General features: G+C 35.2%; 2 protein-coding genes and 1 pseudogene across 3 annotated transcripts; all 3 read right to left on the bottom strand.

The window, feature by feature from the left end:
- Positions 1-24869: 24869 nt before the first annotated feature.
- Positions 24870-28298, bottom strand: LOC135586016 (lipid phosphate phosphatase 2-like; annotated as a pseudogene).
- A 1617-nt stretch (positions 28299-29915) lies between these two features.
- LOC135587759 (protein PAL OF QUIRKY-like) lies at positions 29916-33743 on the bottom strand. Of its 2 annotated transcripts, XM_065079506.1 has the most exons (3): positions 32460-33743; positions 31744-32312; positions 29916-30207 (listed from the first exon to the last, which is right to left on the bottom strand). In XM_065079506.1, exons 1-2 carry the CDS (start codon positions 33656-33658, stop codon positions 31793-31795), a joined length of 1719 nt encoding a protein of 572 aa, XP_064935578.1. In that variant the 5' UTR covers positions 33659-33743; the 3' UTR covers positions 29916-30207; positions 31744-31792. The 2 variants fall into 2 exon arrangements, with proteins under 2 accessions (XP_064935578.1, XP_064935577.1); XM_065079505.1 differs by lacking the exon at positions 29916-30207 and having other exon boundaries at positions 31445-32312.
- Positions 33744-43729: 9986 nt separating this feature from the next.
- On the bottom strand, positions 43730-46213 carry LOC135587757 (receptor protein kinase-like protein ZAR1). Its single transcript, XM_065079504.1, has 2 exons — positions 44612-46213; positions 43730-44544 (listed from the first exon to the last, which is right to left on the bottom strand). The coding sequence occupies exons 1-2, from the start codon at positions 46053-46055 to the stop codon at positions 43946-43948; spliced, it is 2043 nt and encodes a 680-aa protein (XP_064935576.1). The 5' UTR covers positions 46056-46213; the 3' UTR covers positions 43730-43945.
- Between the last annotated feature and the right edge of the window lie 25876 nt (positions 46214-72089).

Raw genomic sequence — 72089 nt, 5'->3', positions numbered from 1 at the left:
AGAGATATATGAATTGATATGATTGCCATATTTGCAATGCTTATACGAATTGATGCTATGATTGCCAAATTTGCATTATGCCATGTTTGCATCATGCGTTAAGATATCAAGAACTTGTATCGTAATTTTACGCATTGATATCTTACCATGTGATGAAATGCTACAATTGATGAACACTTGAAATGTAATCCTCTATCTTATTGATTTTTCAATAAATCTATGCTTGTCATATATCAATTTATTGAATGTAATTTTGAGGATGATTTCAGATTTGACAAATGCTTGATTCGTATTTACGACATAAGATACACTTTAAATATGAATCATGCTTTAATCAGATTAAATGCTTCAATCATTTTCTATCTCTAGAGTTCTCGATTTTGATGAAATACAAGTGATAAATTCATTTATGATATCTTGTAAATCACTTGAATTATGAATGAGTTTTTTATGATGTGTTAAAAGAATCACTTAAAAAGAAAATACTTTTCTCATCTTATCGAGATTAATGATTTCATGATATTGTGTGAATCTCGAAATTAATTTTGATGAAATAGTAATAACGTTATTCATGTTATGAATCTTAAAAATGATAATATGCTTCATGTGATAATATGAATACATGAAACACTTATGATATTCCGTGTATTCATAAAATATTTATCTCATCATTCAATAACTCTTCTTGATATTCCTTATGAGATGAAATGAAATAATGCATGAAATACAAATGAGGAGTTAATGATCATGCATAATAGGATGTAATGAATTCTGACATTTAGATACCATCGTTTGAATATCTATGATCATGTTGCCAAAATGATATATCATGAATACTTGAATATCATGTTTGATATGCTCATGATGATGATTGATTTTTCGGTATCATGCATAAAAAAAAATGAAATGTAATGTTAATGAATTTGTGCATTGAAACTATAATGATGCACAAATAAGAATGATTACTTACCTTTGTCATGATTTAGAAATTGATGTAAAGGGTTTTTCCCTTCTTTTTGACAATGACAAAGGGGGAGATAGATTGCTAGCACAATTCAAGAAAAATACAAAAATTACAAAAGAGAAGAAATTGCTATCTTGAACATCACCGATAATTGCTAGCTTGAAATGTCAAGAAAATGTAAAAACTTGTTTATTTTCTTGCACATCTAAAGAGAAGATGCAAATGTAACATTTGCCAAATTGTTTGCTTGCCTCATGTAAAACATTATCTCTTGCTAGTTTGGCATTTTGCTAGCTTGCACTTTGCAAAGAAAGCAAAAATGACACTTCTCAAAAGAGAAGAAAGAGCTTGTTATCTTGAACATCACAAGCTTGCCAAACAAAAATTGCAAAAGTGCTATCTTGCCTATCTCAAAAAGCAAAACTTGCATATCGTAAAAATTTGCTAGCTTGCAACTTGCATATTTCAAGAAGCAAGAGTTGCCTTCTTGAACATCTCTAAATTGCTAGCTTGCAAGTTCTAAAATGTTGCAACATTGCTAGCTTACATGTTATAAAAGTGCTATCTTGTATGCTGTAAAACTTGCATATCTAAAACTTGATAGCTTGAATGTTCTAAGCATGATGTAACATTTGCTAAATTTTCTGGCTTCAAAACTGCATGATGATAAAACTTGATATTATGTTTTTCATGCAATGAGTTGAACCAATATCATAAACACTTGATTGTGGTACTTCTCCTTTTTGTTGATGACAAAGGGGGAGAAGTATGTTGATGACATGACATGTTATGCATAAGTTTATGCATAAGTTCATAATGACGTGTTGCAAGTATTCATTATGAATATTGCAATGACTTGAATTCAGTTTGAATTCAAGATTCTATCAATATGGCATATTGATAGGGGGAGTTTGTTTAAACTCCGGGAGTTAAGTTTAACTCCGTCATCAAGTGGTTGTCATCATCAAAAAGGGGGAGATTATTGAATCTCGTATTTTGATGATGAAACTACTTGATATATGTTTATGATTTAATCTGCGTTTTGAGTGATGCAGGATGCCTCGATCAGGATGAGACAATTAAAGCAGGAAAATCATGTTGTGCCGGAGGAACATGTCAGAAGATTGGACGTCGGGCCGGTGGATCGGTTGACGTATCGACAGAAGGCTTCATGCCATAGACTCGGGCATCGGGCCAAGAAGAGCGGGTATTGTGCAAAGGATATCGGAGTTGCGGAGCTAACTGGCCGATTGGGCAATAGGCCGCAGGAAAGGACGATGCGCCGAAGAATCGGACGAAGCGTCGAGGGACCAATGACATGCCGGACAACTTGGTTAATTGCTTAGGATTAATTGTCTCGATCGAAGTTTTGTTTACATGTGCAGGATTAACTACGATGAAAGTAAGACATGCAGCAGAAGTTGCGCCGGAGTCAAGACAATGATCACGTTGGGAGTTCAAGAGTTCTACGGAAGTTCAGACGGTCGTCGGAGGTTCTGCGGGGACAAATCCGAGAAGTCCAGGAGCTTGCCAAAGAAGCTCGTCGGAACTCGCCAAGTGGATCATCGCAAGTCCAGGAGTTTGCCGGAAGTCCGCAGGAGCATCACCAAGGGTTCATCGGATGATCGACGGAAGTTCGCCGGAAGCTCGCCGGAAGAAGCGATTGACGTACCGGAGCAAGTTGCAGTAAATGTCTTAGGAAATAATCGTAGTTAGCACAATGATTAAGTTAGAAATGGGAGGTGATCCCATTAACTTAATCTTGGGCAATCGGGCCCCTGAAAGACCCAATTTGGGCCGAATGGATCTACCCATTCGGACCCTGATTACTGTGGGAGGTGCAACCGCCCAAGCCAGGAGGTAGCACCGCCTGGGCTAAGTCTCCCAGGGAGACTGGGCGGTGCAACTGCCCCAGCCAGGAGGTGCAATCGCCTGGGCTCAGTCTCCAAGCGAGACTGGGCGGTGCAACCTCTCCTGACAGGAGGTAGCACCGCCTGAGCTCGGTCTTCGAGCTCTGGCAGGCGGTGCAACCGCCCCAGTCAGGAGGTGCAACCGCCTGAGCTCGGTCTTCGAGCTCTGGCAGAGAGGTGCAACCGCCCCTGACAGAGGTGGCACCGCCCAGAGGCTCAGTCTTCGAGCTCTGCCAGGCGGTGCAACCACCCCAGTCAGGAGGTGCAACCGCCTGATCCCGGAATTCCGGAAATTGACAGTTTTGAGCTCCAAATTTGAACTGGGTTGGGGCCTATAAATACCCCACCCATTCAGCACTGAAAGGTAGCAACTAACACTCGAAATCTTGACATCTTTCTGTGATTCTTAGAGCTCAAAATTGTTGTAAAGGCCAAAAGTTCTCCTCCCTCTGTTCTTCAAGTTTTGAGTTGTAAAGAGAGGAGAGAAAATTTCTGTAAGGGTTGTCTCCTAAGCCCATCAAAAGGAGTGAAACTGTAAAAGGGTGGTTGGCCTTCGCCTATTGAAGGAAGGCCTCTAGTTGACGTCGGTGACCTCGTCGGTGGAGGAAGCCAAAAGTGGAGTAGGTCAAGATTGACCGAACCACTCTAAATCTCGGTTTGCATTTACTTTGAGCATATTATCTTTACTGCAAACCTCCTCTGAAGCTTACTGCCTTCTACGCTTTTACGATCGGGTTTTAAGCCTTTTTCTTTCCGAATCAGCGTTTAGACGTAAATCTGCCTTTTTCGTACGATCATCATATTTCAGATTGCGTTTATATTTTGAGCTTTACCATAACTACAAACTGCCTTCATACTCTTGCTTAAACTGCATCTTGCCTAATCAAGTGATTTACGAATCAGCATTTAGACGTAAATCAGTTTCTTCGTACGAACGTCGGATTTCAGTTTACGCCTATATTCTGGTTTTCATCATAGCTGCAAACTACCTAGATTAACTTTAATATCATCTTGCTTAGAATTGGATTTTACACAGAAATCGTTTTTATCATTCGAACGCTGTTTCATTTTAATCGCAGAAAGTTTACCGCTGCACTAATTCACCCCCCCTCTTAGTGCTCTCGATCCTAACAATGTCTTCATCATTATCGTAGTTAATCCTACACACACAAGCCAAAACTCTACTCCGATCTAGACAATTATTACAACGCGAATTGACATTCTGTTGCCCGGCACGTCATTGGTTGGTGCTTCGTCCGATTCTTCAGTGCATCGTCCTCTCTTGCGGCTTGTTGTCCAATCAGCGGTTGACCTCCGTAACCCCGAAATCCTTGGCGCAATTCCGCTCTTGGCCCGATGCCCGATGTCCGAAGCCTTCTGCCATCCAATATCCTAACATGATCTCCTCCGGCGCAATGTCAATTCCTCTTGCGTTAACTGTCTAATCCTGATCGAGTAGACCTGCATCACTTAAAATGCAGTTAAATATATAAACACAATCAATTAGTTTCATCATCAAAATTCGAGATTCAACATCAGAGACTATGCCATGACAGTTCCACTTGTTGGGTCATTGTTTTGGGCCTTTTACTTGGCCTAATATAGCCCAAACTTGGGTCTAGTTGGCCCCTAATTGAGTTGGCCTAATTATATTCTAAACTAACTCAATTAGACTCTAAACTAACTCGATCTAGACATAATTAATTATAAGTGAATCCTATACTATTCGACATGTCATTAGCTCTTCTAGTGCATCATCATCTCCTTCGGCATATTGCCCAATCAGTATGTTGTCTTTTCGCAATATTTGATCTCCTTAACCCGATGTTCAATCTTCTGATATGTTTGCTTCAGCCCAATATCTAATTTCTCCTACTTTAATCGATTTGCCTCTTCTGATTGAAGCTAGTCCTACATTACTTAAATGCACATTAGATGATAAACACATCAATTGATTTCATCATCAAAATCCGAGATTCAATAATTGGTTCATTCGGTGCTTCGTCCATACCTTCGGTGCATCATCCTCTCTTGTGACGTATTACCCAATTGGCAGGTTGACCTCCGCAATACCCGATCTCCTTGGCATAATGTCTAATCCTTCTGGCCCGATGCCCGAATTCATGACACAAAACCTTCTGTTGATACGTCGACCTTCCTCCGATCCGACGTCCAATCTTCTAACATGTTCCATTATGGCCCAACTTCTGATTCTACTACTTTAATTGATTTATCTTGCCTGATCGAAGTTAGTCCTACGTCACTTAAACACATATTAGATCATAAATGCTATTAATTGGTTTCATCATCAAAATCTGAGATTCAACAATTTACTCCTTTTTTATGATGATAACCAATTGATGACGGAGTTTAAACCAAACTCCCCCTATTAATATGCCATATTGAAATGAACCCTAAATTCATAAATAATTTATGAATCCAAGCAACATATCATCATAAAATCATACATAATCAAAATTTTAGTACATCATTTCATGCATGATCATCATCATACCTTCTCCCCTTTGTTATCAACAAAAGGAGAAGTGCAACTATCAATGTTTTAGAGATATGTAAGCTTAGCAATTTAGCAAATTTTTTATCAATTTAGAACATGCAAGCTAGTGAGTTCTTTCTTCTCTTTTGAGAAGTGCAAGCTAGCAATTTTTTTAATTCCTTTGTAATGTTTAAGCTAGTAATTTTCGCTTCCTTTGCAATGCGCAAGCTAACAAATTTTACAACATGCAAGCTAGCAAATTTCACATCATTTTAAAACATGCAAGCTAGCAAGTTTTCTCATTGAAGTGTGTAAGCTAGCAATATTTTCTCCCCCTTTGTTATTGTCACAAAGAAGAGAAGGTTACAATAGTGTAAAACTTTTCCCTTTCCATCATTTTTTAAATTATCATATGAAATATATCGAGAAAAATTAACTTGATGATGAGATATACAATTCATGAATACAAAGGAATTATACATAATAAAACTCAAGTCACAAAGCTTAAAAACTCAAGTGACACAACATGGTTAATTTGGATAAATGTCCTCTTTAGTAAACAACAAAAGAATTGTATGAGAACAAATAATAAATAATCTTGATTCATGCATAAGAATTCTCAAGTCATCAAGATCATGTTTTATAAAAGAAATTCTCAAGTTAAGATTATGAGAAATCAAGAAAAACCATGATTCATATGGATAATTCTCCTCTTTAGTAAATGACAAAGAGAAACATAAGAGATAAAATAGCAATGATACCAATGGTGATTCATTTGGATAGTAGATAGCAAAAAGAAACATAGAGGATAAAATATCTTGATTCATATAGAATAAATCTCAAGTTATAAATATCGAGAAATAAAGATAAAAATCATGATTAGATAAAACTCATCCAAATTCAAATCATCAAATCAACAAAATCACTCTCAAGAGATTCAAAATGATATAAATAGATTTATCAAATTTTTATTGAAAAATCGATAAGATAGAGATAGAGAAATTTTTAAAATACATTCCCTTTTTAGTTGTTTCAATTTATGTGATTGATTTCATACAAGCATGTCCTTATTTTCTATGCCAAATCCATACATCATGTTTAAAACCGAAAAATAAGATTTATCATAAAAATCATTAAGATCAAAAGTATAACACATAATTCCAAAACATAAGATTTCAAATCATCATTACTTCAAATTATCATGCATAGTATAAAATCATCAAGCATGATACCAAAACTTTCAACATTTTCATTACATCATTACATCATTATGCATCATTAAATCATCAAGCATGATTTCATTAAATATAAAATATTTTTAATCAAAAATATTTTATTTGTTATAGTAATATATTTTTCTTTTTAGGTGAATCTAACTCTTCATGCTTAGTGCTAGGAGTTAACATGCAATTGTCATACTCAAAATTTTAATTTTTTTAATATTACTAGAAAGAGAAGCATGATTTTTTTTTTTACTAACTAATTTTAAAAAAACTCATGAAATGCATCATGTAATTTCATATTAAGATAAAGAAGATGTTTGTGTTATTTACTTCATAGTCGAGAGCCATCAAAGCTAAATTCGTCACTTTGTCTTTGTTGGTTTGCTCTTCGTTTTCGGATGTACTCAATTTGTCCCAAATCGCCTTGAGTGTCTTCTTCTTCTTCTTTGGCAACCTTTTCTTTTTAAGTTTATTTTTATTTTTTGATACTTGTTTTATGAACCTTTTAACCTTTGTTGTTAGGAGTTCAAGGTCATCATCACTTGAGCTTTCGCTCAAGTAGTCTTCTTTTGTTCTAAGTGCAAAATTCTTCTTATTCTTTGCAAGGTTGTTCTCATGTTCATCAAGTTCATCATGTGCCTTGCACATTATTTCATATATCATCAAAGACCCGATAAATTCTTTAAGAAGAAAAGTATTCAAGTCCTTTGTCTCTTGTATTACCGTCACTTTCGGATCCCAGCTTTTTGGAAGGGATATTAGTAATTTATTAACAAGTTTAAAATTAAAAAAATATTTATCAAATGCTTTCAAACTATTGATGACATCCATAAAATAGGTGTGTATATCAACAATATTTTGCTTGATTTCATTTGAAACAATTCAAAATTATGCATCAAAAGATTTATTTTAGACTCTTTAACTCTACTTATGTCTTCATGTGTAATTTTAGGTGTAATTTCATAAATTGAAATACGATTAAGCTCATCTTTATCTAAAGCATAAAATAAAGTGTTCATAGCTTTAGCATTTAGTGAAAACGATCTTTTCTCAAAATCACTCCATTCATTCATAGATTTAGAAGGTGTTTGAAAACTAAGTTCAATAATATTCCATAAATCAAAGCTCATAAAAAGCAAGAAAACTCTCACTCGAGTTTTCTAATAAATGTAATTTATCCTATTAAACATAAGAGGACGAGTGATAGAAAGACCCTCTTAAAAGTCGAAAATACCCATCTCTCTTAGGTGTTAATTTAACAGAGAGAAACGTGTCTCTGATACCAACTGTTACGATCAAATCGGCACTAAGGGGGGGTGAATTAGTGCTTATGATAAATACATCAGTTTTGAAAAATTACATTCGATGAAAATCAATATCGAAAAAGAGTACTTGGCTTAGAGTAAGTGAACTAAGAAATTAACTCAGAAAGTAATAGCAATGATAATTAAAAGTATAATAGAAATTACATACTGAGTTAATAGTGGTTCAATCATCGTGACCTACATCCACTCTCGATTCCTCTTCACTCAAGGCCATCGGCTTCCACTACTGATCTTCTTTCAATGGGCGAAGATCAACTACCCTTACAATTATTTCTCCTTTTCACAAGCTCGGGAGAGAACTTTTACACCTCTCTTAATTTAGAGCTCACTACTCCCTTAAAAGCCTTCTACTCTAGGAGAAAGAGACTCATTAAACTTAAAGAGATTACAACACTTTTTAAACTTAGAATTCTTTCCCATTCTGCTTAATTATTGCATCTCTATGCTGGAATATCTGGGATATTTATAGATGTTAGGAACGAGTCGGCACTAAGAGGGGGGGGGGGGGTGAATTACTACAGCGGAAAAATTACGTCGATTTAAAAATCTTCGTACGATAAAAACTGATTTCGACAAAAATCATTTTTTTAACTCATATAAGTTTACAAGTGAATAAAGAAGAGGGGATTGGATAGTTTGAAATGAAGTAAAGTAGAATATAGTAAAGAGAATAAGTAGTAAGGAAATAACACACCGGAATGTATAGTGGTTCGGTCGTAGTAACCTACATCCACTTCCGATTCCTCCTCTGTTGAGGTCACCAACGTCCACTAAAGGTCTTCCTTCAATAGGTGAAGATCAATCACCTCTTTACAGCACTTTTTCCTTTTCACGGGTTTAGGAGATAACTCTTATAAGTCACTCTTTTATAAGTATTCCCTCACACACCTCCCTTAGGACTAACTCTAAGCACTAGGAGGAGGGAACTCAAAGTTTTGATAGAGTTTACTTAATTTTTTCCTCAAAAATTCTTACTCCTTTCTGCTAGTCATAAGTGCCCAGCAAGCCAATCACGTGAGTGATGGCACGTGTGACTTGATACAGAATCTTTTTGCTTATTATATTTTGGCATATATCACTTTATAACTATTGCATAAATGCATATATATTGTGATGTCCTTGGATTTGTGCAATGGGAATCGGATCGTGATGAGATCACGATAATGAGATCGATTCACCTTTAAACACATATCCTAAATAATCCCGGTCATAGGTTACTCGAGAGGGACATCGTGATAACCGGATAGACTGGTGTGCTGTATACCCGTCCATATGATGGATGCAGCTGGTCTCATAGCTGCTCGTGTAGGGACACTAGGGATACAGTACAGGTGCTCATTGGAGAATGAGTTCACTGATTGATCCGCTTACGGAATGCTGGATGGTTGATGATGCCTTATTGTCAGACAACGATTCCGTAGTCCTAGTGGTGTATCTGGTTTTTAGACTTGAGACACCAAGGATGTCCTGTATGAGTGCTCCACTCTTTGATACCAGACTTATAGGTTTGGCTGTTCCCAGATCTAGTACAGCTGGTCATTGGGAGTGGTAGTCGACCTTACGAGGGCTATTGAGTGTCGATAGAGGATCATCCACTCTCGGTATCATGAGAGGAATATCCCATGTGTTCTTGCTCAGACAAATCCCTGGCCAGGGTCATTCGGGTTGAGAGAGAAAGAGTTCTCCGGGAGAATCCGATTAGAGCGAGACTCGAGTAGAAACCGTATGGGTCTGACAGCACCATGCTCGATATACGGTCTCTGGGATATTAGATGGATGAGGGACTATAGGTACATGGTAACTGAGGACAGACAGGTCCAATGGATTGGATTCCCCTGTATCGTCTGGGGACTACGGCGTAGTGGCCTAGTACTTCCGTAGTCGATGAGTCGAGTGAATTATTACAGAGATAATAATTCACTTAGTTAGAAAGAGTTCTGACAGGTATGACTCACGGCCAGCTCGATATTGGGCCTAGAGGGTCACACACATATGGTAGGCATTGCGATGAGTAGAGGTTCGGATATGAGATATCCGACGGAGCCCTTGTCTTATTGGATGCAGATCCAATACCCACTAGGGAAAGGACCCATTAGGGTTTTGACACGGGATCTCTATAAATAGGAGGGATTCACAGCCTCATAGGCTAGAGTCTTTGCTTGCCCTTCCTATTCTCCTCTCCCTCTCCACCTTAGAGTAGGCCTGGAGTTTTGAGGAGCGTCGTCGCAACCCTGCTGTGTGGATCACCGCTAGAGAGGAGGACGCTTGACCTCCTTCACCCTCTCCTAAGGATCTGCAAGGAAACAGGGATATACGATCTCCCTAGGTAACACAATCTCTATACGCAGTTTTTGTGTTTTTTGCGGATTTTGCGCACCAATCTTCGCACGACGATGAACATCTTTTTGGGAATCGGGGATTTTTGTTTTCTTGTTCTTCCGCTGCGCATATGATGTCGCCCCCCCCTATGATTTACCAACAGTGGTATCAGAGCCAGGTTGTTCGTGCGAATGATTGGTTTTGAACTACGTGTGTTGTGTTTAGGAAGAATATTGACGTCAAAATCGTTGACGCAAAAGTGAGGAAGGGCAGCAATAGTTGCTGCCCTCGATCTGCATGCCTGCAGCCACCTGCAGCCGCAGCCGCAGCCAGGCAGCACAACGCCGGCGCAGTGCCTGCAGCAGCCGGCCAACGGTCTGCTTGCAGCAGGTTTGCTGCCGGCGGGGCTGGCAACCCACGGGCAGAGGCGCCGCAGGGCAGCGGCGCCTGCCACCGAAAGGAAGCGGCGCCTGCCGCCGCAGGGCAGCGACGCACGACGCCTGCCGCCGCTGCTCCCGCGGGCGAAACCCCCCCCCACAGGGGCGGCCGCCCGGCGGGGCAGCACCGCTTGCGGAGGCAGTGACGCCCGAAGGGAGAGCCCACCTGCAGCGGCAGCGCCGCCAGCGAGCGTGCCGCCTGCAGGCGAGGGCAGCGCCCTCGCCCCGCCGCACAGGCCGCCGCCAGCAGGGTGGCGGCGGCGGCAACGGCAGCAGAAAGAGGGAATTAGGGTTTTCTGGGAAAAAGACAATTTTGCCCCTCGGAATTTGAGAAATTCCAGTTTCTGCCTTTTGTCCAAATTACGAAAATACCCTTAGGAATTGAGAAATTCCCTATATATCCCTGATTTCAGAAAATATTAATTAATTAAAAGGTTTAGTTGATTATTATTTTTATTATTATCTAGTAGTCCTACATGATGATGATTATTTATACATGTGATGTATGATGAGTGGACGGATGATCATGGACCGTGTGATGTGTGTACTTGTGATTATTATTATTGAGGTCTGCGAACCTCCATTATATTTCTCGTTTATTGTCAGGCCTGCGTGCCTATGATTAAGTTGTAATCACATGAGGAGGCGCAGCGGGAGCGTGGATGCGATAGCGGGACCCACGAGACGGACGATCGTGATGCATGGAGATGCATTAAGATGTCGACGGAACCGACGAGGACGAGATGGACGATCACAGGGCATGGAGATACACCGTTGCACACATAGATCTTGATGTGAGTGATTAGGCCTACTGGCTCGGGCCTAATCATATTAGGTTGTGGTCCATGATCATCTGGTGTGATTGCTTATACACATACTAGATATGTATATATATTTGCATGCGATGTAGATATATATTAAATATGTATATGTGTGACATGTCATATTAGGAGACCAAATTATAGAAACATCTCTCGATAATATTAAGTCGGTAAACGTGAGGCAATTAGATTGACCCACGTGGCCTTTCATCGTTATGAGTAGGAACCGAATCCCGGTGTAGGTTGAGTTGGTCGAGTCCCTCGAGACTCACCTATATCGCGATTCGCTATCTTGCTTACGACATAGAGATGTCACCGGTGACCTGAGGGCATGATATGCTTGGTCGAGTCCCTCGAGGGTATATCATCAAATCAGACTCATCTTGTAACGAAGGTGTTGACTTAACCGAGCATCATGGTTGGTCGAGTCCCTCGAGGCCATGGTGATTCGGAGGTCGAACAGGACGGGAATCACAAGGAGTTGTGATCGGCAAGAGTTGTCTACCTTTTAGGCTTAGTGTGATTGGTCGAGTCCCTCGAGGTTACACTAAGACGCTGATTGGATCCTGATCCCCACTAGAAGTCTGCCGGAGACTTCCGTTTCACGTGCTGAGGGTGTCGCGTGACTCGTTAGTAAAATAGTGGGAGCATATTAAGATAGAAGTCCATATCTTGATAGTTTATTTCTTGCAAAATCTGCATGTTATTCATTTTTGCTACATCTTTATTTTCAGAAAATGTCGCTTTCAAATCCCTTACGTGGCATACTTGATGTCAACCGCCTCACTGGTCCAAATTATACGGATTGGCTCCGTAACTTGAGAATTGTTCTCACAGCGGAGAAAATCGTGTACGTCCTTGATACAGTGATGCCTACGCCCGAAGAAGGGGCAAGCGAGGATGAGATCGCTCGCTACGTGAAGTACATTGATGACTCCACTCTTGCTCAGTGCTATATGTTGGGCTCTATGACTCCAGAGTTACAGAGACAACATGAAAAGATGGATGCCAGATCCATTCTCCTACATGTCCGTAAATTGTTTGAGGAACAGGGAAGGACTCAACGATATGAGATATCCAAGAGCCTTTTCCGCGCTAGGATGACTGAGGGGACACCGGTTCAGAACCATGTCCTAAAGATGATTGAGTGGATAGAGAAACTCACAGGTCTAGGAATGGTCCTAGAGGATAACTTGTGTGTGGACATTGTGCTTCAGTCCCTACCAGATTCCTTTTCACAGTTCATAATGAACTTTAATATGAACAAGCTTGAGGTGACTCTCCCAGAGCTCCTCAATATGTTGAGGGAGGCAGAGAGTACTATTAAGAAAGAGAAGCCAGTTCTCTACACTGGTGAGACCAGAAAGAAAAGGAAAGCAGAAAGGTCCCTTAAGAAGGGAAAGGGCAAGGGCAAACAAGGTAAAGCAAAGGTTGCTAAGAAAGACCCAACAAAGGACAAAGGCCAGTGCTTCCACTGTGGTAAAGATGGGCACTGGAAGAGGAACTACAAAGAGTACCTTGTAGAAAAGGCGAAATAGAAGCTTGGAGAAGCTTCAGGTATATTCATGATCAATCTCCAATTGGCAGATTTTTGTGATAATGCATTGGTATTGGATACCAATATTGCTTATCACATCTACAATTTATTATAAATTCTAGCAAAGCCGAGGGGAGATTGACGAGAGGAATATTGCATAAAGGTTTGTTTATGCAAGACACTATGTGTATACCTGTGGCATTGTAGGCTAGGTCACATACATGAAAGAAGGATTCAAAAGTTGCTAAATGATGGATATCTAGATCCATTCGATTATGTGTCATATGCAACTTGTGAGCCTTGCATTCGTGGAAAACTGACCAACTCTCCATTTAGTGGAACTGGAAAGAGAGCCACTGAGTTGTTGGAACTCATACATAGTGATGTATGTGAACCCATGTCAACTCATGCCATTGGAGGTTACTCCTACTTCATTACATTTACTGATGATTTCTCAAGGTATGGATATGTGTACTTAATGAAGTACAAGTCCGAGGCCTTTGAGAAATTCAGAGAGTATAAGAATGAGGTGGAGAACCAGACTGGAAAGAGTATCAAAACTCTTCGATCAGATCGAGGAGGTGAGTACTTAAGTACAGAGTTTACTCACTTCCTCAAGGACCATGGGATATTATCCCAATGGACACCTCCTTATACACCTCAGCTCAATGGTGTCTCTGAAAGGAGAAATCGTACATTATTAGATATGGTACGGTCCATGATGAGTTTCGCTGACCTACCCATCTTATTCTAGGGATATGACCTAGAAACCGCAGCTTACCTTCTGAACAGAGTTCTAACTAAGTCGGTAGTGTCTACACCATATGAGATATGGAAAGGGAAGAAGCCTGATCTTAAGGTTGTTAAGATTTGAGGCTGCCCTACCCACATTAAAAGACACAACCCCGATAAGTTAGAATCAAGGACAGAGCGATGCAAATTTGTGGGATACCCCAAGGAAACTTGTGGGTATTATTTCTATCATCTCGAGGACCAAAAGGTCTTTGTAGCTAAGAGAGCAGTGTTCCTTGAGAAGGAACACATTCTTGGCGGAGACAGTGGGAGAATGATAGAATTGAGCGAGGTTGGAGAACCAAGCTCAAGCACCACTCTACAGCCCGAGTCTGTTCAGGTATCTAATACACAAGTTTCAACTTTACGCAGGTCTGATAGAGTATCCCATCCTCCTGAGAGATATGTGGGACATATTAGAGCAGAGGATGTAGAGGATATTGATCCTCAGACCTACGAGGAGGCTATTATGAGTATAGACTCCGGGAAGTGGAAAGAAGCCATGAATTCTGAGATGGATTCTATGTACTCCAATAAGGTTTGGAACCTAGTTGATGCACCCGAAGGTATTGTACCCATCGGTTGCAAGTGGATCTTTAAGAAAAAGATCGGAGTAGATGGAAAGGTAGAGACCTATAAAGCAAGGCTAGTGGCTAAGGGGTATCGTCAAAGGCAAGGTGTTGACTACGACGAAACTTTCTCACCCGTAGCAATGCTAAAATCCATCAGAATTCTATTGGCTATTGCAGCACACTATGATTATGAGATCTGGCAGATGGATGTGAAAACCGCATTCCTCAACGGGAACCTGGAGGAGGAGGTGTATATGATGCAACCTGAGGGATTCGTGTCCAAGAACTGCCCAGATAAGGTGTGTAGGTTGCTTAGATCCATTTATGGACTAAAGCAAGCTTCCCGAAGTTGGAACATAAGATTTGATGAGGCAATCAGATCTTATGACTTCGTTAAGAACGAAGATGAGCCTTGTGTATACAGAAAGGTAAGTGGGAGCGCTATTAACTTTTTGGTGTTATATGTGGATGACATCCTCATCATTGGGAATGACATAGGAATGCTATCCACAATAAAGGCTTGGTTATCTAGACACTTCTCCATGAAGGACTTAGGAGAAGCATCTTATATCTTGGGGATTAGAATCTATAGAGATAGATCCAAAAGGATGCTTGGCTTGTCCCAGTCCAGGTACATAGAAACTATTGTCAAAAGGTTTGGCATGGAAAATTCCAAAAGAGGTCTCATACCGATGAGACATGGGATATCGCTTTCTACGAGTATGTCCCCAAAGACTCCAGAAGAAAGGGCGAACATGGATATGATACCTTATGCCTCAGCAATAGGGTCTATCATGTATGCCATGCTATGTACTAGGCCTGATATAGCGCATGCTCTGAGTGTCACGAGCAGGTATCAGGCGGATCCAGGCTTGGAGCACTGGAAAGTAGTAAAGTGTATCCTTAAGTACTTGAGAAGGACTAAGGATCTTTTACTAGTATATGGAGGTAATAGCCTTAAGGTTGAAGGCTACACTGACTCAAGTTTTCAGTCTGATGTCGATGATAGCAAGTCGAATTCAGGGTATGTGTACACCTTGAATGGAGGAGCAGTGTGCTGGAAGAGTTCCAAGCAAGATACCACTGCTGACTCGACCACAGAGGCGGAGTACATTGCTGCATCAGATGCAGCAAAGGAGGGAGTCTGGTTGAAGAAGTTCATCACAGATTTGGGAGTCGTGCCGGATAGTGAGGAGCCGATTTCCCTATATTGCGACAACAACGGGGCAATTGCTCAAGCGAAGGAACCTAGGTCTCATCAGAAATCTAAGCATGTTCTGAGGAGGTTCCACCTTATCAGAGAGATCGTGACCCGAGGAGATGTAGCAGTGGAAAGAGTTCCATCCGAAGATAACATTGCAGATCCACTAACAAAGCCATTGTCTCAGATTGTCTTTGAGCGTCACAGGGGTCTGATGGGGATCAGACACATAGGTGATTGGCTTTAGGTCAAGTGGGAGATTGCTAGTCATAAGTGCCCAGCAAGCCAATCACGTGAGTGATGGCACGTGTGACTTGATACAGAATCTTTTTGCTTATTATATTTTGGCATATATCACTTTATAACTATTGCATAAATGCATATATATTGTGATGTCCTTGGATTTGTGCAATGGGAATCGGATCGTGATGAGATCACGATAATGAGATCGATTCACCTTTAAACACATATCCTAAATAATCCCGGTCATAGGTTACTCGAGAGGGACATCATGATAACCGGATAGACTGGTGTGCTGTATACCCGTCCATATGATGGATGCAGCTGGTCTCATAGCTGCTCGTGTAGGGACACTAGGGATACAGTACAGGTGCTCATTGGAGAATGAGTTCACTGATTGATCCGCTTACGGAATGCTGGATGGTTGATGATGCCTTATTGTCAGACAACTATTCCGTAGTCCTAGTGGTGTATCTGGTTCTTAGACTTGAGACACCAAGGATGTCCTGTATGAGTGCTCCACTCTTTGATACCAGACTTATAGGTTTGGCTGTTCCCAGATCTAGTACAGCTAGTCATTGGGAGTGGTAGTCGACCTTACGAGGGCTATTGAGTGTCGATAGAGGATCATCCACTCTCGGTATCATGAGAGGAATATCCCATGTGTTCTTGCTCAGACAAATCCCTGGCCAGGGTCATTCGGGTTGAGAGAGAAAGAGTTCTCCGGGAGAATCCGATTAGAGCGAGACTCGAGTAGAAACCGTATGGGTCTGACAGCACCATGCTCGATATACGGTCTCTAGGATATTAGATGGATGAGGGACTATAGGTACATGGTAACTGAGGACAGACAGGTCCAATGGATTGGATTCCCCTGTATCGTCTGGGGACTACGGCGTAGTGGCCTAGTACTTCCGTAGTCGATGAGTCGAGTGAATTATTACAGAGATAATAATTCACTTAGTTAGAAAGAGTTCTGACAGGTATGACTCACGGCCAGCTCGATATTGGGCCTAGAGGGTCACACACATATGGTAGGCATTGCGATGAGTAGAGGTTCGGATATGAGATATCCGACGGAGCCCTTGTCTTATTGGATGCAGATCCAATACCCACTAGGGAAAGGACCCATTAGGGTTTTGACACGGGATCTCTATAAATAGGAGGGATTCACAGCCTCATAGGCTAGAGTCTTTGCTTGCCCTTCCTATTCTCCTCTCCCTCTCCACCTTAGAGTAGGCCTGGAGTTTTGAGGAGCGTCGTCGCAACCCTGCTGTGTGGATCACCGCTAGAGAGGAGGACGCTTGACCTCCTTCACCCTCTCCTAAGGATCTGCAAGGAAACAGGGATATACGATCTCCCTAGGTAACACAATCTCTATACGCAGTTTTTGTGTTTTTTGCGGATTTTGCGCACCAATCTTCGCACGACGATGAACATCTTTTTGGGAATCGGGGATTTTTGTTTTCTTGTTCTTCCGCTGCGCATATGATGTCGCCCCCCCCTATGATTTACCAACACTTTCTTGCTGCCTAGGTAGAGTATTTATAGGCCCCAAATGGTTTCAAAAATGGAGCCAAAAATTTAAACTTCTAGGTCTTCCGGCTACGGGTGGTATCACCGCCTACAGCCTGACACTGGGCGGTACCACCGCTTGACATATTGTCATTAGACGACACCACCATCCAGTCTGGTGGTACCATCGCCTGATAGCCTCAGCGATCAGGTTTTTTGAGTTTTTCAACTCACAAGTAGTTCTACCGCCTGTTCTGACGGTGCCACTTCTTGACCCAACTTTTGGGTCACTGAATAGGCCTCCCAATGAACCCAAATCAGTCCCAATTAAGGTCCAATTAGCCCCAATTGAGTTAGCATGATTATATGAAAAACTAACTCAATTAGCCTCATAAACTACTTCGATCTTAGATAAATGATTACAAAACATGAATCCTTTATCTGGCATGTCTTGGTTCATCCGGCGCTCGTCCAATCCTTCGTCACATCATCCTCTCCTTCAGCATATTACCCAATCAGCATGTTGACTCCCGCAACTTTCGATCTCCTTAGCGCAATGTCCGATCCTTCAGCCCGGTGCTCGAATTCAAGGCACGAGCCTTCTGCCGACACGTCGACCGATCCTCCGACCCGACGTCCAATTTTCTAGCATGTTCACTCCGGCCGGCCCAATGTCTGATTCCTCTTACTTTAATCAATTTACCTCTTTTTGACCAAAGCTAGTCCTGTTTTACTCAAAATGCAAATTAGATCACAAACTCATCAATTGATTTCATAATAAAAATCTGAGATTCAACAATCTCCCCCTTTTTTATGAGGACAACCAATTGATGATGGAGTTTAAACTAAACTCCCCCTATCAATATGCCATATTGAAATAAGATATCATTCAAATAAATGATGACCTTTTAGTCCAAGTTGAAACTATTTTAATCATATCATATTCAATACATCATATACATCATCATAATAAAATCATGAGTATTGCATGCATCATTCTAAAATATAATATATATTTTCAAAATCATCATTACATGTATGATCATCATACATAATTTTAAATTATCATTTTAATCATAATATGTATGATTATCATCGTACCTTCTCCCCCTTTGTCATGAACAAAAAGGAGAAGTACAACTAGTAAATTTTTAGATATGCAAGCTAGTAAGATAGTAAATTAGAACATGCAAACTAGTAAGTTTTAGAGATATGCAAGTTTAGCAATTTTTTACTTCTTGAGATTGGCAAATTTAAATATAGGCAAGATAGTACTTTTTACTTCTCTTTTGAGATATGCAAGCTAGCAATTTTTGCTTCCTTTACAATGTTCAAGCTAAAATATTTAGCAATTTTTATATCATTTTCGAACATACAAGCTAGCAATTTTGCTTTTTCTTGAATTGTGTAAGCTAGCAAATTTTGATTCTCTTTTGAGATGTACACACTAGCAACAATTTTATTTTTCTTTACAATGCGCAAGCTAGCAAGTTTTTCTCCCTTTATGTAATTGTCACAAGTAAAGAGAAGGATATAATAATATAAAATATTTCAATCATTACAAGGTATACAAGTCATAAATACAAAGAACTCATGTCATGAAAGATATAATATCAAAGATCACGAAGGATTAAGTCATGAATACTAAAGGAGATGATTTTTTTTGACAAATCTCTCTTTTAGTAAATAACAAAAAGAAACATGGGAGTTCAAAAACAAGATCTTGATTCATAGAAAAATCTTATGTATCAAATATCGAGAAATCAATATTATGTTTTAGATAAAAAAATAAATATTAACCCATAAAATTTTCTCGTAAGAAATGCCAAGTCATCATCATTATCACGATGGGCATGATACTAAATCAATAAATTTTCAAATCAATATTACCTAGGTATGCATGATACCGAAACATGATTTCAAGTCTTCAATATATAACATGCATAATTTTAAAGCATTACAAACCATTATCAACGTCATAGTTTGTTTGCATAAGTCTCTTCTTTAGTAAATGGTAAGAAGAAATAATCAAAGCTAGAAAATATTTTGATTCTCATAAAAGATAGCTCAAGTAGAAAAATAAAAAAAAAAACTTATGATTCAGTTGAAAAATTATCATTCAAATTCAAATCATCGAAATCACTTTTCAAAAAATTTAGTGAAGGCAACGTAAATAAATTCACACGAAAACTTGATTCATGCATAATGTCTCAATTTATCATAAATCATAAAAAAAAAAAATTAGAGAATCAAGTGAAGGAATCATAATTTGTGTGACAAAAATATTGTCGATTTGTTCATTCAAACCATTATTACTTCAACTCACATAGTTTCAAAATGTAAAATCATCAAATATGATACAAATATTTATTTTTAAAATGCATTCCCTTTTAGTTGTTTCAATTTAAGAGATTTGATTTTATACAAGCATGTCATTGTCCTTTTTTCTTTCGCCAAATCAAAACATATATCATTGTTTAAAACGAAAGTGGATGATTTATCATAAAAATAATCAAGATCAATAAATCACAAAAATCATCATGTATAACTTCAAAATCTCATGCATAGAGTAAAATCATCAAGCATTATACCAAAACTTTTAATATTTTCATTATATCATTAAATCATCAAAATTGATTTCATCAAACATGAAGTATTTTCAAAATCATTTTGTTTGTTGTAGTAATGCATTTTTCTTTTTAAGTGAATCTAACTTTTCATGCTTAGTGCTAGGAATTAACATATAATTGTCATGCTCAAATTTTAATTTTTCAAAGTTACTTAGAAAGAGAAGAATGATACTTTTTTATTTTTTTTATTTTTATTTATTCAATAATTTAAAAAATAACTCATGAAAATGTATCAAGTAATTTTAAAATAAAGTAAAGGGATTTTGGTTACCTCGTCATCGAAAACTATTAAAGCATAGTTTGCCACCTTGTCTTTGTTGGTTTGTTTCTCGTTATCGGATGAGCTCGATTCGTCCCAAGCCAGCTTGAATACTTTTTTCTTATTTGGTAACTTCTTCTTTTTTAAGTTTATTTTTATTCTTTGATTCTTGTTTTAAGAACTTTTTAAGCTTTATTGTGAGAAGCTCGAAGTCATCATCACTTGAGCTTTTGCTCGAGTAGTCATCTTGAGTTCTAAGTATCAAATCCTTCATGTTCTTTGGAAGGTTGTTCTTAAGCTCTTCATGAGTCATACAACTCATTTTGTATGTCATCAACGACCAATCAGTTCTTCAATGGGAAAATAGCTCAAATCCTTTGATTATTGTATTGCCGTGATTTTAGGATCATAACTTTTTGGAAGGGATCTTAATATCTTGTTAACAAATTTAAAATTTAAAAAATATTTGCCAAGAGCTTTTAAATGATTGACGATATCCGTAAAATGGGTGTACATATCAATAATAGTTTCCCTTGACTTTATACGAAACAACTCAAAATCATGTATCAAAATATTATCTTTAGAATCTTTTACCCTACTTATGCTTTTGTGTATGATTTCGAGTGTATGCCAAATGTCAAAAGTCATTTCATAAATAGAAACTCGATTGAATTCAGTTTTATCTAAAGTGCAAAACAAGGTATTCATAGCCTTAGCATTTAAAGAGAATGTCTTCTTCTCCAACTCATTCCAATCGTTCATTGGAAGAGAAGACCTTTCAAATCCGTTTTCAACAATATTCTATAAATCAAGGTTCAAGGAAAGCAAGAAAACTCTCATCCAAGTTTTCCAATAAGTGTAGTCCGTCCCATTGAACATAGGAGGACAAACAATAGAAAAGCCCTCTTGAAAGCCCAAAAGAGTCATTTCTCTTGGGTATTAAACCAAATAAGAAAAAAATATGGCTCTAATACCAACTGTTAAAAACGAGTAGGCATTAAGAGAGGGGGTGAATTAGTGCAGTGGAAAAATTATGTCGGTTTCGGTTTGAAAGTCTTCGTACGATAAAAATTGATTTCAACGAAAACCATTTGTTTGACTCGTATAAGTTTGCAAGTGAATAAAGAAGATGAGATTGGATAGTTTGCAATGAATTAAAGTAGAATACAATAAAGAGAATAAGCAATAAGGAAAGAAGACACCGGAATTTATAGTGATTCGGTCGTAGTGACCTACATCTACTTCCGATTCCTCCTTCGTTGAGGTCACCGGCGTCTACTAAAGGTCTTCCTTCAATAGGCAAAGACCAACCACCTTTTTATAGTACTTTCTCCTTTCTACGGGTTTAGGAGATAACCCTTACAAGTCACTCTTTTACAAGTATTCTCTCACACACTTCTCTTAGGACTAACTCTAAGCACTAGGAGGAGGGAACTCAAAGTTTTGGCAGAGTTTACTCAGTTTTTCCCTCAAGAATTTTTGTTCCTTTTTTGCTGCCCAAGTGGGGTATTTATAAGCCCCAAATGGTTTAAAAAATGGAGCCAAAAATTCAAACTTCTCGGTCTTCCGGGTATGGGTGGTACCACTACTTGCATTGGGTGGTACCACCGCTTGTAGCCTAACACTGGGCGGTACAACCGCCTGACAGCCTCGGAGAGCGAGTTTTCGAGTTTTCCAACTCACAGGCAGTTCTATCGCATGTTTTAGCGGTTCCACCGAATGATCCAACTTTTGGGTCATTGAATGGGCCTCCTAATGAGCCCAAATCAATCCCAATTAAGGCCCTATTGGCCTCTAATTGAGTTAGCAAGATTACACCAAAAGCTAACTCAAATATCCCCCTAAACTACTTCGATCTTAAATGAATGATTACAAAGCATGAATCCTTTGTCCGGCATGTCATTAGTTTATCCTGCGCTTGTCCGATCTTTCGACGCATCATCCTCTCTTTCGGTATATTGCCCAATTGGTATGTTGACTCCAGGAACTTCTGATCTCCTTAGCATAATATCTGATCCTTCGGCCCGATGCCCGAATTCATAGCACGAGCCTTTTGCCGACACATCGACCGATCCTCTGGCCCTACGTCTAATCTTCTAACATGTTCACTCTGGCCCAATGTCTGATTCATCTTGCTTTAATCAATTTGCCTCTTCTTAATCGAAGCTAGTCCTACGTTACTCAAAACGCAGATTAGATCATAAACTCATTGATTAATTTCATCATCAAAATCCGAGATTCAACAATAGACCCCAAATGGCTTGTGCTGGTGGTACCACTGCTTGTGCTGGGCAGTACTATCGCCTGCAGCACTAACACTGGGTGATACCATCGCTTAGTCTGGTGGTACCACCGCTTGATACAGTTTGGGAGACTGTGTCTAGGTAGTACCACCGCTTGACATTGGGCGGTATCACAGCCCAGTCTAGATTATAAATGCTATCAATTGGTTTCATCACCAAAATCTGAGATTCAATAGCTCGATCATTGACTCCGGCCCAACATTGAATTCTTCTTTAATTGTTTTGCTTATCTTATGATTGTAGTTAGTCCTACATCACTTATCTCAACACATGGATAAGATTATTAATTCATCAATTGATTTCATCATCAAAATATGAGATTCAACAATCATTTAGCATAGCCTTTAGCACCGAGACAGTCCTATCACTTGAGATAGTTTTTCTAATACCTTAGGTTAAGAATTTTGTTGTGAAAGCTTCTAAAAGAGGACTTTATGCTGAACTCAACCTAATCAGCAAGGTCAAAACAAAAGCACATTTAATGGCACTGAGATATAAGAAAGCAGTAGTCAAGCTTTACAACTGAGGTATTTGCCCTTGCGAAATCATATTAAGGGACTTAGTGCTTTGAAAAGTTAAAGTTAATGATCCAACTAAATCCCAAGTTAAGCTAACACCAAATTGGGAAGTGCTTTATTGAGTTATCGAAACCATTCAAGATGGAACCTATCACCTCAAAATAATAGAGGGAGTGGTGCTATCTAAGACATGACACATTATAAACTTAGAGAAATTCTAACCCTGAGGCATCTCTTAGAGTTGGGTCGAGATGACTATATCTTCTTTCATGACTTTAGCTTAGTTGTAAAAAAAAAAATTTATTTTCAAGATATAGGTGTTGCAAGCCAAGGAAAGAAAGTTTCATTACTTTAAAAAGATTATAATAATTCGATCTGACCTCTACATCCAAAATAAGATCTCGATCTATCGAAGTAGGAGATTGATTGGGTGGACAAGCTCGATAATATAATAAAATAAATATATAAGAACTAATTCAGATAGATAAACCTGATAATGGACTAAGCATCAGGGCAAGGTGACAAGTCACGATCATTATTGTTAAAGAGGACCCTTGGATAAGCTATTGGACCATTCTAGTCTTCGAGGTTCAGTGAATGATCTTATTGTTAAAGAGGACCCTTGGGTAAGCTATTGGTCCATTCTATCCTAAAATACCTTATTTTGAAATAGACTAAAATGACATAATACCTATACTAATACCAGACAACCCCTAATCTCTTCAAACTCTTCTTGAACTTGATGAAGACTTTGGAGTCGATGATTGTCTCCTCCCAATATCTTAGTATCATAGTTCTTTGACTATGAAACTAAGAATCTGCTCCTTCAATATCGCAACTGCTCGCCCTTCGACTAAATCACTGTTTTCTTGAGGCCTACTCAGGTAGCAATTGATTTCTCTCCCGCTTAGATTGTTAAAATTCTTCACTTCTATTTTTTTTTTCTCGATCTCGCCATCTTGAACGGTAATAGTGGAGCATCTGGACTTCAGAGACCGCGCACTTAATTTCCCCTATAAAGACATTGGGGATCCACCTCAGTGGGGATCGATGTCTCGACTCCGCTAAAGATATCATTTCAGCTCTGTAACTATTGCCCCCGAATGATCAGTAAGGGAAGCTTATGATATGAGCCTAAGACATGATGCAACTCATCGTCAATTTGCAGCTGGTCTCCTAACTCATAAATGCTTTCAATTACAACACGATATTCTATGATAAGTTTTCTAGTTTGGACTACCACGAATCCCAATAACTCAGATTATCCATCTTTATCGAGAAATCTGACCCCAAAACACAGCCAAAAGTAGCTCGTCTGCTACGCACAAGAACGTTGGGACATTGAAGACATCTAAACAACAACGATTAATTAAATCTGAATGTTATAAAAAAAAAAGAAAATCAAATTTCTTTGTGCTTTGATAAATATATAGTAAAAGCTGAGGGAGAAATCTCTTCCTCAGTGGAGTAGAAATTGAATTTTCCTCTTTAGATTCCAATAGTCACGGACGTCTTACGAAGATGCTAAGACCTTGTCAGATCAGAAGGTCCTGGAATCAAAATCTATCTTCAGTACTTATCCTTTACAACAACCAAAAAAACCTTTCATTTAAACAAGAAAATTCAGCACAAACTAACACAAATTAGGGCATGGAGAAGTTAAATGTGGCGAGGGAATAATCAAAGCTATGTAATTCAGTTCACAGGTTGCACATTTCTTCCTGTTGTCAATCCAAAATGTCATTGTCAGCACAGGTTACATCAAGCAAGGCCTTCATAAATGCTTTGCAAGTTAACCATGCCTTACTGAACTGATCCTTTTACAAGTTGCTCACAATGCCACAGATATCATGACCCTCATTTAACACAAACGTTGCAGGATTGATGAACCCTCGAACAAAAAGACCATACAAATAACAAGGTAACAGATGTACAGTACAGCTCTTAAAGCAGCAGATATAATTAGTTTATAAGGATCGCCTTTAGATATCACGTAGACAAACAGTCGTATCGGCAGTTCCATCTCACTCCATGCACTAGCATGTAACAAACATGGTTGAACCCTCTCTTTTCAAACTCTACAAGTTGCAACCTTCCACTGTAAAAAACCTGCTTTACACCCTCCCATATTCCAAGTCATTCGCTGGTGATCTATTAGTATATATCCGGGATAACCTGATCATGTTGCTGCCTTCGGTTTGCTGGTTTGCTGCACTGGTCGGATTGCTACTACCTTGCTCCTCCAACATCTGAAAGTATGCATACGGCCCCCAACCTTGCAAGAAAGAAGTAGAAAAACAATAGTCAAATTTTGGCAACTCCAATTTAGAAAACAAGAGACCTGTATATAATGGAATTTTTTACTTTGACCATCAGAATTCAGGCAAGCCGTCATTAACTTATATGATGGCAGAGAATGTTAGAAAATATCTACAACAGAAAAAATTAGAAAAAACTTTCATTATAGGCATACATGACGTTCACAGGTGGACTCAAACCTGAGACCTATTACTTGTGCAATAATGCACTAACCAACTTGAATATCTCAACAGAGACATATTTTACATGCTTTTTATTACAAGACATCACAAGCATACAACTTCTGAGATTAGAGGCATATGATCATCCTATGAAAGGCACACAGAGAGAAGTTTTGGACTGTATAAGGTACTAGAAAATTATTTACTTGAATAAAGCAAAGTATCTCAATTAGTTAAATGCTCACAACATTTATCAAGTAAAGCACACAAGAATAAAACAAAAGTATGCCCACTAATGAGAATAAAAATTACTACACCAATTTGGCAATTAAAAGAATCAGCTCAGCTGGGGAAGGCCCTTATGGATTTCTGACTTATCTGCTAGCATTACTAAAGTATCAAATCGCTTTAGTAGAAAACTGTCCTATAACTCGGCCACTACCAGATATTTGCAGTTACATTCACATCCAACGTAATTGCAAACGAATATTACCATCCATACGATAAGGTGCAGGAAAAAACTGCAGATAACAAAATGTGGCAACTGTGACACCTGAAATTGAAAAGTACATGAGTCATTAAGAACAAAGAAAAATTTTAGACCTGCTTGCTTAAAGGTCAATATAATAACATGCTGAATGAACTACATTAACTTACCCAGAATACCACCAGCAAAGACATCATCCCAGTGGTGCCGATAATCATCGACACGAGAGATTCCAACAAGTGAAGCGACAAGTAGTGGAAGAAACACAATACAAAGTTTTGCCACATGTCCATTACGATCAAATGCTTTGATCTTCCCAGACAAATAAAGTGCTAGGTAACCAAGACCTGCAAAGGACCCTGCATAAGGAAAGGTTAACTATATGTCCACAAGTGTGTCCAAGCACTTGGGTTGGACTGACCTTGCACCTGGGTTCCAAATTATGTAAGCTATATGTCCACAAGTGTGTGTGTGTGTGTGTGTGTGTGTGTATAGAAGGCACTTAATTTTGGTCTGCATTAAAAATTATCAAAAATAATTGTCAAAACATATCTGGCATTTCTTCTTCACAAAAGAAAATCATGTACCTGAATTAAAGCAGCAAAGGAAGCAAGAATAAGAAACAACTTACATGAAGTGTGACCACTAGGAAAACTCTTGTGTCCATCATTTATTAAGTTTTCCTCCCCGTGACAAATAACATTTCCTGTCACTATATCATACAACTGAACCAATTGAAAACAATAATTAGATAATTGTCATAACATGCTACTAAAATATATAGAAGACAAATCCAGACAGATACAAGAACCAGTAACAGAACCTCCTTTCCATCTGGAAAACAACGCCAAAAGAAATCTGGCCGAGGTCGACCAACAGTGACCTTTATTGCATTGGTTATAATCGCAGTTGTCAGCACAGCATAAAGAAGACCTTTGCAAGTAATTGAAACACGTTGAGTTAAAGTTTTCAGGTCATCCTTCTTTGTGTGTGTGCCAAAAAGGATTAAAAGAAATTATAGCCAAACACGACCAACATTATATTCAGAGTTATCAGCACAGCAGTAAAGATACCTTTGCAAGAAGTCGAAAAGTATTAAGTTCTTCAACAAACCCTTTTTTCTGACTAATTAGCATCAGTATGAAGAGAAATTCTATTTAATACAGAGATGAGGTAAAAATATACCAAGGATGGAATGATGCAGATCATAAACCTCTCTCCTATGGAAATAGAAGGCAATAGATATCGAAGCAGGCAACACTATCGCAATTATCTACAAGTATAAACCAATGTGTCAAAAGTATCTGCAGCACATTACAATAGGCTCAATTGACAAAATGAAAAACTTCAAATACATTACAGGAAGAGCCCATGATGGAATGGTGCTGGTCTTGAATGGGTATCTTAGGTCATTCATCATATCCTTTCCAACGAAGCGGTAAAACGGATGAACAATTTTCAAAACCATCACAAGCACCCCCAGAAAAATGAGTATAAGCCAATCAAACTTATGTGTTCTGGCCACTTTAATTCCATGAGATCGCACTGTGTGTGAACCAAGCTGAACGTCTCTCATATTGTCCTGTAAAGATATAACAATAGAAAAGCAAATCAGCTTGAAGTCCCCAAGTATTTTCAATATTCTTTAGTATTAAAAAGTACATATGTGCTGCGAATGGGAATACTCGTGGAACTGTGATTTGGACATGCATAAACTGACTTTAAAAGATGACAGTAAATAGTACAAGTTTTGTGCAATTATAAAACGTGGGTCAGCATATCTGTCTCACTTTGTAGGTACAGGACTATGCTTATTTATTATAGGAGAAATGGGTAATCAAATGCTAAAAAATGGGAATCACATGTTTATTTAGCACTATTTTCTTGATGGTTCCCCAATAGGCTACACTAACTTTTTTCATGACATCCCATTTGCTGATGAGCCAATTGCAGAGAGCAATACAGCTCAGGGTATAATACATGCTGAGTGACATATGGTAAGATTTCGTGTGCCAAAACCCCAAGGAAGAACGAGCATTTCAAGATCTAATTTGGGCCTTTCTCAACCCTAGAACAATCTGCGATGATGACAACTGCACACCAACAAAAGTTGCTAGTGATTACGAAGGCACACATGAGAACATCATCTCTAAAGGACATCAACCGTTCCTATGGAAGAAAAGGAACTGTTGCCTACGCCCAGCATAGAAATCTAGGCAGCAAGGACTTTACCCTTTGGCGATGGTTCAGCAATCAACAAGAGAGCATATTCCTGCGTTTCTTCCTGCAAGCCAAACAAAACAACGCATCACGAAATGCCACTCATTCCCTTCTCGATTCCTCCCGTCCCATACTATAGAGGTCGCAGAAACCTTCTTATTTGTGCCACAACGACGCGGGATGGCTTCCCGCTCAAGAAATCAAACGAGCGAATCTTGAGAAAAGGAAAACATTACCTGATCTTGTGCTCGAATGAAATCGAGTAAAGGGAAAGGAAGGAACGGAGATTAGAGGATCTAAAGGAGGAGGAAATAGACTCTCCGGACTCTACGATTCTTGAAACCCAGGCAAGCAACCGCTGAGTGAGACGGGGGAAGGAGGGAGATGGGGAAGCATTCGAGTTAAATAGAACGGAACGGAACGGAACGGAACGAAGGCGTTGTAATGCGTGAACTGTTTTGAAATGGGCAATTGGATTCCGCTAGTAGGTTTGGGCCCCAATTATCTGTGATCGATTTGGGCCCAAATCCATTGAAAGCTCATCACTTCTTGCAACAACGTAGATATACTCTCTCTCTGTTCAGACTACATGGCGATAAATTTCAGAGGTACTTGAATTAGATTTTTAATTTTGCATTTGGCGTATTTTTATACTAAATTTCTGTGTATAATTTGAAGCCATGAATTCATGTAAATATAAATCTAATTTTGAACACTGAATCTTTTAGCAAGTAAGTCAAGTACATCATTATCAGATAAACATTTTAGATATATTTAAGTATAAAAAATAATTAAAATAAAAATTAAAGATTAAAAAAATTTTGATCCTATGATGGATGCATCACTTATCAAATGTTAAGTGTTCAAAACATTATTTGATATATTTTTATATCTTAAACATAGAGAATGATTTATCAGATCCAGTTATCATAGAAATGTAAATATAAACAAAAAAACACATGATTGAAATAGTTAATTTTCTTGGGCCAAAAAAAAAGTTATAATCTTGTCATGTGATGGCTAATATTTTCAAGAAAAAAATATCAAGCAAGATTTATTATTTTTATTTTGTGATTTAAAAAGGAGAAAAAAAAAACATATCTCCAACTATTTTCTTCCGATTTTTTTTTTTTTTTGGTGCCAAAGCGCTCGTCTATCTCCCTCAGATATTTTATTCTAATAATGGCGGACACAATTTCTTTGTTTTTACTAGAAAATACGAATTACATATCACTTGCAAAAGCCGTGACAAACTTTGCCATCAAAAATTAAGCTAAATGCTAATTCATAGGGTTGCTTACCTTCTTCTCCAAAAAAACTATTGAGTTTACCATAATTTGACAACCAATAGCTTCTCTAGAAAATCATGTTTAAGAGTAACTATAACAAATTTATTAAAGAGGCACAAAATGCTTGTAATAAAACTGAGAATGATACTGGTGGATCAGATACATGAATCGGCCTTCCTAACCTAAACCCTAACCTAAACCCTATGCTTTCTCTGTTGAGCAATATAATTTGCCTTTTGTGGAGAGGTCCAGGTTTGCTTGTAGTCCATTCTTTTACTACAATAATTTCTTGGTTTCTGGGGAAAAAACTATGCAAACTCGGTACATACAATGAAAATTGCATGAAGAAAACACAGTTTTTAACTATGCAAGCCAATTGAAAAGGGAGAACAAATATCCTGGTGATTTCAAAGATTATATAGCTCACTGTAACCTTATCAGTAATCACAAATGCAACAAAAAAGTAGAAAGCATTCCTGGATAATGCTAAAAACTAGGCTGATTGTATCCATCGAAGTTATAGCAGGGCCTATACGGTTGTTTGCCTTTCTACGTATTCCAACCCACTGCTTCAACATCAATGCTACGAACGGTCAAAACACAGTTTGAGAGCGCTGGATCAAAGCCATGACATTCCCATCAGAAAGCCCTTGCATGAGGTGACAATCCTGCATGGAATTGGTCAGTTCAAAGTAGGGGATGAAAATACCACATCTCATCTCTCTTCTAGGCCACTGGTTGAAAGGGATACAAAACAACCCACCATGAACTGCTAGCTCCGATGCATGGCCTTTGTCCAGATCACAATAATAGTTGACAATGTCTAGATCAAGTAAAATTAGATTGGGGTGGAAGCGTAGTGACTAAGCAATTAATAAAAGTCCAAGGAACCATAAGCAATATCATTTAGGGCACATGATTCAATCATAAAAGAGAAATGCTTATTCAAATTAGGCTACAGTTAATGGAGCTCCCAGGTTCTCTCTCTAAAGATGCAATGGAGAAGAGAATAGCATGTAGACACCAACACTTCAATATCATCTGGTCCGCAGATTCATGGTCAGAAAAGGAAGAAGTGGACTATAACCCTTTCCTAGATGCCAGAAGAAGGTTCATACCTGACAACTAGACTTAGAAGGAAAAAAAAAAAGCACATCTTTCCAAGAGGGAAAGCTCTATCAATCAGGTCACTACTGTCTCTCACAAAGAATTAGATTTCATGATCCATAGAGTGGCATTTCTCAGTAGAAATCAGAAGAGAGCAGGATAAACCAGCCACTAGTGTTAAAACTAGGTTCATCAGTCTAAGAATACAAGAGAAAAGAAACCATTTAAGTATTTATACCACAAGTTTTATCTTCTTAAGGTTGGTTCAACCTCCTAAAACAATAGAGAAAATGATACGAACCACAAGTCGATTCCTATTTTTAGATCAAAGATACAGATCACTTGTTAAAAAGAAAGACGGCAGGAAAAGATTATACATGTTGCAGACAGGAAACACTGCAGTCAACTAATAGCACTTTCTTCACTGACCAAAACACAATAATAGGAAGATCAATAGGGTGTTACTATATGTCAAACTCGAGTTGGATTAGTTAAGCAACTAGTGTGTTTTGTAAAATAAGGAAGAATCATATATGCAAATTGCCAAGATCCAGAGACCATCACTTGTGAAAACAAACAATATATATGAAGCAAAAAAAAAAAACCTTTAATTTTAGTATCTCACTGCATCCAAATAGCTGTCCTGAAATCACATCATTATCAGTGTTCACACACTCAGAAGAAAAAGAGTGCTTTTGGTTTGTATGCATCTGCCTAGAAACGAAAGAGACAAAAAAAAAGAGAGAAACAAGCCTTTCCTCTATAACCATGTGAAACTTCTTGTATAAAAACAGTAGATACATTAAAATACTGCTGTAAATTAATAATGTAACAATATCTTTAACATGACAGATTTCTGATCTAATAGCAAGATAACATAGTCCCCTGGGACTCGAGCATGATTCCTAAAACCATTGACAGGAGGATAAACACATGCAAACACCAATTTCCTTTATTCGTATGACAACAAACTGACATACAACACCAATTCACGCGAACCAAACACTAAACAACACATCAAATGAGAAAACCAACGAAACATAATTTGTAGGTAATAAGACTGTACGAAATTATGAGCTCACTGCAGATTACTTTACCTCCAATCAAAATTTCCTTTTTCCTATTAACCAGGGTATCAACTGGTGATCATGATGTTTTGGATGTGTTTGAATCTCCAGGAGCTCCTGCTTCAGGAATCACAGCTGTTGAGCTTGCCATCTGATACTGCCGGGACAATGCTGGTTGTGAAGAGGCTTGCGAATAGTATATCTGAGGATGGCCAGGAGCAGCCGTGACTTCATAACCATAATTAGCCATCGTTGCAGGGGACTGAGAAAGATGAGGATGCTGCATCACATGATACCCGGTTCCGGCATAAGGGTATGGTGTGGTTTGGCGTACAGGCACATAGTACATTGGAATATGGGGATCAAAGGGGTGTGCTTGTGGCAATTGCTGCATCGATTGGGGCACGATAGAGTAGTAGGAAGCCATGGGAACGCCTGTACCGGCCCCCGTATGGTGGATGTAATGGGGATTCGTCGAAATAAACTGTGGTTGTTGTTGATGAAATTGGGAATGGGTTTGTTGCTGCTGGAGTTGTTCCGGGTGCACTGAAGACAACACAAAACCTGGAGCATCCACCGGCGGCAATGGAGCACGGTAGCTACGATCAAAAGAGACATTTGGATCAGAGTTTAAATTCAAATATGTAGCTTTTGATGAAGAAATTAAGGTGAAATTTAATTGGAATTTTAGTAAAAAAATCACAACTATTTCGCAGAGGAGGGTCAAAGAACCAGAATGATGATACCTCGATGCAGGATCGGAGGAGGGGGCGTCGACTTGTGTGGGTTTTGGGGGTTGTGGCGGCTTACGGACGCCATGATCAGACTTCTCGTCGTCCGAGAAGACCCTGTTCGAGTTGTCCGAAGCGGAGATGGTGGGAATGGAATCGGAAGCGGTCGGAATAGGGATGGGGGGAGGGACCTGGAGGTGATGAGCGTAGATTGGCTCTTTGAAACCATCGTCCGGCCTCTGGCTGGTGGCGGAGTCGGAAGAGAGGTTCATGTGGGCCAAGTGGTCGTCGAGGCCGGAGATCCGATGATCGGCGTAGCGGTCATCGGTTGGAACGGGAATAGGTGGGAGATTAGAGAGGGATGGAGCAGAGGAAGTGGATCCGAAGGAGGACGTCGTATCGAGCATCGGCGAATCGGGGACGGAGTGAACATCTTGGCCATGGCGTGCGAGCTTGCCGGCGGAGTCGGGGCGGGGGAGGACGAGCTGCTCAGGCTCCGGGTGGGAAGCAGCGCCGCCGCCGCCGCCGCCTTTGCGAGAGTGGACGGAAGAGTTGTCCTCGAGACCGAGGAGGCTGTCGACCGTGGCGGAGTCGGCAGAGTGGCCACGAGGGAGGCCGTCCATACTCATGCCGCCAATCGCGCTATTGAGGGCGTCCACGAACCAAGTCTCCGATTTTGACTCGTCCAACAGCGACCCGATGGTGGACGAAGGCGCCGATTCCGACTTCGACGGGAACAGGAACAACCGCAGGCGGGAGGAGCGGGTGGAGCCGCCGCCTCCGGAGGCCGCGGCGGCGGTGGCGGCGGAGATGCGATCCAGCTCGTCGATCATGTTCTCGAGGTCCTCGTCGGTGGTGACGGAGATAAGAGAATCGAGGTCCTCGTTGGGGAGCTGGTACTTGAGGGAGAAGGGGCGGCCACCGAGGAGCTTTCGTGAGAGCTTGGCGGAGATGTCAGCAAGAGAGGAGTGGCGATCGACGACGACCATGCGGGTCTCGCCGCCGAGGTAGCAGAGGGACTTGTCGGTGGGGCGGGGAACGATGCGACCGCCGTAGCTACACATGAGGCGGAGGCGCGACGAGGCCGAGACGGCGGACGGAGGGAACGGTTCGTCCCAGGAGTCGCCGCCGCGGGAGCGGGGGGAGGAGTCGGCGGAGTCCGGGTACCCGGGGCCGGAGGCGCCGACGGAGACGGCGGTCGCCGCCGATTCCATGGTCGGAGCGAGGGAGATGTGGGAGGGGGTCCGCTAGGATCGAATTGGGGATCTGTGGCGAGGGAAGGGAAAGGAGTTGGGGGCAGACGACAAGAAAAAAGGGACGTTTTTTTATTATTATTTTTTCTTTTCTTAAACTCTATTTTAGTATTAATGGCGATAAAAAAAGAGAAAATTGCTGAGACAGCGATGTTGATGTGATAAAGAAAATGTAAGTGCGATATGCCACGAATAAATACTTACCAAACGGAGGTTATTGCCAGAGAGGCTAATAAATAAATAGTAAACATTTGTTACATCGGGTTTTGTCGACACCCATCGCCACCCCACCTTTGGTCGTATTCAACGTTTTCCCTTCTGATCGCTTCCACTCTTTGATTTAGTCTCATTACATCTCACTCACGCATTTGTTTCTCAATGTATATTTGTTACTATGAAATTTTGTGGTCAGCTTGGGATCGATTCCACCTAATCCGGTTTTAAAGTCTTGTCACGCTCGAGACTTAATATTAGCCAAATTTGGTAACCTCGACTCCAAATCTAATTATGCAAGCTCGAGTTTGGAAATCCGGAAGAAAAGAATCGTCTCGTGAACATGGCCAATGAAATCTCTGCCATGGCTAAAGTCGAAGAATGATTCTAAAAATATTTGTAGCTTTTTATAATTTATGTCGACATGACTTTTTTTTTTTTTTTGGTCTAATTAGGCTTTAGATGGCACATGTGGAGTCCCAAATATTTATCATATTAATATTAATATTATGAAAATTTATATGAATAAGAATATCTAGATCCAAATCCAATTTAAAAAAATTATATTCTAGAGATTAAAAATCAACCACATTAATATGTCTTATATATAATAGACCTCGAGTCTACGCACAAAATTAAGTTGCTAAAAGTAGAAGCTTGTCCAAGAAAAGTTAGGTATAAATTTCTCCCGTCTCTAAACCCATATGTTATTTTTTTTAAAAAAATTATTATAATAAATTTTGATTATTTAACATGTGATTAGAGTTCAAAACCAATAAAGTTCAAGTTCATGAATTTTTAGGTTAAAATATTGAGAACTAAATCGAGACTCTATAAGAATCGAGAGCGCATTCGATAAAATTTCTTCCGTACTAAAGTTAATATAAATTTAGAGAATTTATCAACTATAAAATTAAAACGTAAAGTCAACCAAAAATGTCCTTCAGAATGCAATTGAAAATATTTTTATCTTATAATAGATAATCATTAAAATAATTACTCATATTATTAAGTCATTAATGGATTGTCAAATTACGTGGAATTGTAAAAGCTAAAATAACAGTTTGGTATAGTCAACTTTGTTAGCAGTGATCAATTAAAATTATGGAGTCGAGTTGATATTCATATCGATATATATTATTAATCATGTAGGATCAAATCATAATAACACATCAACAGTTATCCACGTGTCATATCATCAGTATAATAACTTTGTATTATAATGACTATGGATTTTTGAAGTTTGGTATGACATTTGTCTTAATTATTCAAATATCGTTATCTGTTAATGCTGTTACAAACTTAGCGTGAGGTGGAGTTGAAGAGAAGGCACGTAATGACCATTATAATTGAGATATGGAAGAGGTTGAGGTTGCTTGTTGTGTCCACTCTCATAATCCTTCGATCAACACTAATTATAACGATGTGGAGGAGAGAGTGTGAGAGTCGAAGAGAGCGGCAAGTACTGAGATCATCACAATGTATTAAAACGCACGACTGTGACTGCTCACCGGCCTCCGATATTTCTCGAAGAACATAGACATTGAATAGTGAATGATAGAGACACCTTCTCTCATTTCCTTGTGCACGTTAACCTTGAAACAACCCAATCTATTCTAAACCTACCTTTCGTAGATGATTTGGTAAGTAATTTAGATGACGATGGAATCCTAAATCAGTGGAATCCCTTTAAAACCAACCACATCACACTCGTCGCCTGACCATTAAATCTCTACTAAATATTTTCTAATCAAAACCGTTATATATATATATATATATATATATAGTCGTACTAACGCATAAACAATAGGTGGAATCGGATTCGGTACATGGAGTGCTGTATAGTACGGCTGACCAGTGGCAGAGCTTTGGATCATAGCCTGCTGTACCGCGGGCTCTCCCTCTCTGTGTGCGCTTGTGGGATTACAGTGGTGCAGGGGTACGATGACCGCCGTGGCGTCACGAGCAACCACGGTCGAAAACCTCAATCAATGTGTCCCTGATGGTGACCACAACCCGTCCGTCTGCTGGGACAGAGAGAGCTACAGTTCTTATACAGTGCACGGAAAGTAAAAAAACCATTGCGGTCGCCCATCGTTTCGTTTCCCACTATTCAGGTAAAGTATGCCGTCTTGTTATTATCTCAGCAGCTGTTCGATAGCTTCTACGTTTGTTGACAAAGGGAAAAAACACACTGTCGGCTTGTGGTAATAGCTCCACCCTCCCTACTTGGAAATCAAATCCAGCTTCACGAGTTCAACCAGGAAAAGACGAGCTAAATGGACCCAGAGTAGACACCTACCCATGATGATCGGAATCGAATCGAATCTAAGTGGTTTTGGGTCCGATTCAAATTCGATTCCGGTATATATATATTTGATCGAAAATTTTACTTCGAAAAATGGATGTAATTTCATAATGTAATAACATAAAAATGAATACAAATTTTTTAATAAATTTATCTTATATATTTATTTTTTTAATTATATAATAATTAAAAAACTCTTGAAAATAATCATTTATTTAATCTGGATAAATTGATCATTTGTCATCCTAGGTCTAATGATTAGCGTTGGGCCCAAAGTATTGATCAACGATCAATCTGATCATTGACTATTTATTTATTTTTTAATATAATTGGTTCAAATTCGTTTTATAACTAAACCAAAATCGTCAATTCAGATTCCAATTGTACGTCATTGGAAGCGGAATCGAATTATCCAAGCCCGATTATGGTTTGAATCTGATCTCGATACGATTCAATTTTGATTTAAAATAAATCATGATTATGACTAGAGATACTAGCTTGTAAAAATCACGATAGCTCTTTTATTTATCAAATTATTTAGTTTTATCCTTATGCTGTAATCAATTTTATCTTTAAAATTCTCTAAATGGAATCAAATCAATCTCTTATCGTTCCTCTTTCATCTCTCTTTTTTAAGAACGAGAGATGAGAGATGGCAAATATGGATATGGGAAGAATATCGATATAGACAAAAAAAGATGGGAAAAAAAATGAGAAGAAAAAAATCTACACAAAAATATCGAAATTCGATTCCATCTAATCTACTCCTATTAGGTATAGCCCATAGGTGGGCTTCGATGGGTTGAGCCTAAATCTTATTTATTAAAAAAAAAAATTTTTTTGAGGCTTTTGTTAGATGATCAAACGGTTAAATTTTAATAGTTTTGACCTAAATTTTATGAGAAGAATTCTTGTAATAGACTCTATAATCATAATGGTGTCAATCTATGATTTATCTTCTCTAAGGTGATTTTATGATATATCCATTTGGTGATATAAAAATTTTTCTTTGGATAAAATTCATTTGGATATATAAAAATTTTTCTTTGAATAAAATTCATCTATGGTGATGATAATATGTTATTGTTGAATCAAGATTCGTGTTCTTGATATTATTATAATCCTCTAGTTATTCTAGAGAAGATTTATTGTAAACATATTATCATTATTGGTAATAGTAGAGTTTTGAAGTGGACTACGATCCTGTGGTTTTTCCCGCATTGAGTTTTTCACGTAAAAAAATTAATGTCTTATTTTGTGATTGATTTATTATTCTATTATTTATGCTGCTCTGGTTAATATTTATTTTTTTAGTAACAAGTTGGTATTTTGGTGAGGAACCCATTTTGATACACAAAGAATGAAAAGAATTATTCCACTACAATAGTTTTTCTTGTATCAAAGCATCATGTTGTTTTATGCTAGTTTTTTTTGTGTGATTGAAATGAAAGAGTCGGACGGTATGATTAAATTGAACTTATCAAATTATTTTACTTAGAGACATATGATAGAATATTTGTTCTATTGCAAAGATTTGTATAAGTCCATCAAAGTTAAAGAAAAACCTTCTACTATAGAAGATTAGAAATGAGAGGTTTAACATAGAAAAATCATTGTTTATATTAGAAGATGGATATATATAAATTTGCATGAGCATATTTCTAATGAAACTAAAGTTGATGTTGTTTGGTAAAAGTTAAAAACTCTCTTTGCGAAAAAGATAATAAGAAATAGAATTTCTCTCCTTAGAATGCTTATCAATTTAAAGTATAAAGATGATGATAACATTATTGAGCATATAAGCCTGTTTCATAATCTTGCAAATAAGCTAATTGTTATAAAAATGAATATAGATGATAAGATGCAAGAATTGTCACTTCTCAGCTCTTTATCTGAAAGTTGAAAAACGTATGTAGTGACAATTTGTAACTCTACGCCAGTGGGAACTCCAACCATAGATATGGCTAAAGATAGTTTGCTAAATGAATATATCAAAAGGAAAGAATAAGAAGAATCTTTTTCTAATGCACTTGTTATTGAAAAACAAGAAAGATGTGTAAAAAGTTATAGTAGAAATCAATATGATTATAGAGGAAGATCTAAGTCTAGAAGAGATATCAAGTATTTTCACTACAATAGGCCAGGTCATATGAAGAAACAGTGTAAGTTTTAGAAGCGAGAATAGAATAAAAGGAAGAAAAATAAGAAAGAGACCAATACAATTGCTGTTGAAAGCAATATTATTATTATTTATGATGACGGATATGTCAGTCTTGCAGCTCAAGATAATAACTAGGTAATTGACTCTAGTACTTCATTTCATATTGCTTCTTATGATGATTTCTTCATATCTTACACTATTGGTGATTTCGATAATGTCAAAATAGGAAACAGTAGTATATCTAAGATTGTGGATATTGAAGATATTTATATGGAGACCAGTACTAGGAGCAAATTGATACTCAAACATGTTAGACATGTTCTAGATATTCGTTTTAACTTGATATATATAGACAGACTTGATGATGAGAGATTTATATACTATTTTGGTGAAAGCAAATGGAAGCTCACCAAAGGTTCTCTAGTTATGACGAGGAAAGAAGCTAAACTCTTTCTATGTAATGGAAACTAAGCTATATAAATGAGAGATTAATACAATTCAAAAGGGTAAAAGCATAGATCTTTGACATAAGAGACTTGATTATATTAGCAAGAAGAGACTTCAAACTCTTGCTATAAAGTAGCTCTTACCGGAGTTACTAGGTACATCTCTTAAATCCTGTGATCATTGCTTAGTTGGAAAAACACATAGAGTTACTTTTTATACTCATTTGTCATTTAAAAGATCAAATATTATTGATTTGGTTTACACTGATATTTATACTATATAAACTAGAACAGTTGGAGGTACTTTTTATTTTATTATTTTAATTAATGATCATTCTAGAAAAGTTTGAACTTTTGCTTTGAAATATAAAGACTTAAGTACTCGATGTTTTCAAAGAGTTTTATATTAATATTAAAAGAGAAATTGACATAAAGTTAAAGTGTATTCGAATAGATAATGGTGGCGAGCACAGGAGTCCTTTTGAGAATTATTACAGGTTCCATAGTATTAGACTTGAGAAAATAATTCCAAAAATTTCTCAACAAAACGGTGTGATAAAAAGGATAAACAGAACCATTAAAAAAGGATTAGGTGTATGATTTTTCATGCTAAGTTACCTAAGTCATTTTGGAAGGAGGTTATGATAACTATAGTTGATTTAATAAACCTTTCTTCATTAGTTTCTTTGAAAGATGATGTTCCAGATAGAGTCTGGAATGAGAAAAATGTATCTTATGATCACTTGAGAGTCTTTGGGTACAAAGCATTTGTTTATATTTTCAAATATGAGAGGTCCAAGCTTGATAACAAGGCAAAAGCATGTATTTTCTTGAGGTATGATAATGAAGGATTTGAATACAGATTATGGAATCCAATGAACAAGAAGATTATTAGAAGTAGAGATATTGTATTTCTTGAAGATCAATTATTTGATGATGGTGACAATGTTGATAAGCCAAAAATCTCTATTTATATTCCTTGGAGTTTGAATCCAATTCTTCCACTTGTAGTTCATGATAATCATAGGGGAGATAAACAAGAAGATTCTGGTGAAAATATTAGTGACGATGCTCCTATATTTGATGATGTTGAACCAACTAAACAAATTGAGCAAGCATCTCCACCACCAGTTGAGATTCAATTAAGAATATTCACAAGAAAATGACAACCGTCTACAAGATATCCTCCACATGAGTATATTATGCTTACTAATAGGAGAGAGCTAAAAACTTACTAATAAACTATTGTATATGAGCACAAGAATGAGTGAGCTAAAGCCATGCAAGAAGAGATGAGATCCTTGCTTGAAAACCACACCTATGACTTGGTAAAGTTACATAAAGGGAAGAAAGCTCTCAAGAATAAATGAGTTTATAAATTGAAGACTAAAAATAATAGCTCACAACAAAGATACAAGGTATGATTAGTTGTAAAATGATTCAGTCAGAAGAAATGTATTGACTTTGAATAAATATTTTTTTCTATGGTGAAAATGTATTATATTCGAGTTGTTCTTAGTTTGACTACCCGCTTGAACTTAAAAGTTGAGCAACTTAATGTGAAAACTGTATTTCTTCATGGTGACTTAGAAGAAGAAATTTACATGGAGCAATCAGAATATTTCAAAATTAAAAAAAAAAAAGTCTAGCATGCAAGCTTAGAAAAAGCTTATATAGACTCAAATAAGTACCCAAATAGTGATACAAGAAGTTTGATTCCTTTATGATGAGCTAAGGATATAATAGAACCACATTTGATCATTGTGTGTTTACAAAAAAGTTTTTAGACTATGATTTCATTATTCTCTTACTATATGTTGATGATATGTTGATTATTGGCCATGATATTGAAAAAATTGAAAAACTTAAAAGAGAGCTAAGTAAGTTTTTTGCTATGAAAGACTTGAGATTGACAGAACAAATACTTGACATAAAGATTCTTCATAATAGGAAGAATAAGAAGATTTAGTTATCTCAAGAGACTTACATTGAAAATATTCTTGAAAGATTCAACATGAGTAAAGCGAAAGCAGTTTGTTCTCCACTTGTAGGTCATTTCAAAATTAGTTTGAAATAATATCCTACAAGTGAGAAAGAAAAAAAAATATTCAGAGTGCGCTTACTCATCTACGGTAGGCAATTTGATATATATTATAATTTATACTAGGTTAGATATAGCTCATGCAGTTGGAGTTGTCAATCGATTTCTCTTTAATATTGGTAAGGAACATTAGGTAATAGTGAAATGAATATTAAAATATCTAAAGGGTACTTCTAGGTTGTATTTATGTTTTGGAAGTGGTAAACCTATATTAGAGGGGTATATAAATGTAGACATGATAGGTGATATTGATTCCAAGAAGTCTACTTCGAGGTTCTTGATGACGTTTGTAGGGGGAGCAATCTCTTGACAATCTAAGTTATAGAATTATATTGCTTTATCAACCATAAAAGTGGGATATATAGCAATTACTAAAGCCTACAAAGAATCTTGATAGATGAAAAAGTTTTTATAGGAATTGGGCTTGAAATAGGAAGGATATACTATTTACTATGATAGTCAGAGTGTCATTCACCTCTCCAAGAATTCAACATATCATTGTAGATCCAAACATATTGACGTAAGATATCACTAGATTCATGATCTGCTTGAGATAAAAGAATTACACTTAAAAAAGGTGCATACCAATAAAAATATATTAGACATATTGATAAATTCTTTACCTAAGGAGAAGCTTGAAGTATGTAGACGAAGAACGGGCTTAGTAGAGCCTACCATATGAGTTGGAGGGAGAGAATTGTTAGGTCCAACCATAGGTGGGCTTCGATTAGATGATTTGAGCATTGAGCCTCAATCTGATTTATTAAAAAAAAATGGAAGCAGAGACGTACACAACGTGAGAGGTCTGCGAGGAGAGAGCAATGATGAAAAAAAAAAATTACAAAGAGAGGAGAGAGAAAAAGCTAGGTTTTGAGATTTTTACTAGACGATAAAGTGGCTAAACTTCATTGGTTTTGACCCAAATTTTATGAAGAGGATCCTTACAATAAGCTCTATAATCCTAATAGTGCCGATCTATGATTTGTCTTTTCTGAGATACTTTTCTGATATATTTACTTGGTGATACCAAAACTTTTCTTTTGATGAAATTTATCTACGGTGATGATGATATATTATTGTTAAACTAAGATCTGTGTTCTTGATGTTATTATGATCCTATAGTTATTCTAGAGAAGATTTATTTCTATTATCATTATCGGTGATAATGAAGATTTGAAGTACACTACGATCTCATGATTTTTAGTTTTTCATGTAAAAAAATTAATATTTCGATTGATTTATTATTCTATTATTTATATTATTTTGATTAATATTTATTTTTTAATAATAAATTAGTATTTTGATAAAGAACTTATTTTGATTTATAAAAAAAAAAAATATATTATAATATTTTTTCCAACAACTACTTTGATAGACTCAAACTTAATCTCAGCAGAATTATATAACAAAATTAAAAGGTCAAAAGCATAGTTATCCATTTATAAAACACACCCCCCACCCCCCATTATTATTCGGATGTCATTCGATAAAAATCAGTTTGTGAAATTTTTCTGAATCTCCTTCAAGGATTCAAGCTGAGGGAATCATGGTTGCTTCCGGTGGTAGCATGCAAGTTGAAGTACGGCAATGTTGGAATGAATCATCCATGGTACTATCACAAATCAATGCTCTCCTATGGCAGAAGCTTTCAGCTTCACGGACTAGTTATCAACAGCGACGTTCTCCCGGGAAGAAAAGGACTGCCGTTCATATACCCCAGGTGAACAGTCCGGTAATACCGACACTGTACGGCGGTGGAGTAGAAACTTAGTGTACAAGACAATACATTGCCAAGCTGTTTCGGATGGGAGCAATCGACCATTCTTTTATATGGTTGAGTTTGAGTCGATTCAAAAAAATTAAGCTTATTAAGTTTGTGAGTCACTCACTATATCTTAATACTATTTTTTTTTTCTTTTTATAAATTATTTTATTTTAAGCCGATGATTAGGAATATTATTGTTATACATTAGAAATTTAACCAAGATTATGCGTTAGTTTTCTTTAAAGAAAACTATTCATTAAGTATTAAAAGTAAACATATGATCAGAGGAAACACAAGGGATAGATATAGAGAGAGAGAGAGAGAGAGAGAGAGATAGGGGATGTAACAATATCCCAAGAGTTGATCGGTCCTCTATTCCTGTTCCAGTTAGCTAATGCGTCAACCTCAAAATTTTGAGTTGATGGATTATTGCGAGTCTAATCGGACCTAGACATTGTTGAGTCTGATCTGATCATGAGCATATTGGAACTATAGTAAATCTTAAAAAACCTTTTAAAATATCCTAATTCCAAATCTAAATCAATACAACAAGACATTGAATCCAATTTAAAAGCTAAGTCACACCCCAAAATCTAGGTAGTCTTACATATGTTTGGATCCACAATAATAGTTTCAAATTAGGTCGGAATAAGCTTATATTAAGTATACATTAGATAATATTTGGGCTCCAAGTAGACGTCATCTCTGTTGACATACTGGCAGCTTTCTCAAAGCTGTGGTTGGATCAAAATTTTGACTGTCACAGTAAATGAAGGCTGGTAAAATAGGGGGAGGACATGATTCGTAAATGCTACAGATTAAGTCTTTCTGTCCTAAGATCAATGCCAATGGGTTCACTTTCTCTTCAACCTCTTTTCTCCTCCATTCACATGATCAAAGTGTTTACCGATGAAGACACTTTTTGCTTATCATGGTTGGCTAACCCATTAGTGCAAATGGTAGGCGTTTGCTGTTGCACAAACTAGTTATGCTATAAAAAAGAAATTGTGTTGATTGTTTATGGGTTGACTTCAAGTATTAATACTTCAAATCATAGTTTAATCCATTAAAAAGGAGACTAAGACATGGTACATTTAACAGCATGCAGGTAAAAGAACATCTCGATCTAACTCAGACGGACAGTGCACTGTTCTTACCTGCTGCATATATAGATTTGCCTGTCTGATAAAACTAGGTAATGTTTGAGCAACCACAGTTACTGCTTGAGGTAGATGAAACTGAGATTTTCGCTGGTCAATTTTCCAACATTTTCTGGCTTGTTAATCTCTGCAACAAGTCAACGACGTACCTCATCGATGGTCTGCTTTCGGGGTTTAACTGGACACAGCCTAATGCTATCTTGAGTGCAGTGGTAATCTCATCTTCTCTCTCTGTTTCCCGGGTCAAATTAGGGTCTACCACATCCAACAGTGTCTTCCTCTCTTCGATAGAGATCTGAACCCATCGAACTAAGTCCATGTCCGAAGTCTCCATCAGAACAACCGGAGATCTTCCACAGATCAGTTCCAGTAGGATGACTCCATAGGAATACACATCCCATTTCTGTGATGGTCTGAGAGATTTGATTGCCTCTGGAGCTTGATAGAACAATGCATTGCTCCAAACAGGACTGATCGATGGTGTTCCTGTTTCCATGTTGGTGGTGAGGTGCCCAAGTCCGAAGTCCGATATGTATGGCTCCATGTCTATTCCGAGGAGTATGTTGCTTGGCTTGAGATCTCCATGGACGTACTTCTTGGGGCTGAAATCATGCAAGAAGGCCAAACCCTTTGCGACCCCCTTCATGATCTTAAGCCTCACATCCCATGACAGCGGCGACAAGCTCATGCTTCCTATGCACGACAGAAATGGCCATCAGCAGATGCACTGTAATCTAGCAAGGAGTTCTTCGACACTTACCATGGATTGCATTGGAGAGGTTGCCATTGGGAATGTAGTCGTATATAAGAAGTTTCTCGTCGGCAGACCAGTAGAAAGCTCTTAGGAGAACGATGTTGTGATGCCTCACTTTTCCGATGGCTTCCACCTCTGCTCGGAAATCTTTGAACCTCTGCGACCCACCTTCGCCTAATCTTCTTACCGCCAGTGTCAATCCGTCCTCCAAGATCACCTTGTACACAATCCCAATCCCACTCTTCCCCAGCACGAAGGCGGAGCCCTTCAGCAGATCTTCCAAGTCGAACCGCACCTGCTTATCTACTGGTATGAGATCAAATTGCTCAGCATCCTCTGCCGGAGTCTCGCTTCCATCTTTCCCGCAGCATAAACACTTCTTCCCATCTTTGTTCTTGGAAGACACTGCTCTCCTGTAACAATAGAAGAAGAGCATAGCCATGAGAGCAATTGCAGCAACGTCAGCTACGACTATGGCTACCACCAACTTTTTGCTCAGACCATTTCTGGTTTTTTTGCTATTGTTGGGTTCAGAAGCTAGAGGTGAATGGTCACTCGGCAAGGATGGCAATAGCCATGGGCTGCTGGCTGCTCTGCTCGACAGAGAACAGGGGTTCTTCAATGGCGGACCGCAAAGCCCAGGATTTCCAATAAATGCAGTTGGTCCTCTGTTCGGTAAAGCTCCATTCTGTGGGATCGAGCCGGTCAAGTTGTTGAACGCAAGATCGATGTAGACTTTGTCCGGTAAGTCTCCGAGAGTTGCAGGAATGGCACCGGAAAAGAGATTGTGTGAGAGGTCGACCGTGCCACCAAGGCTAGACAGGTTGCCGAAGTCGCTAGGGATCGAACCGTTGAGCCTGTTGTAAGAAAGGCTGAGCTTTTCCAAGGCGGCAAGATTGGTCCCGAAGCCTGCCGGGATGGAGCTCGTCAAGTTGTTGTGGCTGAAATCAAGGACCTTCAACCTCTTGCAACGGAGGATAGAAGCAGGTATTGCGCCATGGAGCAGGTTCTGCGAAAGGTCCAAGATTTGGAGGAGAGAGAGGTTGCCGAGCTGAGGAGGAACAGGACCGGAGAAGGAGTTCCCGTAAAGAACCAGGCTTTGGAGCCGGCCGGCGGCGAAGAGTCCGGAAGGCAGGCTCCCGTGAAGCCTGTTGCTCCTGAGGTTGATGTGCCGAAGAGAAGAGAAGGAGCCAAGCGAGGAAGGAAGAGAACCCAAAAGCCTCTTCTTTGGGAGGCTAATGGAGACAACCCTTCTTTCTTCACAAGTGATCCCATTCCAAGAGCACGGGTCGGCACCGGAGGAGTTCCAGTTGGCCATGGAACCATCAGGATCTTCTTGCACGGCTGACTTGAAAGAAAGAAGTGCAAGGCCCTCCTCGTTCAACGCGACTACAGGAAGAAGAAGAAGAAGAAGAACCCAGAGAGGAGATTTCCTGAGTTGAAACTCCATGAAAAAAGAGAATAATCGTCTTCTTCCTGTGACTACTCTAAACAAGCTCAGAAAAGAAATGCATAACAAGGAAGCAGTGAGGGAGTTTGGGAAGAAACCACTGACACCTAGAGAGAGAGAGAGAGAGAGAGAGAGAGAGAGAGAGAGAGATCAACTTGGAATGGAGTTTGGTGAGGGGGTTTTGTCACTTGGAGAAGGAAATTTATGACAGGCGAAATTGCATGTGATGATGGATGGGATAATGATCTTTTTTATATTGGGTGACAGGAGTTTGACATGCGGGCAAAGCATCCTTAAGGTTTGATCTCATCCACCTCTACACATACTGTTTCTGTTTTCTTCTGTTGCTTTGTACATTTGCCTTAGTTTGAATTCACAAAGGCCCTTTAATTTGAAGGTGTGTAAGCTCCATCTGGTTCAAAAAGATATTTAAGGGCAACTAAAGCAGAAAAAATCTCTAATAATTTGTCAGATGACATCTCTATTGAGAATTTATCCACTATAAGAATAGAATGTTGCCTCTTATCCGCACTACTTTTTACCACCTTTTTTTTGCTATATTCAGCAAGTCTAAGTAAGGCCACCCTCCTACTATGTTGTAAAAGGGAATGATATGATCCAATCAATATTTTTTTAGAATTTTCTGAATCTGTTCATATCATTGAATCCGTTTAGGTCAATCTTGGGCTTTTATCCTCCTCTTTTTTGTTTGTCTCCTTACATGTCTTTATCTTTTTCTCTGTTTTATAAGAAAAAAAAAAGAGAGTAAGCAAGAAAAAAAAAGAAATTAAATAAAAAAATCGCTTGGTTCACATACAATTAAGTCAAACAAAAAATTAGTCTAATTTGAATCGATTTTTTAATCATATATTCTTGTTTCACATTTACTAATCAACGCAACCTATGCTGGATAATCTTTCATCTACAGCTACACCCTATTCCATTTATATTATTACAGTATAATCTATAACCTCCAAGTATTACGTTATTATTATGTTTAGGGTTGAGTTCTGCGATCATCCACAACACCAAGTCCTTTGTGTTTTTATTCTAATGTTGTCAAAAAAGGGTTTTAGGGTTTGATCATTCTTCTAGGTTCAAAACTACAATGACAACTAACATTATTTGTGATAGAGCTTTAATGTTTTCTTTAAGATATGTCTTTATTTTTATAAAAATATTTAGTAAAAAATTTAAAATTTTGGTTTATTGTATAGCTAGGATTTTAGGGTTGCATAAATGTTTGCTATTCTAAACGATGTTATGAAATCTTATTATTTTACTACCAATATTTTGAGTATTTTTAAAAATAAAATTTTTATCCAAAATAATATGTTATTTTGCCTTATTTATTTTATTTCTAATAAATTATAATTCATCCATGTAATATTTTTCACATTTGAGCTTAAAAAGAGGTATAAAATATATATAGAAAATTTGGTCTAGAGAAAAATTTTCCTAAAATGTGTGCACTATTTTTGAGAAAATATTCAAAAATATTGCACCAAATAGGTGCACTTTCCATTTTAGAAAATATTTTGGTATTTTATGGATTTTTGAGCATCCGTATCATTTTTCTATTTTTTTTCTTATTGTGTCTAATTCTAAAAACCTATAAAGCATGAATGCAATGTTTTTTCATATTTAAGCTTCTAAATAGGTCAACAATATATGTAGAAAATTTGGCACAGAAAAAATTTTCCTCATAGGTCATACATTGTTATTGAGAAAAATTAAAAAAATAATTCATCACAAAGATGCACTGTTTAAAAAGATCTAAAATTTTTAAGAAAGCTTTAAATAGGACACTCATGAACATATGCTACTGGACTTTTATTTTAGAGAATTTTTTGATATTTTTATAAATTTTTGGGTATCTGAACAATATGTCACTTTTCTATTTTCTGCTTCTTTTTTATTTCTAAAAATTATAATGCATCCATGTAATATTTTTTCATATTTGAGCTTCTAAGGAGGTTAACAATATATATAAAAAATTTGGTCTAGAAAAAAAAATTCTAATAAGTGATGCACTATTTTTTTGGTAAAATAAAAAATAATACATTGCAAAGATGCATTGTTCAAAATGATCTAAATTTTTAGACAAACTTTGAATAGGACACTTATGAACATATGTCGCTAGTCTTTTATTTTAGAATTTTTTTTTGGATATTTTCATTGAATTGTGAGCATCCAGATAGTGTGTCATTTTTTATTTTCTTCTCATTTTTATATTTCTAATAAATTATAATATATCTATGTAATATTTTCTCATATTTGAGCTTCTAAATAGGCTAGCAATATATGAAAATTTTTAATCTAGCAAAAAAATTTCCTAATAGATGATGCACTATTTTTGAGGAAAATATCAAAAAACTATGTATTGCGTAAATATATTATTCAAAATGATCTTAAATTTTTAAGAATCCTTTAAATAAGACACTTATGGATATATGTCACTGGTTTTGTATTTTAGAGATATTTTGATTTTTTAAGCATCAAAACAATTTGTTATTTTTTTCTTATTTTCTGTATTTCTAACAAATTATAATGTACCTATATAACATTTTTTCATATTTGAGCTTCTAAATGAGTCAACAATATATTAAAAAATTTGGTCTAGAAATAAAATTCCTAATAGGCGATACATTATTTTTTTGAGAAAAAATAAAAAATAATGCATTGCATCGATACACTATTCAAAATGATCTAAAATTTTTAGAAAAACCTTGAATAGGACACTTATGGGCATATGCCACTAGTTTTCTATTTTAAATTATTTTGTATTTTTATAATTTTTGAACATTTGAACAATGTGTAAATTTTTTTTCTTATTTTTTTATTTTTAATAAATTATAATACATATGTATAATGTTTTTTCATATTTGAGCTTTTAAATACATCAAAAATATATGTAAAAAATTTGGTCTAGGAAGAAAATTTTCTTAATATGTGATGTACTATTTTTGAGAAAAAAAATAAAAATAGTGCATCCATAGATGCACTATTCAAGATATTCTCATTTTTAGGAAAGCTTTAAATATAACACTTAAAAACATATATTACTGATTTTTTGTTTTAGACAAATTATTTGATATTTTTATAATTTTGACCATATGAACACTAAGTCATTTTTTTTATTTCTAGCAAATTATAATGCATCCATGAAATATTTTTTGACATTGAATCTTCTAAATAGGTCAATAATATATATATATATATATATATATATATATATATATATATATATATATATATATTTTTTGGTTCAGAAAATTTTTTCAAGTGATGTACTATTTTTGAAAAAAAATAGAAAATAGTGCATTACATGGATGCACTATTTATCATGATTTCAATTTTTTAGGAAAGCTTTGAATATGACATGTATGAACATATATAACTGGTTTTCTATTGCAGAGATATTTTTTTATTTTAGAATTTTTTAATCATCTGAACAATGTATTATTTTCTATTTTTTAAATTTTTAATAAGTTATAATTGCATCCACATAGTTGATTTTTTACATTTTAGCTTCTAAATAGGTCAATAATATATATAGAAAATTTGATCCAGAAGAAAATTTTCTAATAGATGATCCACTATTTTCAAGAAAAATAAAAAATTCTATATCGTATCGATATACTATTCAAAATGATATGAAATTTTTAGGCAAACTTTTAATAGGACACTTATAGACATATGTTATTGGCTTTCTATTTTAGAGATTTTTTTCTATATTTTTATAATTTTTGAGCACTTAAACCGTTTATCATTTTTTCATTGCATTATTTTTTATAGATGCAATGTTCAAAATGATCTCAAATTTTTAGGCAAGCTTTGAATACCACACTTATAGACATAAGTTACTAGTTTTCTATTTTAGAGAATTTTATTAGTATTTTATGATTTTTTTAGTAATTGAACAGTATATCACTTTTTATTTTTTTTTCTAACAAACTAGAACACATCAACAAAATATTTTTCACACTTGACCTTCTAAACTAGTCAACAATATATGTAAAAAAATTGGTCTAGAAAAAAAATTTCTAATAGGTGAAGTATTTATTTAAGAAAAAAATAAAAAATAATGCATTGCATAGATGCACAGTTCAAAATAAACTTAAATTTTTAGGCAAACTATGAACATGACACTTATAGACATATATCACTGGTTTCGTATTATAAATTTTTGAGCATCTGAATAGCGAATCATTTTTCTATTTTTATTATTTTTTAAATTTTAAACAAATTATAATGCATGCATATAATATTTTTTCACATTTGAGCTTTTAGATAGGTAAAAAATATATATAGAAAATTTCCTCAGCTAAATTTTTTTTTCTAATAAGTGATGCATTATTTTTGAGAAAAAATAAAAAATAATGCACCGCATAGATGTACTCTTCAAAAAGATTTTAAATTTTTAGAAAAGATTTAAATAAGAATCTTATGGACATATGTCATCAATTTTTCATTTTAATTTTTTTGATATTTTTATGAAATTTTGAGCATTTGGATAGTATGCCATTTTTTTTATTTTTATCTTTGTTTTTTATATTTCTATTAAATTATAATGCATCCATGCAATGTTTTTTCACATTTGAGCTTCTAATTAGGTCAATAATATATGTAAAAAAAAATTTCTAAAAAAGATGTTCCTAATAGTTCAATAATATTTCTTTTATCCAAAAAATAATGCATCACGTAAATGCATTGTTCAAGATGGTCTCAAATTAAAAAAAAAAAAAGCTTTGAATAGTACACCTATGGACATATGTCATTGGTTTTCTAATTTAGATTTTTTTTTATTTTTTGGATTTTTGAGCATTTGAAAAATGTGCCATTTTTATTTTTTATTCCATATATTTCTGTATTTCTAACAAATTATAATGTATTCATTTAATATTATTTTATATTTGAGCTTCTAAATGGGCCAACAATATATGTACAAAATTTGGTTTAGAAAAAAAAATCCAAATAGTTGATGCATTGTTTTTGAGGAAAAATAAAAATTAGTGTATTGCAAAGATGCACTATTCAAAATAATCTAAAATTTTTAGGAAAGCTTTAAATAAGACGCTTATGAACACGTGTCATTGGTTTTTCTATTTTGAGTTTTTTTTTGATATTTTTATGAATTTTTGAGCATATGAACAATGTATCATTTTTTTATTTTCTATTTATTTTTTATTTCTAGCAAATTATAATGCATTCATGCAGTGTTTTTTCACATTTGAGTTTTTAAGTAGGTCAACAATACATTAAAATTTTTTATTTTGAAATTTTTTTTCTAATATGTGATGCACTATTTTTGAAGAAAAATAAAAAATAATGCGCCGATATATGTACTTTTTAAAATAATCTCAAATTTTAAAAAAAATTTTGAATAGGATACTTATAGACATATGTTACTGATTTTTTATTATAGATTTTTTATATTTTTATGAATTTTTTATCATATGAACAATGTATAATTTTTTTATTTTTTTATTTTTTATTTCTAACAAATTATAATGCATCCATATAATATTTTTTACATTTAAGCTTCTAAATAGGTCAATAATATATGTAGAAAATTTGATCTAGAAAAAAATTCTAATAGGTGATGCACCATTTTTATGGAAAAAAAAAAAAAAACAGAGCATCACATATCTATTCATAATGATCTCAAATTTTTAGAAAAGCCTTAAATAGGAAACCTATGAACATATATTATTGGTTTATCGTTTTAGAGAATTTTTTGATAATTTTATGAATTTTTAATCATCTAAACAATGTGTTATTTTTAATTTTCTCTTTGTTTTTTTATTTCTAACAAATTATAATGCATCTATATAATGTACTTTCACATTTGAGCTTCTAAATAGGTCAATATTAGAAAATTTGATCTTAAATTTTTTTTAATAGGTGATGTACTATTTTTAAGACAAAATCAAAAGTACTATATCACATAGATACACTATTCAAAATGATTTGAATTTTTTAGACAAGCTTTAAATATGACACTTATGGGCATGTATCTAGTTTTCTATTTTAGAGTTTTTTAATATTTTTATGAATTCTTGAGCATTTGAACCGTGTGTCATTTTTTTTTATTTTCTCCTTGTTTCTTCAAGTAATTTTTTATTGAAATATTAATTCTAATCTCTTTTGGCTTCAAACATGAAATAATCATGTAATCAAATGTTTATTATACACATGCAAAGTTCAAAGCCAACTGCAAGAATATTGATTTATTCATATATATTTTTTGTTTATATAAATTCTTATTTAATTTATGTTTAATTTTTATTGATAATTTTTAAATTTCATCTTTGCAGTTTTATTTGTTGGTATTTGTGGATTATGTCATTCCGATTATGAAGTAGGGTCCAAAAGCCATTCTTGTTGGATTTTTTTGAGGTGAAATTTCATTTTCGTCATTTATGATGAAGTTTTATGGATTATTTTCATCATTTATGACACCTACTAAATATAGTCAAGCAAAATTGGTTCAAATATCACCAAGACAGTGTCACTTATATATTAAAAATAGTACTAAGTCATTTCCTATATATCCCTAATATTCCTTTATCTCATGAATTAATATAAGTAATTATAGAAAGATGGTATCAAAATAATAAGTTTTTAGTAAATGGACTGGAACTATTTTTTTTTTAGTCTGATATATCTCTTCTGCTTAATCTACCTAATACTAAAGAAGTTATTGATCTAAAAATATTTAGATCTGTGAAATATCTTACACACAAGTATTTTTTCTTTAAATGACCAACCTATAAGGATTTAAAAAGGTTGGTGATAAATTTATATCCAAATGATGATGAGGAATTAGTGATAGACTATTGTTGGATGTATGTATTATATATTTTCGATTGTATATTATTTTGTCAAAGCAATTACGTATTACAATGGTCCTTAGTATCAACTATTGTTGATTTGAAAATTTTAAATAAGTATAATTGGCCAATAGTAGTTTATTAATTTATTTATGAAAAGATTTCTTTAAGAGTGAATGGATTTCAAGAATTTCAAGAATTGGAATCCTTTAAGAAAGAATGCGAAGAATTATAGAGAAATGAGGCTTCAACTATCGGTTATTTAAAAGGTTGTCTACTTATATTGTAGGAAGCTTACGTATAAGTTTATAATTTTTAAATTATGATACCCTATTTTTTTTGTATAATATAATTTAATTCTAACATGTATTTGAAATTTGATCCAATTAGTTTTGTGAACATATCCTATGCTTTAAGTTATCATATGAAGTAGAATATTTAAGATTATAGAAATAGTCTATGTTAGGATCTTAATAGTACCAAGAGGAGGGATGAATTAGTGCTGTAGTAAATTTTAACTAACTTTCAAGTTTAATCATAAATTTTATATCAGAAATACGATTAACCAAATATCAAGTGCGAGTAAGGATTATGAGTGAAGTGAATAATACGTAAGCAATCACAAATAAAAGTCACATTTAGAAGAAAAAATGTAGATCGATTTATAATGGTTTAGTCTTTTCGATTTACGTCTACTCCCGATTCCTCTTCCCTCGAGACTACCAATTTTCACTATCGATCTTCTTTCTAATGGACAAAGATTAACTATCCTTGTTATAACCTTCCTTATTTTTACAAGCTTAGGAGAGAACCTCCACACTCACTCTTTTACAACAGATCTCTTGCTTCCTACAGCTTAGTATCACAACTAAACTCAAGAGAGGGGAAAAGATTCAAATAATGCTCAAAGAAAAAACTATAATATTTCATAAACCTAAGAATCGATGCTCATCAACCAAACTTGAATAAGGTATTTATATGCTTCAAATGACTTAAAGAAAGAGCTAAAAATTTAAATCTCAAAAATTTTGGAATATAGGTGGTACTACTGCTAGCACTGGGTGGTACCATCATTGTAACTTTTAATGTCGTAATTTTAGACTTTAATGATATTACTATTATAAAATTTGAATTATAGATAGTACTATTACTGTCCTAGGTAGTACTATTATTGCTATAGATAGTACTATTATTGCCATAGGTAGTACTACTATCAACATATTTATGAAATTTTTGGCATATTATGCGCTCCTCCATTATGTCATCTAATCTTTCGATACTTCATTTAAACCTTCAATATATCGTCTTTTCCTTCAGTATATCATATATTCCACTAGTATGTTAACTTTCCCTTGACATCCAATCTTCCGATGTAATATCCGATCCTTCCGTTATGATGCCCGAACTTATAGCACGAAGTTTGATCTTCGACATATCGACTAATCCTTCAACTCAACATCTAATATTTGATATGATAATTTCTTAATGCAATATCTGACTCTCCTACTCGATAATTAACCCTTAGATGGTCCAAGTCCATAATCGAAGTATTTCCTATTTCACTTATCTCAAAAACATATTAGTCCAATAAAGTCATCAATTTATTTCATTATCAAAATCTAGGATTCAATAGTTTATTTCCATATTGCATTGAAAAATAATTAATAGAATGATATTAGCATTATTATATGATAAAGTAAGTACCTTATTTTAGAATTAAATTCAGATTTATTATTTTTTTAAATTATGTTTTATTACTTATTTATCATTAAAGAGTTAAATCCTTTACCATGTGAGGCATAGTTATATTCTTACGAGACATCACATACGAAGGTATTAGATGTTAAGATATTATAATTAAGTATCAATAGTTGAGGAGATAAGATCTACTAAGCGATTATATACTATTGAGGTATATTTCTTTTATAAGTCGTACCAATTATAGCTTTCTTTAAGATAACTAGATAATACATTTATTTTTCATTCTATATCAAAAAACTTAAACCTCTAATATATGTGTGGATAATATCAGAGAAGAACAATTAAAGCCATGTGAAACTCAACAATCTAATTGCAAAAGGTTGTGAGACATATCTTGAGACATAAGAGGTTTGTGATGTTAGTGTGAGAACATAGTTTGACTAATTTAGTCTATAAAATGGTGCCAAGGTAACTTGTGAGAAATTTACATCGATGATACAAACACATGATCCACAAAACCATCCTAGCAAAATAGTATACACATAACCTCTATGAATTTATGAGACACTAGAGGAACAAAGAGAAGAGGAGCTACTATGAAAAAAAAACTTTGAAGATGAAAGTCAAGAAAAAAATCATAGGAGAAATTAGAGAAGGATAAGGTGTTAGGACCAAAATCGATACTAAGAGGGGGGGTGAATTAGTGCTTTCATAAAAATTACATCGATTCAAAAATCTCGTTCAATAAATTCTGTATCAGAAAGATGAATTTAATTTAAAAGCGTTCGTAAGCGTAGTGAATAAGTAAATCAGTTTGTAATATGAATGAAAAGTATAAAGTAAATGCAAACTAGATTTATAGTGGTTCGATCATCGTGACCTACGTCCACTCCCGATTTCTCTTCACTCGAGGCCACCAACTTCCACTACTGATCTTTTTTTCTAACGGGCAAAGATCAACTATCCTTACAACTCTTTCTCCTTTGCACAAGCTCATGAGAGAACCTTTATACCCCTCTTTTACAAGTGTTCCCTCACACACCTCCCTTAGGACTATCATTAAGCTCTTGGAGGAGGGACTCTATACTTAAAAGAGTTTTACAACATTAGAATCTCAGAGTTTTTGCTCTCTTTTCGTGTGTTTTCCAAGCAAGAATTTGTGGGGTATTTATAGACCCCAAATGATTTCAAAACTTGGAGCCAAAATTCAAATCCTTGAGTTTTAAGGGTATGGGTGGTACCACCGCCTACCTTGGGCAATACCACTGCTTGCCAATCTGACACTAAATAGTACCACCATCTAGCCTGATGATACCACCGCCTAACAAATTGACACTGGGTGGTACCATCGCCCAATCTGACGGTACCATTGCTTGATAGTATGAAAAAGTGTGTACTTGACTTTTCCAGCTCATGGGTGACTGAACGAGCCTTCCACTTGCCCAAAATAGTCCCAATAGGCCCCTAATTGAGTTGAAATAGTTACACTAAAAAATAACTCAATTACGACCTAAACTAACTCGATCTAGACAAATTATTACAAAGCACGAATCATCTGTTGTCTGACATGTCATTAGTGCTTTCGACGCTTCGTCCGATCCTTCAACGCTTCGTTTGATCCTTCGATGTATCATCCTCTCCTTCGATGTATTGTCCAATTAGTATGTTGATACCTACAAATTCTAATCTTCTTGGAGCAATATCCGATCCTTCGACCCGATGCTCGAACTCACGACACAAAGCCTTCTGTCGGTATATCGACCATTTCTTCGGTCTGATGTCTAGTCTTCTGACATGTTCAATTCCTGCGCAACTTCTTATTCTTCCTATTTTAATCAATTTGCCTCTCTTGATCGAAGCTAGTCCTACATTATTCAAAACACAGATTAGATCATAACATTATCAATTGGTTTCGTCATCAAAATCCGAGATTCAACAAGATTTACTATATTATTTTTTATCCTTATTCAATCTCAATAAATTATAATTATTCTATTTATGAAATTTAATAATTCAGAAACTAACAGTTCTACCATGAGCTACTATCCTTTATTAGCAATTGAAAACTTTATATTTTGTTTTTATCTTATAATTTCTAGTTGCAACATGTTTAATTTTAAAATTTCTTTGAATAATATAGTTTTTAAAGGATTTTAAAAATTCAGCCCTATCTAGAAACACTTGTCCAAAGATCTTATTTAGGTTACAAAATGATATATTAAAAATAATAATAATATAACTTTAATGTCATTCAAATATCATATATGATTACCAAATAGATCATTGTATAAACAATCATCATCATCAATGAAAAGAACTAGTGTGTTTAATAATATACTATCATCTTGGCTATAAACATATTCGGTAAATACTTTTTTAATATTATCATCCGTATCTTCACTTGAAATAATTCATTGACCAATTATATCTAAATGCAACATAGATATTTGGGTTTATGTAATCATCAACATATTCTTATAATCTTTCTTCAGCTAATTTATTTTCGAAGATATTACTATTATCATCATCGTCATTGTAATAAAATGGGTCATTCAAGCCTGTGAGTCTCAAAATTTAAGCTATTTGGCAAATGAATTTTATCAAAACTTAATATCTCACCTAATGTTTGTCTATCAATATCATCAATAACTAAAAATAATTCATCAGGAGTAAGATCCTCCTTATAATGAGATTATTATAGTTAAAAAATATTTTTAAAGATCAATGAACTAATATTTGTTAGGATCTTAATGACACTAAGAAAGGTGGGGGTGAATTAGTTCTTTCATAAAATTATGATTTTAAAATTTTTATTTGATAAAAATTGATATTGAAAGTATGCTTGACTTAGAGTAAGTGTAATAAGCAATTAAATCAGAAAGCAATAGCAATGAAGAGCCGAAAGGAAATGCATACCGAATTTATAGTAATTCGGTCGTCGCGACCTACGTTCACTCTCGATTCCTCTTCCGTTGAGGTCACGAGCGTTTACTAACAATCTTCTTTCAATAAACAAAGACCAATTACTCTCTTTACAACTCTTTTCCCTTTTCATAGGTTTAAGAGAGAACCTTTACAAGTCGTACAGCTCTCTTAAAATGAGCTCTAATCTTTAAAGAGGAGGAGGAGAACACTCAACACTTTTCAAGATATTTCAACTTAGAATCACAAGCCTTTTTGTTCGCTTTTCTTACTAACTCAAGTATGAATGAGTGAGATATTTATAGACCCTAAATGGCTTCAACAATGGAGCTAAAATGTCTCATCCTCGGGTTTCCGGGGTCTTAGTAGTACTACCGCTAGTGCTGGGTAATACCACTGCCTATAGCATTAACCAGTAGTGGTACTACCATCCAGTTTAGGTGGTACTACCATGTACTAGCGATACTACTAGCGATACTACTACTACTAGCAGTAGTATCACTAGGAGACCATGTACTAGCGATACTACTGCTAGTTTGGGTTATACCACCATCAGTCTAGGCCTTACCATTGCCTAACACTAGCGGTGCCACCACCGGGTCTTTCAAAAATCATACACTTCATACGTTTCAACTTATAGGTGGTTCCACTACTTGGTCTGGTGGTGCCATCGCCTGACCCAATTATGAGTCACTGAATGGGCTTCCAAATGGCCCAAATCAACCTCGATTCAGGCCCAATGGACCCCTTAATTGAGTTAACATGGTTATACTAAAAACTAACTCAATTAGACCTAAACTACGATGATTAAGATATAAATAATTATAAGACAAGAATTCTATATTATCCGACATGTCATTGGTTCATCCGAACTCCCGGCACATCATGCTTTTGCTAGTCACATGTGCCCTACAAGCCAATCCTGTGAGTGATGACACGTGTAACATGATACACATTCTTTATGTTTATTATTATTTGATATTATCAATATATTTGCATATATATTATGATGTCCAAGGATCTATGTAATAGGAATCAGAGCATAATGAGATCATGATAATGAGACTGATTCACTTTTAAACATAGACCTTAAATAATCCTAGTCATAGGTTACTCAAGAAGGACATCAAGATAGCCGGATAAACTGATGTGTTGTATACCTATCCATATGATGGAGATAGCTGGTCTCATAATTGCTTGTGTGGGGACACTAAGAATACAGTGCATGTGCTCATTAGAAAATGAGTTCACTAATTGATCTGCTCACGGAATACTGGTTGGTTGATGATATCTTATTATTAGATAACGATTTCATAGTCCCAATAGTATATCTGGTCCTTAGACTTGAGACACCAAGGATGTCCTATATGAGTACTCTACTCTTTGATACTAGACTTATAGGTTTGAAAGTTTCAGATCTAGTACAATCAGTCCTTGGGGGTGGCAACCAACCTTACGAGGGCTATTGAGTGTCGATAGAGGATCATCCACTCTCGATATCATAAGAGAAATATCTTGTGTATTCTTGCTTAAATAAATCCTTGGCCAAGGTTATTCGGATTGAGAGAGAAAAAATTCTCGGGAAAATCCGATTAGAGCGAGACTCGAGGAGAAACCGTATGGGCCTAACAACACCATACCCGATATATAGCCTTTAGAATATTAGATGAATAAGGGATTATAGATACATGGTAACTAAGGACAGATAGGTCCAAAGGAATGGATTCTCCTATATCATCTACGGACTACGACATAGTGTCCTAGTACGTCCATAGTCGATGAGTCGAGTGAATTATTATGGTGTTAATAATTCACTAAAACAGAAGTAGTTCTGATAGGTATGACTTATGGCCAGCTCGATATTAGACCTAGAGGATCACACATATATGGTAGGTATTGCAATGAGTATAGGTTCGAATATGAGATATCCGTTGGTGCCCCTATCTTATTAGATATCCAATAAGCCCTTGAATTATTGGATCCCATGGATGATATCCAATAAGAGTTAATAATAGATTATTAGGTAGAGACCCACTAATCTAAGAGGCTTGGATAATTGAATGGAGATCAGTACCCAATAGGGCAGGATCCATTAGGGTTAACTATGGGTCTTTATAAATATGAGGGAACTAAAGGCCTATAGGCTAGGGCTTCTAAGTTGCCACCTCTTATTCTCCTTTCCCCTTCTCCTCCTCATATAACAGACTTGGAGTTTGAGAAGAGTCATTATAGCCCTGCTATGTGGATCACCGCTAGAGAGGAGGACGCTTGACCTCCTTCATCCACTCCTACATGTTGAATCTCGAATTTTAATGATGAAGTCAATTGTAATTTGTTTGATTTAATCTATATATTGAGAAAAGTGTACAAAATTAACTACAGTAGTAGTAAGACATAAAACAGATGTTGTGTTAGAGTCGAGATCTTATTGGGAGTTCGAGAGTTTGACGGAAGTTTAGACATTCGTCGAAAGCTCTGCTAGAACCAACCGAGAAGTCTAGGAACTTACTAAAGAAGCTCATCGGAACTCACCAAGAAGATCGTCATAAAGTCCAGGAGCTTGCCGGGAGTTCACCAGAACATTGTAGAGAGTTTGTCGGATGTTAATCGGAAGTACGTCGGAAGAGCAATTGATGCACTAGAACAAGAAGCACTGTAAATTATGTCTTAATTATCGTAGTTAGAGCATAAATTAAGTTAGGATTAGGAGGTGATCCTACTAACTTAATTAGGGACCAATTGGGCCCTTAACAGGGCTAAATTGGGCCGAATTGAGTACCCAATTTAGCCCCTAAAAATATGACTGGTGGTGGCACCGCTGGGAAGGCAGTGCCCCTAGATTTATGGGCGATGGTACCGTCGACAATAGTTCTGCCAATGGTGGTACCGCCCCTATTCGGCGGTGGTACCGCCCAAAGTCAAATCAGCGACGGTAGTACCACCCAGTAACGACGGTGGTACCGCTAGTACCCCAGATTCCAGGGATGTGACACTTTTTAGCTCCAATTTTGAAGCCATTGGGGCCTATAAAAATCCCACCCTTTTCTGCATAAAAGGGCATGAAAGTGTTAGCTTAATCTTGAAGTCTTGAGTCATAAAAGTATTGTAAAAGTTAAATTTCTCCTCCTTCATCTCTTAGCCTTGTAACCATCCAAGAAAGAGAAGTGAGACTTAAAAGGGTTGTCTCCTAAACCCGAGAAAAGGAGGTGCTGTAAAGAGGTGTTCGATCTTTACCTATTGAAGGAAGGCCTTTAGTGGATGTCGGTGACCTTGTCGGAGGAGGAATCCGAAAGTGGATATAGGTCATCTTGACCGAACCACTCTAAATTTCGGTTTGCTTTTCATTTGTGCAATTTACTTTACTGCAAACCTCCTTAATCTTCTCTTGCACTTTTATGAAATCTTTTAAGTTCATCTTCTCTCTGAAATAGATTGAATCAAACCATTTTGTTACAATCAATTTTAAACGAAATGAATATTTTTCTGAAATCGTGAAAGTTTTCTACTGCACTAATTCACCCCCCCTCTTAGTGCCGCTCTTGATCCTAATAATTGGTATCAGAGCAAGGTTCACTCTCATTTGATTTTAAACTCAAGAAAGATGACATTTACTAGCAACCTAGAGGGCCATTCAATTACACTTCCGTTCATGTTCAATAGGACGGATTGCACATATTGAAAGACTAGAATGAGGATCTTCCTAATTTCAATAGATTTTGAATTATAGAATATTATAGAAAATGACTTTCAAAAGTCTTCTCTTCTAATGAATGACTAGAATGAGATAGAGAAGAAGACTTTCACTTTAAACGCAAAGGCTATGAATGTCTTGTTTTGTGCATTAGATAAAAACGAGTTTAATCGAGTATCGATTTGTGAATCGGCTTTTGATATTTGGCATACACTCGAAGTGACTCATGAAGGCACTAGAAGAGTGAAGGAGTCAAAAATTAATCTTTTAGTGCATTCTTATAAGTTGTTTCGAATGAAATAGAGTGAGACCATTGGAGATATGTACACTTGATTTACGGATGTCGTCAATGGTCTAAAAGGACTTGGTAAAAGTTTCTCGGATTTTAAACTTGTTAATAAGATTTTAAGTTCCCTTCTAAAAAGTTGGGACCCTAAAGTAACGACCATTCAAGAGCCCAAAGATCTAAATTATTTTCCTCTTGAAGAATTAATTGGGTCACTAATGACCTATGAAATGATATGTAAAGATCATGAAGAGCTTGAGGACACCCTTCCAAAGAACAGGAAGGATATGGCACTGAGAACACAAGAAGAACACTTGAAAAAAACCTCAAGTGATGAGGACCTTGATGAAGACTTGGCATTCTTAACAAGAAAATTCAAAAAAAATCATTAAAAGAACAAATTTAAAAATGATACTAAAAATAAATTTGAACTTAAGAAAGAACAAGTGATTTGTTATGAATGCAAGAAGCCAGGACACTTCAAGAGTGAATGTCCCTAAGCAAAGAGGAGGCAACCAAAGAAGAAGGCTCTCAAAGCTATATGGGACAACTCAAGTGCTTCCGAAGAAGAGGAGCCAACCAACACCGAGCAAGTTGCTCGCTATGCACTAATGGCTATTGGAGATGAGGAGCATGATTCTCTTATTAGTGATTATGATAGATTAAAAGTTGAGTACAATAATAGTTTAGCTTCATGTACGAAATGTGATGAACTAGAATTACTTCAAAAGGAAAACTTTCTACTTAAGAAAACCTTAGAAAAGTTTGAGGTTAGTAGTAAATCCTTAAACATGATCCTTGCCAACAAGGATTCATAGAAAAGGTGGAATCAGATTTGTGAGTAGCTCTCACCAAAATCCAACCACCTTTATTAAAGGCCCTACTTTGCATGTTTCAATCTAAAAGAAATGTAACTTTTGTTACAAATTTAGGCATGTAGCTTATCATTATCCATTTAAGAAATGTAGTTCACACAAATTAATTTTGGTTCCTAAAAGAACCTCAAATGACTCAATGCAACATGATAAGTTATGTAGATCGATTTTTGAGGCATCCAAGATCAAATGGGTACCTAAAAATCATCATTTTTTATAGAAACGTTTACCATCACAAGCTAGGAGCAAGAGATGGTACCTTGATAGTGGATGCTCAAGGCATATGACTGGAAATCCATCTCAATTCTCTAAGCTCACTAGCATAGATGAAGGATATGTCACCTTCGGAGACAACAACAAAGGTAAAATCATTGGCAAAGGAACCATAGGTAACAAATCCATCTTTTCTATTAAAGATGTATTGTTAGTTGATGGCTTAAAGCATAACCTTTTGAGCGTTAGTCAATTGTATGATAAAAGATACATCATTAAATTTGAATCTAATGCTTGCATTATTGAAAAACCATACAAAAACACATCTATGATTGCACTAAAATAAAATAACTTATACACTATTGACATTAATGATCTTTGCAATGAAATGTGTTTTTCAGTTTTGAATGACGATGCTTGGCTTTAGCATAGGAGATTAGGTCATGCTAGCATGAAACTAATCACTCAAATTTTAGCCAATGAACTTATAAGAGAAATTCCTCATATCAAGTTCATCAAAGATAATGTATGTGATGCATGTCAACTAGGAAAATAAATAAAAGGTAGCTTCAAACCTAAGAACCAAATAAGCATCTCTAGACCTTTGCAATTGATCCATATGTTCTTGTTCGGACTAATTGCTACAACAAGCCTAGGAGGTAGCAAATACGCATTTGTCATCGTGGATGATTATAGTAAATACACATGGACTTATTTTTTGGCACACAAAAGTGAATGCTTTAGGTATTTCTTTAAGTTTTGTAAACTTGTTCAAAATGAAAAGGGTTTTATGATTTCGTCAATTCAAAGTGATCACGGTGGCGAAATTCAAAACCGTGATTTCTAAGAATTTTGTAAATCTAATGGATATAACCATAACTTCTCTACTCCAAAAAATCCTCAATAAAATGGAGTAGTAGAAATAAAGAATAGAAACTTACAAGAAATAGTAAGAACCATATTGAATGAACATAGCTTACCCAAATATTTTTGAACTGAAGCCGTAAACACAGCATCTTATGTCATAAATAGAGTTCTAGTAAGACCCTTACTCACCAAAACTCCTTATGAGTTATGGAACAACAAAAAACCCAATGTTTCATATTTTAAAGTTTTTGGGTGTAAGTGTTTTATCTTGAATGAAAAAAGATGTCTTAGGAAAATTTGATGCTAAATCTGATGAAGAAATTTTTCTTGGCTATTCTTCTATTTCTAAAATATTTTATATCTTTAATAAAAGAACTTTGATTATAGAAGAATCTATTCATATTGTTTTTAATAAAGTTTCCGAAGTTAAGAAAAATAATTTTGATGATGATGTTAATTTTGATGTTTTAAATTTAAATGAAACCCTTTCTCCATCTAGCAACTTGAATGCATTTACTTCTGAAACATCCTTACCTAAGGATTGGAAGTATATAGATGCTCATCCTAAGGAGCAAATCATAGGAGACATATCTAAAGGGGTTCAAATTCGTTCCTCTCTTAAGAATTTTTATGCAAACACCGCTTTTCTCTCCCAAATTGAACCTAAATGCATTGATGAGGCCTTGAAAAATGATTCATGGGTCATCGCAATGCAAGATGAGTTAAATCAATTTGAGAGAAATGATGTATAGAAGCTTGTTCCTAGCTCAAATGATCATTTAATTATTGATACTAAATGGGTCTTTAGAAACAAACAAGAAGAATTTGGTATCGTGGTTAGAAACAAGGCTAGATTAGTGGCTAAAGGTTTCAACCAAAAAGAAGGGATCGATTATGAAGAGACCTTTACTCCTGTGGCACGATTAGAAGCCATAGGGATGTTCCTTGCCTATGCTAGTAGTAATAATTTTAAGTTGTTTCAAATGAATGTTAAAAATGCTTTTCTTAATGACTTTATTTTTGAAGAAGTTTATGTTGAATAACCTCCTAGATGTGAGAATAATAATCTCCCTAATCATGTGTTTAAATTGACTAAAGCTCTCTATGGATTAAAACAAACCCCAAGGGCTTAGTATAAGAGACTTAGCTCATTTCTTATTGAAAATAATTTTTCTAAAGGCAAGGTCGATACTACATTGTTTATAAAAAATTTTAAAAATAATTTTTTTATTGTTCAAATTTATGTTGATGATATTATTTTCGGTTCCACGAATGAATCTTTATGCAAGTCATTTGCTAAAAGTATGAGTCTAGAGTTTGAAATGAGCCCAATGGGGAAACTAACCTTCTTTTTAGGCTTACAAATTAAACAACTTAGCAATGATATTTTTCTTAGTCAAACAAAATATGCTTTAGATTTGCTAAAAAGATTTAATATGGATAGCTCAAAGGCTATCAATACTCCTATGAGCACCTCTACTAAGTTAGATATTGATAAAAGTAGAGAAAGTTTTGATTAAAAAGCTTATAGGGGTATGATAGGAAGTTTACTATACCTCACCGTAACTAGACCGGATATCATGTTTAGTGTAGGACTTTGTGCTAGGTTTCAATCTACTCCTAAGATATCTCATCTTAAAACAATTAAGAGAATACCTAGATATCTTAAAGGAACCACAAATCTAGGATTATGGTATCCAAAATCTGAGAACTTTGAGCTAATTACTTATACTGATGCAGATTTTACTGGATGTAGATTAGATAGAAAAAGCATATCCGAAACATGTCAATTTTTAGGACACACACTTGTTTCTTGGTCTTCCAAGAAACAAAATTCGGTTGCACTATCTACAACCGAAGCCGAGTACATTGCAGCTAGTGCATGTTGTGCACAAGTTGTGTGGATGAAAAACACTTTAGAGGATTATAAGATTCACCTGAAAAACATTCTCATAAAATGTGATAACACAAGTGCAATATGAAATATGTTTAACAAAAATCAAATTCAACACTCTAGAACTAAACATATTGATATTATGCATCACTTTATACAAGATCATGTTAATAATCATGATAAAATCTTAGAGTTTATCGATACGAAATATCAATTAGCCGATATTTTTACAAAGCCCTTAAGTGAAGAACAATTTGATTTTATTAGAAAAGAATTATGAATGTTAATTTGTCTGAATGCATGAATTTCATTTTTGAACATTCTTGATTTTTTGGATCACTCACTTAAATACTGTACTGATAATTTTATGATGTGAATTATACATGATGATAAGGTTGTGTGCTTCAATAAATGTTGTTTACTTTGATGTTGGAATTTTGTGCTTTGATGCTGAAAGTTTCTATAATGTTGTGATCTCTTTAAATGGTGAGCATGTTATCATACAATGATGCAATATCATGTTTACTTTGATGATTATGATTTCTATTGAATATTGAGAAGTTTTAATCGGATTCTTAACTTTTAAGTGCTACAAGCACTAATGATATTATCTCATACAAGTAGTGATGATAGGCTATGACAAAACATTTTATAAATGCATGAAGTGTTTATACATATCTTGATGTTTGATTCATGGAAATCATTGACAAATGCATCTCTCACGGATTTCACTCTTATGAATTTTTAATAAGAAATGGATTTGATATAATGCTCTTCTCACTATGAAGTTTTATTCATGAATTTTTTCTTTATGTGATACTCCTCTCCCATGAAAATTGAAGGAATTCCAATGGATATATTAATCCTTGAAAGATGAATTCTCGTGTGTGATAATGAAAGCATTTGTGTGATAATTTTCATAGGGATTTGATTTCATATTGATATCTCGATCCTTTTCATGAATCCCTTCTCTTTGTCAAAATGAAAGCATGTTTTAACAAAAACTTCTTTATCATTTTTTACTTGATTCAAATCATTTCACAAATTTAGTTCTTAATGGATTCCCTCCTTACCCTCTTTCCTCTTCTTAATGCAAAATGTGATGACAAAGGGGGAGAAGTTATTGAAATCAATCATTTTAATATTGATAACATTTAATGATGAGAACTTTTGAGAGTGAAACTTGCTTGATTTTTTTTACCACACTTGCATTATTGAATTGTTCTCTTTTTTGTTGATGACAAAGGGGGAGAAATAATACCAAAATATGGTAAATTGATGACAAATGTATACAATGTATTTCATCATATATACTTGAAATATTTGTTGATGACAAATGTTTGCCATAGAATACTGAATTGTTATCTTTGTCATCTTTCATATTTGAAATATCATACTTGAAAATGGATATGATGCCTTGACATCATTTTGAAAAATACTTGATATCGTATTTTGAGAATGTTAGATCATGATAGGAATCATGATGTACATGTTGATAAGTTTAATAAACTTATCTTATCAGTTTGTTTCCTTAATTCAAAGGCCTTGAATTCAAGAATGTCTTTTCTCAAGTATGGCATATAGATAGGGGGAGTTAAGGTTAACTTCATCAGCAATTGATTGTCATCATAAAAAAGGGAGAGATTATTGAATCTCGGATTTTGATGATGAAGTCAATTATAATTTGTTTAATCTAATCTATATATTGAGAAAAGTGTGCAGGATTAACTACAATAGCAGTAAGACATAAAGCAGGTGTTGTGCCGGAGTCAAGATCGAGATCTCACTGGGAGTTCGAGAGTTCGATGGAAGTCCGGACATTCGTCGGAAGATTTACCGGAACCAACCGAGAAGTCCAGGAGCTTGCTAAAGAAGCTCGTTAGAACTCGCTAAGAAGATTGTCATAAAGTCCAGGAGCTTGCTGAGAGTCCGCCGGGAGTCCGTCGGAACATTGCCGAGATTTCGTTGGATGTTCACCGGAAGTACGCCGGAAGCTCGCCGAAAGAGCAATTAACGCACCAGAATAAGAAGCACTGTAAATTATGTCTTAATTATCGTAGTTAGAGTGTAAATTAAGTTAGGGAGCAATTAACACAACGAAACAAATATTTTTCTAAAATTGTGAAAGTTTTCCGTTACACTAATTCACCCTCCCTCTTAGTTCCACTCTTGATCCTAACACTACATATCTATAGGGATTCAAGGATATACGATCTCCATCGGTAACACAATTATCTCATGCGTGATTTTCATTTTCACAAATTTTGCGCACCAATTTTTGCACGATGATGAACATATTTTAGGAAATTTAGGATTTTTTATTTCTGTTTTTCCACTGCACATGTGATGTTGTCCCTCGATTTCCCTACAGCTTTCCATCAGCGTATTGCCCGATCCTTCAACATGTTGACTCTGCAACATTCGATCTTGGCGCAATATTTGATTCTTCCAGCCTGATACCCAATCTTTGACTTTGACCCAACGTTTGATTCTCCTGCTTCAATCATTTTGTCTTTTCATGATCGAAGATAGTCCTGCATCACTTTTCTCAAACATGGATTAGATCACAAACTCATCAATTGATTTCATCATTAAAATTTGAGATTCAACAATCTTCTCATTTTTAATGATGAGAACCAATTGATGACAAAATTTAACTAAACTCCTCTTATCTATATGTTATATTGAAATATACTTGAATTCAAAAAAATGATAACCTTTTAATCATAATCATCATAAGTTAAAGTATTACATTCCAAATCATCAAGGTACATTATAACATGTATAATTCCAAAACATAAAATTTCATATCATCACTTTGAGTATAATATGCATGATACCAAAACATTAAAATTTTTAAATCATTTATTATTACTTCTCCCCCTTTGTCATCAACAAAAAGGAGAAAAGTGCAACTAGTAATTTTTTTAAAACATGTAAGCTAGTAAGTTAGCAAGTTTTACTTCACTTTAGAACATGCAAGCTAGCAAGTTTTTGAGATGTGCAAGTTAGCAATTTTGCTTCTCTTGAGATATGCAAGTTAGCACTTTTGCTTCTCTTGAGATGGGCATGCTAGTAATTATCTTTCTCCCCTTTGTCATTAAAAAAAAAAAAAAAGAAGAAGGGAAGGATTCAATCGTGGAAAAATTTATATTAATATTTCAATCATCACAAAAAAAAGAAAGATCAAGTCATGAATACCAAAAGATCATAAATCATTTTTGATAAATCTCTTCTTTGTAAATAGCAAGAAGGAATGATAGGAAATGATCTTGAGTCAAAAAGAAAACTCAAGTCATGAAAACCGAGAAATCAAGATAATGATCCGAAAAATATGTTAGAAGAATTCATGTATTCGGAAGGTTTAACATGCCTAATTCTTTTCTAATGATATATCATGATTATTAACATGATCTCTAATAAAATGATGTCTAATATCAATATATTTAGTTTTATAATATTGAATGAGATTCTTTATTAAATATATTACACTAGTGTTATCATATTTTATATAAATATTTTTCAAGTAAAGTCCATAGTCTTCTAAAGTATTTTTCATCTAAATAAATTAGTGCAGAACATATACCTATTGCTGAAATATTCAGCTTCGGCTATAGATAAAGGAATATAATTTTATTTCTTGGAAGACCAAGAAACAAGTATATGACTTAGGAGTTGACATATTCCAAATGTGTTTCTTCTATCTATTTTACATCCGGTAAAATCAACATTGGCATAAGCAATCAATTCAAAATATTTAGATTTTGGATACCATAATCCTATATTAAAAGTTCTTTTTAATTACTTTAAAGTAAGATTATTTGATATTAGATTGAAATCTAGCACAAAGTCCAACACTAAATATAATATCTGGTCTAGTTATTGTGAGGTATAGTAAGCTACCTATCATACCCCTATAAATTTTTTGATCAAAACATTCTATATCATGGTTCATATCTAATTTTATAGAAGTGCTCATTAGTGTGTTAAGAGCCTTAATACTATCCATATTAAATCGTTTTAATGGAACCAAAGCATACTTAGTTTGATTAACAAAAATTTCATCACTTAGTTGTTTACTTTGCAATCCTATGAAAAATATCAATTCACCCATTAAACTCATTTTAAATTCTTGGCTCATATTTTTGGTAAAAGATTCAAAGACTTATTTGTAGAATTAAAAATAATATCATCAATATAAATTTGAAGTATAAAAAAATTATTTTTAAAATATTTAATAAATAATATGGTATCGACCTTGCATTTCAAAAAGTTATTCTTAATAAGAAATGAACTAAGTCTCTTATACTAAGCCCTTGAGGCTTGTTTCAATCCATATAGAGCCTTAGATAACTTAAAAATATGATTTAAAAAATGAACATTCTCAAATCCGGGTGATTGTTCAATATAAACTTCTTCGAAAATAAAGTCATTAAGAAAAATACTTTTAACATCCATTTGAAATAACTTATAATTATTACAATATGCATAGGCAATGAGTATCCTTATGGCTTCAAGTCTTGCCACAGGAGTAAAGGTTTCTTCATAGTCGATACGTTCTTCTTGATTGAAACATTTGGCTACTACTCTAGCCTTATTTTGAACCACGATACCAAGTTTATCTTGCTTATTCCTAAAAACTCATTTAGTATCAATTATAATATGGTCACTAGGTCTATGAATAAACATTCACACCTTATTTTTTTTAAATTGATTTAATTATTCATGTATTGTAAAAAACTATGAATCATCTTTTAGAGCATCATCAATACATTTAGGTTCAATTTTTGATAAAAAGATAATATTACTATAAAAATTTTTAAATGAAGAATGAGTTTAAACACCTTTTGATGTATCTCCAATGGTTAGCTCCTTAAAATGAGCATCTACATATATTCATTCCTTAGGTAAAGATTCTTTGGAAGTATCCAAGTTGCTTGGGAGAGAAGAATTTTCATTTAAATTCAAAGTATCAAAATCAAAATCATCATTAAGATCATTTTTCTTAAATTTAAAAAACTCATTGAAAACAACATAGATAAATTCATTGATAACCAAGGTTCTTTTATTAAATACTCGAAAAGCTTTAGGAATAGTAAAATATTCAAGAAAAATACCATAATCGGATTTTGCATCAAATTTTCCTAAGGTATACTTTTTATTTAAAATAAAATATTTACAACCAAAAATTTTAAAATATGAAATGTTGGGTCCACAATTCATAAGGAGTTTAAAATAGTAATTGTCTTATGAGAACCCTATTTAGCATGTTATGTTAATGGCTTCGATCCAAAAAAATTCGGGTAGGCTATGTTCATTAAGCATGATTCTTACCATTTCTTGTAAACTTTTATTTTTTTTTCTCTCAATAACTCTATTTTATTATGAGTTTCTTAGAGTAAAAAAATTATGGTTATACCCATTTAAATCATAAACATCTTGAAAATCATGGTTTTTAAATTCACCACCATGATAACTTCGAATAGAAGAAATCATAAAACCCTTTTCATTTTAAACTTGTTTATAAAATTTTAAAAAATATTTAAAATAATTATTTTTATTTGCTAAGAAATATGTCCAAGTATATTTACCATAATCATCAACAATAACAAAAGTGTATTTACTACTTCGATATCAATTGGTCCAAATAGATCTATATGAATTAATTATAGTAGTTTAGAGGTACTTACTTGATCTTTATACTTAAAGCTCCTCTTTATTTGTTTACCTAGTTGGCATGTATCACGAACTTTATCTTTGATAAATTTAATTCTATGCGTACCTCTTACAAGTTCTTTAGTTATAATTTGTGAAATTAGTTTCATACTTATATGACCTAATCTCCTATGCCAAAATCATGCATTATCGTTTAAAATCAAAAAATAAGTTTCATTGCAAAAATCATCAAGATCAATAGTATACACATTATTAGTCCTTAAGGTAATCATATATCTATTTTTGTGTGGTATCTATATAATGCAAGCATTATATTTAAATTTAATATTATATCCTTTATCACATAATTGAATAATGCTTAGTAAGTTATATTTTAAACCATCTACTAATAAAATATCTTCAATTAGTTTGATTTATTACCTATATTTCTTTTGTCAATAATTTTTCCTTTGTTGTTGACTCCAAATGTGACATATCATTTGTCTTGGCTAATAAGCTTAGAGAAATGTATTGATCTTCAATCATGTGCCTTGAGCATTCACTATCAAGATATAATTTCTTGCTCTAGTTTTTTTATTATAGACATATCTATAAGAAATAAGTGTGCTTTTAGGTACCCATTTAACTTTGGGTCCCTCATGAAAAGATCTACCTATCTTGACTATTAGCATTTAGTTATTTATGGTTTCTTTAGGAACCCAAACTAAATTTTTTAAATGAACATTTATAAGCATAATGACCACTTCTACCATAAAAAATATATTTAATTTTGGGGGAAACATGTAATATAACCATGTTAAGTGTTATTACTCATCAAGTCAATTCCTTTTTTTTTTTTAATGTACATGACCTTTATTAGCAAGGATCATGTTTAATTATTTGTTTATAATTTTAAATTTTTCTAAAGTTTGTTGTAATACCATATTTTCCTTTTTGACTAAGTCTAACCCTTTACATTTAGTATAAGAGGTTAACATTTAGTACAAGAGGAAAATACCATATTTTCCTCATAAAGCCAATTCCTTCTTTTTTATATACATGACCTTTGTTAGCAAGGATTATGTTTAATTATT

This window comes from Musa acuminata, chromosome BXJ1-8 (genome assembly GCF_036884655.1).
Source record: "Musa acuminata AAA Group cultivar baxijiao chromosome BXJ1-8, Cavendish_Baxijiao_AAA, whole genome shotgun sequence".
Lineage (NCBI taxonomy): Eukaryota > Viridiplantae > Streptophyta > Magnoliopsida > Zingiberales > Musaceae > Musa > Musa acuminata.
Note: the sequence above shows the minus strand (reverse complement) of the source record. Positions and strands in the feature narration are given on the sequence as shown.

Bases quoted from the DNA above. Each gene is read 5' to 3' on its own strand.
- LOC135587759 (XM_065079506.1), bottom strand. From the start codon at position 33,658: ATGGAATCGGCGGCGACCGCCGTCTCCGTCGGCGCCTCCGGCCCCGGG. The intron at 32,313-32,459 runs GTATCATCATTC...TTTTGATCGTAG, and splicing joins TCCTCCGATCCTGCATCGAG to CTACCGTGCTCCATTGCCGC.
- LOC135587757 (XM_065079504.1), bottom strand. From the start codon at position 46,055: ATGGAGTTTCAACTCAGGAAATCTCCTCTCTGGGTTCTTCTTCTTCTT. The intron at 44,545-44,611 runs GTAAGTGTCGAA...TGTCGTGCATAG, and splicing joins CCTCTCCAATGCAATCCATG to GAAGCATGAGCTTGTCGCCG.